General features: G+C 45.8%; 2 protein-coding genes across 3 annotated transcripts; one reads left to right on the top strand and one right to left on the bottom strand.

Moving 5' to 3' along the window:
- The first annotated feature begins 47,500 nt into the window (after window positions 1-47,500).
- On the top strand, window positions 47,501-49,953 carry LOC103637069 (mucin-1). Its single transcript, XM_020543034.1, has 2 exons — window positions 47,501-47,572; window positions 47,883-49,953. The coding sequence occupies exons 1-2, from the start codon at window positions 47,501-47,503 to the stop codon at window positions 48,579-48,581; spliced, it is 771 nt and encodes a 256-aa protein (XP_020398623.1). The 3' UTR covers window positions 48,582-49,953.
- A 9,869-nt stretch (window positions 49,954-59,822) lies between these two features.
- On the bottom strand, window positions 59,823-64,378 carry LOC100285434 (ankyrin like protein). Of its 2 annotated transcripts, none has more exon segments than NM_001158327.1 (7): window positions 59,823-60,482; window positions 61,097-61,235; window positions 61,316-61,562; window positions 61,843-62,226; window positions 62,436-62,725; window positions 63,112-63,529; window positions 64,099-64,378. In NM_001158327.1, coding segments are annotated over 7 exon segments (1,821 nt in total). In that variant the 5' UTR covers window positions 64,283-64,378; the 3' UTR covers window positions 59,823-60,323.
- Window positions 64,379-72,089: the final 7,711 nt, after the last annotated feature.

Here is a 72,089-nt window from a genome sequence, read left to right as displayed (position 1 = left end):
GACGGTCCAAGTCATTATCCCGGCCCTCAAGATCGTGCTCTAAGGTCGACGAGGCACGGGACGACCTCAACCCAGCATCTGGCACGGCTGCACAAGTTTCTGTTGCATCAACGTCTGCAGGTTCCAACAGCAAGTTCTCAGGGACCATATCCTCTAGAGCTTGATCAAAATTGGCCATGGACAGTTCTTGCAGACCAATAAGAGCAGACAAGGCAGGAGAAGGAACCCCACTACTACCACCGCTAGCGACGAACTGCCGACTGTTCTTCCGAGTTAATGGAGTTTCATTCTCTTCCTCCTCATCTTCCACAGCAACAGCACAAACAGCATCCTCATTGGGGTCAGCAGCAGGCGGAGCACACCCATTGGGATCAATGTCAGCTAGACCAGTTGCAGTCATTTCTTCAGCAGTAGGAGCTAAGGTGCTGGCATCCTCATCAAAGCTAGACACTCGCCGGAGGCGTCTTCTTTTCCTTTTCTGCTCATCAGCAGAAGGCTCGGGCTGACTGGTTCGGCTAGGACGCCTCGGGCGAGTATTGGCAGGTTTCGAGACATCCAAGGTCGCATCAACCTCTGGAAGCGGCACCACTGCCAATGTACCATCAGGAGCAGTATCAGATGAATCCTCAGCTAGCAGATCGAGCATGTCATTTATGTCTGCGTCACTAGGGTTCAGGGGCACTTCAAAATAAATCTGCCGTTCATCATCAGGTATCTCCCCGAGCGAAGCAACTAAGGAACGGACATCTTCAGCAGAAGGTCGAACTCTAAGACCCAAATTGCTATCTGTCACGGGCGGATTGGACACAAAAAGAGTGAAATCTTTGGGAGAAGGCAGGTTCCAAGCCGAGTATGCCACCGGAGCTCCAACGTTTGAAACCTTACCCCTCAGGATCATCTCGAGTCGGCTCACCAAATCAACAGAAGGAATTCTCCTATTAGTAACTCGAGTTGAGTCGGCCAGCCCTCGGTAAAGATATGCCGGATAGGCCCTGTCCTTCAGCGGCTGAATGTTTTTGAAAACAAAATCTGTGACCACGGCTTCGGCAGTCAGACCTCTCTCTTTCAGTAATCCAACCTCAGTAAGCAACACGCCCGCCTCGGCTACTTCTTGGTCCGTGGGAGATTCAGTCCAACTCGGAGTGCGAACGTCTGCCTGTCTCCCTGAGCGAGGAGGAAGAGAGTTTCCATAATTGTCCATTATAAACCACTCCAGACGCCAACCTTTAATGCTGTCCTTGAGAGGTATCTCGAGATACTCGGTCTTCCGCCCCCGGCGCATCTCTAAACTGGCACCTCCGACCAATTGATGTTGCCCCCCGGCCATCCCAGGACGGCAGTGATACAGATACTTCCATAAACCAAAATGCGGCAGCACGCCAAGATAAGCTTCGCAAAGGTGAACGAAAATAGAGATTTGGAGAATGGAGTTAGGGTTCAGGTGAGTCAGGTTGATATGATAAAAATCAAGGATGCCACGGAAAAAAGGAGATATGGGAAGGCCGAGGCCGCGAAGAAGGAAAGGAGTATAAACCACTGATTCGTGGGTATCTTCGGTTGGGACAGTAGTCCCATGGCAAGAGCGCCAAGAACAGAGTTCCCGTGGAGGGAGAACCCCGATGGAAACAAGGCGGAGAAGCTCAACTTCAGAAATCACAGACATATGGTTACCTGCGAAGGGTAACTGACTGTTGGGATCGATGGCGGGGATCACTGCAGCAGACGAGTTCGCGGTCTTCCTCTTGGGCGCCATCTTGCTTCTCGCTGGCGAAACAGAGCAGGAGGCGAGTGGCAGAGAAGACTCAGATGCGGAAATGCAAGAACTAGGGCGCAGAAAGCAAAGGCGGCTGAAAGCGCGACATTTAAGGGATATTCTTGAGCCAGATACCTTTTCAAAAGTGCCCAGTCATCACCCGGCGGTCATCTCCGAAATCCCAGCATGCCACGTGGATATCTAACAGTTATTTCCAAGAAAGCCGATGTGCCACCTCATCACTCGGTCATTTTCCTCAAAGAAACTTGAAGAAGCTGGCTATCACTCGGCGCTGCCTCTAAAACGCCGACCACGTGTTCAATCGCTCGGCATTACTTCTAAAATACCGACGCCGACCTTCAATCACTCGGCGCTACCTCTAAAACGCCGACCACGTGTTCAATCGCTCGGCATTACTTCTAAAATGCCGACGCTGACCTTCAATCACTCGGCGCTGCCTCTAAAACGCCGACCACGTGTTCAATCGCTCGGCATTACTTCTAAAATGCCGACGCCGACCTTCAATCACTCGGCGTTATTTCTAAAATACCAGCCCCGCATTTTGTCGCTTGGCATTACTTCTAAAATGCCGATGCCGACCTTCTATCATTCGGCATTGCCTCTAAAACGACGGTCTTGTGTTCGATTGCTTAGTGTTACTTCTAAAACGCTGATGTCAATCTTCACAATCGCTCGGCGCTGTTTCTACTATATCAAAAGAATCGGTTCAACATTCAGCAAAAGCAGTGACGAGTCATCAAAAAGAGGAGATAAACGACAATTTTCATTGAAGGGAAGTTAACAAGTTACAAACCAACTCTTTATGAGTTGATACTTCCCTAATTCTACTCTACATTACTACTACTACTAAACTACATTATACTACTATTACTACTACTACACTAATTACTACTACATTATTTTATCTATACTAAACTATACTAATATCTAAGAAGACCAGTGGCACCTAGCCACTGGCCCTGCCCCTGCCGCCGCCGCCGCCCTTGGTGCTGCCCCTGCTGCTGCCCCTGGTGCTGTCCCCGCTGCCGCCGCTGCTGCCCTTGGTGCTGCCCCTGCTGCTGCCCTTGGTGCTGCCCCTGCCGTCGCCGCCGCCCCTGCCACTGCTGCCGCCGTCGTCGTCATCGTCGTCGTCGTCTTCACCCTCATCGCCGCCGTCCGAGTCCCCCTCATCCGAGGAGTACTCCGACTCATCCGAGCCTTCGAGCCCGGCGCGCTCGACGGCCCGGATGTATGTCCAGACCTCCGCAGCTATCCCCTGGGAGTCGTCCGAGTCATCGGACGACGCCGGGGGAGAGACGGGAGCCGGAGACCCCTCGGGCTCGGAGGAGAACTCCTCCTCCGAGTACTCCGAGTCACCAAACTCCTCCGATGGAGGAGTTGGCTCACGCTTACGCTTGTTGTTCTTGCCCATGGTTGAGAGCTTTGGGAGAGAAGAAAGGGAAGAGGCAGTAAGGAGCAGCGAAGAGATGTGAAGAAACCAGAGAATCAAAGGGATTATTTATAGAAGGGAAAGGCAACCGCTCACCTCTAACCGCGGTCACTGAACAGTCGCAAGGCATTCAATAAGCACTTCCACCCACCCGAAGACACGTCAGGCGGCGGACGCCGTTTCATGCAACACTACACCCATTGGGACTCCAGTCAACAGCGCGAAGGATATGATTACACTAGTCGTCCCATCGCATTACTACTCAGAGGCAACCGGCTAAAACACTCAGCGTACCAAGCCGTCCCTTGCCCACACCCATTGGGGGGGGGACGCCCAGGAATTATCGGTACATTTTTCAAACGGTCACATCCGTGCAGGGCATGCAGTGAATACCTCAAGACAAAAATGAGATATCAACAAGAGTTAGAGGGAAGCCAAATATAGCCAGTAGAGTGCAAAATATGGTCGACAGAAATGACTTGAAGACCAGACAGAGAACGTCCATCAAATGTCCAATCAGTCACAGAGCAAATAAATTACACTACCTAGCGAGATATGGATGGATTGCGAACTCGGCTGCAAAAGACAAAATACATGCTGACCTCTGAAGCATAAAATTGATGACATAGCGCGGATGACATCATGCCAATTTTTTACAAGCAGAAAGGATAATTTTCAGCAAAAGGACACAGAAGGAAGACCTTCGAGTGGATTATCCTCAAAAATCCACTTGAAGGTCGGGGGCTACACCCATTGGGTGCACCTTCGGTGCACCCCATGGATTATCATTCTAAATCAATATAGTGCCGACCTCTAAGGCATAGAACAAGATTGGAAAGATCAATCCTCAACTGAGATGCAGGAGCGCGAATGGAGAAAATCTTCGGAGAAGACCTTCGAGTAGATTATCTTCTAAAATCTACTCAAAGGTCGGGGGCTACACCCATTGGGTGCACCTTCGGTGCACCCAAGGAAGTCCAGAATCTTATAATCCAAAATGCCGACCTCTAAGGCACAAGCACAAAACCAAACTTTGGTCGAACGAGTGATCAGAGCCAGAGGAGGCAGCAGGAAGTCATTTTCTGGACCTTGGATCTTTGAGTTGATTACCTCTAAATTAACTCAAAGATCGGGGGCTTGTGGGGGATAGATATCCCCTGGGTCCACTAAAGAAGTAAAAGGCCTCACGAAAAGCCCAAGGGCCCAATAATTCGTAAGGTCATTCTTTCGTGGGCCTAGGGAAAGACAACCAATAAAGAAGACGTGGGACTGATTAGTGCAAACACAGGCGGCCCACAACGTCGAACGAATGGATTACAACAGAGACCCGACTTTCCCGCGCTGAAGCCCTCATACAACAGAGCCATGCGAGGATAAGTCGGCGAAGGTTACGTAGGGATAAACTCAAGAGGTTCACTATCTTTTAGCTACTCGTTGCTATCATATCATATGTACTGCCCCACGGTCGAGTATATAAGGCCTAGGGGGCACCCCTTCAGATCGATCGACCCTATTCTACTTAGCCACCCACAAAAACTCTCTGCGCCCTCTATCCAGAGGATCCTCTTGTAACCACGCTCATATACTCACCAGGACGTAGGGTGTTACGCACTTCTAAGCGGCCCGAACCTGCAAATCTTGTCCATTGTCCCTCGTGCGATCGGCACGAACCATTTTGCTACAGTCGTCGACACCGTCCTACTCCTAAAAGCACCTTGAGGGGCAACCCCGGGTGTGCGGTCGGACCCAAAACACCGACACCAGCTCCCTGAAGTACCTCCCACAAGATACGGGGGAAACCCTCTCGTGCAAGCTCGTCCGTGTGGGACTGTGCATTCCCTTCGTCCGAGGATCCGTGAGAAGTCATCTGTGTACGGTTAAGCATAAGTAAAAGAAAAAGAATTATAAAATGAAAAGGGATCGCAACTCAGCCTCTCTATAACTACAACAATGGTACTGGGGGTACTTAATTTGTCATCATTGTGTATTAAAGTTCTTACCTAGTTATTAAATAGTTTAATTAAGGATGCATGTATGCTCATCCTAAACGACCTCATTTCAATTTAGGGGGATTAGGGAGGAACTCCCATCCCTTATAGTATCCTGTAGGGCTTACTCAATTAGCCACCTAGCTACCCCTCTATCATCCTAAGGCTCCACGTCCTAGGTCTATCCTGATCCTCCTACGATCTATCCAACATTTGTTTCTACCAAGTTTTATTTTGAAAAAGGATGGTATTTATAGTTTATTGATCCCTCTGTGGTGGTACGAGCTCTGATACCAGCTGTGCCGGAACTGCCCGAATTATTCCAACTTAAGTGCCTAAGTCCCGCCTTAGAGGCTAGACCACACTTAAATGGGAATAACACGTCAATCCCTCGGATCTAGTCCGACGAGGCCACTGACAGGATCAAGTACCACGTACTCACTCGATGGTGAGGCACAGAGCAAATACAATAAAGCATAAACCATACATTAAGGAGTATTAAGCTTATTACATCGTCATCGGAGTTTTAGCAAAAGTAGTCATCATTGTTCGGAATGCAGCGGAATAAAACTAACGATAAATAAACAGAGAGATGGGGAAGCCTGTCCCATCACTCCTCATGCTCCTCCTCAGCCGAGGCAGGGTCCCACTCGACTGTCCATCCCGGTGGCAAGATGGACGGCCAAGTCACTCCAGCAACCATGTCCTCCAGAGAACCTGTAAAATTATGCCACAAGAAAGGATGAGTATACTAATACTCAGCTAGACTTACCCGGTGTGAGGAGTCTACTCCTCTACCTCTAGACATGCAGCTGTTTGGCTGAGGGGTTTGGTTGCCAAAAGCACTAGCTGAGTCTATAAATCAAGTTTTAGCTTTGTCAAGTTTTAGTGTGACTCTCTTAAGACTAAATGTATGCCTATCTAATCATACATGGTATCAAACATTTAGCAATCAACAACTTTTGCCAAGTCATCACGTTTCCACTTGTTACTCAATGTAGCAGCATGGATCAAGCAGTCTCATTAGCTGCGAGAAGCAGACGATTCGAATCGAGTTTTTATCCTTGCAAGGTAAACCTAAACACACGACGTGGCGAGGCACTCTGTCCCCACACACATCAACCGTCCCCATCGATTCCCTGGCAACAGATCAGGGCTCACCGCCTTAGCGTACAATGCCTCACTGACCCCGACTGCCGTCGTGTAGTAACCGCACTTGTACCCACCATAACCGGAATGGGAGACCACGTCTCAGGTCGCGTGAGGGGATATGTCTGCGGGCAGGTTCACTCAGGTACTAGGCTTACCGATTTACCATATTTCTCGGCATGTGTTTAGTACGTTCAAACGCTTGACACACGGTACCACACCTTAATCCTTATTCCAATTTCCGTCTCGTAGACAATGCATCCCCATGGACCGTTGTCCTCAGACCACCATCATTATGATATCAAAATGGATACAACCAATTCCTGACCTCGCGCGAGTGCTAGAAAAATCACTCGACTTCTACCGAGATCCCTAATTAATAAGCAGCTACTCGACCTAGCATACTAGTATCCATCAGAAAAGGATTCCTGAGATCATGCAACTAGGGTTTCAAACAACTCCTACACTTAAGTGCACATTCAATCCTACAATCATTAAGTGTAGTAAAATAGCATAATAAATAGGTTACGCATAAAACCGGGGCTTGCCTTCCAAAGCTGGGGCAGGCAGATCCTCTGAGGTAGGCTCTGGTGCTGGATCCGGGGCTACCTCCTGAGCAACTCCTTGCTCTGGCACGAGGATGTACTCTCCGTCCGCAAGGTTACAATCTATCGAATGCAATGAATAAGACATATGCATGCCATGATATGTAGAATTTAATAACAATTATGCCTTAGTGCAGAAAAACTAAGTTAGTTAATCATTTAGGGTTTCCTTGTTATAAGAGGCTCTTAGGGTTTTAGGCTTATCAATTTAGGTTTGAGGTTCTTGCCTAAGCATAATGGATTAAGACTTGGAATGCCTCCTAAATGCTTTAGTAGGCCCTCAAGGGGTTTTGCTGGTTTGGTTAGGGTAACATTAGTCTCCACTATTAATTTCCCTTTTCTTTTTTTTTCTATTTATGCTTTTAGGGTGGGTTTGAACTACAACAGTGATTTAAGTTTCTCCAAAAATTCTGTAAAAATTACAGTGGGTTACTATTTGTCACTGTAGTCTGCCCTATAAGTTTGAGGTCCAGAAAAAATTAGAATATGCCCTGGACAAAAATAACAAAAGTTGGGGCAAAGGGGTCACTTTGCACTACAACGCTTATCTAGGGGTGGGTTCTGTACTGAGAGTCATTTTTGCTGGTATCTATAGGTAATAACATGCTTCTGTGCCAAAAATCACAGAACGATACTTAGTGGTTATTTAGTTATGATTTTCTAAATTTTAATGCTAAAAGGTCACTTACAACTAACTTGTTATTTGAAAAATGTCAAACAACAGAACTCAAAATTTTTCCATGTTTTAAATAACAAAACATTAGTTATCCCAAGGTTTGGGGTGTTTCCTCTTCAGGGTTATTTTTCTAGGATTTTTCTAAGTTTTCCTTGTTTTCCTAAATTAAAAGGTGTCTCATTTCTTTTGTACTAAACAAGGGTATAATAAAATTTTCTAGTGAACTACACTGAATAAGGGAGCCAACAAAAATGTGGGTGCTCCCTGGTTTTTATTTTAAACTACCTTTTATATTTTCTCTAACTTTAGGCTAAAAATGATTTAAATGACAAACCCTACCTTAATTGGGTGTACAGAGGGGTTTATTATTTTTAAACAGGTTAGGAAGTGATTAAGTACTTCTCTAAATTTTCTTAATCTCAGTCTAATAGTGCAGCTATTTTTCCTTATTTTTTTAGCTTTTGACCAGATAATCAATTAAATCATAACTTTAAAGTTTTCTGCAACACCTAGGGGTTTTATATTTTTCCTAAGTAGTTTATATTATTTAGGATCTGGCAAAATTGGTTTGATTTGATTTGGATGAACCAAACTGAAGTTATGAATTTCTCAAGTTCCGGTTACATTTAAATCAGAATATTAAAAAGGTTTTCTGGAAATCCACTTTGCACCGAAGATCCTGGGTTCTTTCTAAACTAATCCCCTCAGTTCTACCCCTGCGCCACTATTCCTTTGAGTCGCTGACAATGCGCAAAACCCCCTGGCCTTTTCTTCTTCTCCCCCGAGGTCCCTCCCCTTATGAAAACAGTAACCGTGGAAGGAAAAAGGGCGGCGCGGCTTACCAGCGGCGAGGGAGGTCCGACTAGGGGCGGGGTTGGCTCCAGGAGGTCCTGGCGGTCACAGCGAGGTACGGCTCGACGGTGGTGGTGGTCGGAATCGGCCGGTCCACGTGCGCAGGCAGGTGAACTCGTCGGCGCCGAGCGCTCCGGCCTAACCACGGCGACATAGGTCAGTCCAAGGGCACGGGAAGCTTCACGGGGTGTTGATGAGTTGATACGTGCAAGGAATTGAAGAACAACTCACCGTGGAGCTCGGTCTACGTTCACCGGTGGTCGGGTGAAGTCCGGCGACCGTGGACTGGCTTCCCCGGTGAGGCAAAGTTCGATTCCTTGCTCGGGGAGCTTCACCGAGGCATGCACGGTCTACTCCGAGGGTCGGACACGACTGGGAGAGGCTCTGCTGGCCGGTCTACGGTGGCAGGTGTTCGGGTGGCCGCGGGCACGCCGTGCACGGGGCAATGCCGGTGATCTGGTGAGGTCGAGTGCGCGCGGAGGAGTACGGTCGAAGTCCCTGGGGGTTTCATAGGCGCGGGCGCGGGCAACGGCGCCGGCTCGGCTTTGGAGCGACGCGGGGCACACGGGGGCGGGCGTCAGGCGTGCTCTAGCGAGCTCAGAGTGCGTCGAACAAGTGGCTCTTTGCTTCTGTTGTTGTTCTACCCTCTGCTGAGCGGCCAAAACGTGCGAATCTTGCCCTAAGACCTGTGAGAGATCTCTTCCCTGCACCTAGGGCTACCTAGTTCATGTGCGTTCCTAGGGGAGATGTGGTCGGGTTAGAGAGATATGGGGGTGGGAAGTTGTCTTTGTCCTAGCTGTCCAAACCGAGACAAATCTTGTGCCAAGTCGTGTCAAACGACTTAGGGTTGGGTTCAAACTTTTCCAGGGTGTTCTAGAGGTATTTTGGCGCCACTTTGTCAATTGGGCCAAGTGGTTTTGAGTTTGGGATTAAGGTGAACATGTTTGATCTTTGCAAAAGGTTTGGTTTTTGGACTTAGAAAGTTCTAATTTTCCTTTTATGCTCAACTCTTTGGTGAACCTGTTGGGGGTTTTCTGAAATCTTTTTGGGGTCACTTCCTTACTATCATTTGTAGGGTATTAAGTGTACTACATCTTTTATAATTGGCCCAAGTCATTATCATGTGGTTTTCATAGCCTTTTGATCATACTTACTTCTAGTGCTCCACTTGTCCAAAGAGGTTTGAATTAGGGTTTGGGCAATTCTCCCCATTATATGTGCATGACAAGCCAAGGTATGACTTCTAGGATGGGTTGCACTTACTGAGGATCTTGAACTCCAAATTTGGTGTACTTTTCCCAACTTAAGTCACATGTGATGATGGCTTACTTGTGTAGTCTTGAGTGAAAACCCTAAGTAACACCTGGGGTGTTACAAGTACTACCGCAAGTTCCTGACTCTCAAGTCACAACTGCCTTCGGTCGACGACCAAATTGCCATCCACTACGCCATCAATGGCCTTCGGGTTGGCGTCCTCTACAGCCACTGCATCAGGGACCCACCAAAGAACCTCTAGGAGCTCTATCATTTGTTTGAAAAATATGCCAGATCCGAAGAGCTCCACCAGCGCAAGGTCGAGTCCCAGAGGAAACCCAAGGACCCTCTACAGTCCAGCCGAACGTGGACAAGACCTTCGCAGTCAGACTCCGGTCGGGACAACCACAGTCAGCAGCAGGTGCATAATATTGCCAACTAGTACCCCGCTGGTGAGGCCCCTCGCCGTCAAGATTACCCCCCAGGGCCACGGCAATGGCACGCGTGGTCGGGGTCGAGGACGGGCACAACAACCGCGCAGGTTTTACTGCCTATTCCATGGCGAAGACTGCGCGCACCCGACGAGGGACTACCCGGAAACGAAGGCCACCAGGGATAGGATGTCCCGGGCACAACCCGCCGACAACCCAAGAGTTGTCACCGATACATATCAACACCACCTCCCACAACCATACAACCACGGCCCCGCCCAACATCCACCTAACCACGCATACCAGCACCACTAGGAGGTACAAGTCGTACCACCCCCACTTCCGTCTCTGCACCCGCATTAGCCAAACATCCACCACCCAAATCACCCCCAAGCACCAAAAAAGAAGACTTCGCTGATCAGTCGTATCGCGGAGTCATTCACATGATCACTGGGGGGTCCAGCGTCGACTTCGACACGAAGCGACAGAAGAGGGACCACTACCGAAGTATCAACCACGTCACCATAACCGGCCTAGTTGTGCAAACGAAGTGGTCCCATGTGCCGCCGACCTTCGACGCCAGAGATGTTGACCTGCGCAGCGCACCCCATGTTGACGCCATGGTCATCAACTGCAGTGTGGCAAGCTGGGACCTGCACTAAGTCTTAGTTGACAACGGCAGCCAGGCGGACATCATTTTTCTCCATGCCTTTGACCGCATGGGCATCAGCCACAACTTACTTAAGCCTTCGGACAATCCCCTATATGGCTTCGGCGGCAAGGGCACCTTTCCTGTGGGCAAGATAGAGCTACCCATGTCCTTCGGTGTAGCACCCAATGCACGAAGTGAGCAGGTCACCTTCAACATCGTCGACATGGTATACCCGTACAACGCCATAATGGGTCGGGCTCCATCAACAAGTTTGAAGCAGCCATTCACGGACTTTACCTGAGCATGAAAATCCCGGGTCCGCAAGGCGTGATCACAGTCTATGGCAACCAGCAGACCGCGCGCAACATTGAAAGAGACTTCGTTCCAGGGCAAAGGAACGTACACTGCCTTACGACGCAGCGCGAAGTCCCCGAGGCTGCCCGCCCAACCGCCAACGAGCATGAAAAGGCACAGCTGCAGAGCAACGATGGAACGAAGACAGTTCCCCTTGACCAGGCAACGCCCAAGCAAACGGTCATCATAAGCGAAGACCTTACTTCGCATGACGAGGAGAGACTCATCTCCTATCTTTCCAGAAATAAGGACGTCTTCGCCTAGTCCACCCTCGACCTGGTCGGAGTCAGTCGCACTATCATCGAACACAGCCTGGGCATCGACCCTTCGGTGCGGCCGAAGAAGCAGAGACTGCGCAAAATGTCTGATGAGAAAACAGAAGCCGCCAAAGCCGAGGTACACTGCCTGCTTGAGGCCAATTTCATCGAACCAGTCGCCTACCCTACGTGGCTCGCTAACGTAGTCATGGTGGAAAAGAAGAGTGGCAAGTGGCGGATGTGCATAGATTTCACTAGCCTCAACAAGGCCTGCCCCAAGGATAATTTCACGCTGCCTCGGATCGACAAGATCGTCGATAGTGCGGCCGGATGCGAAGTCATGTCACTCCTTGACTGTTTTTCTGGCTATCACCAAATATATATGAAGGAGGAAGACAAGGCCAGTACCAGTTTCATCACACCCTTCGGCACGTATTACTTCGTCAGAATGCCGGAGGGACTAAAGAACGCTGGGTCCACCTTCTCTCTCCTCACCAAGACAGTGCTCGAGAGCCAAGTCGGCCGGAACATATTCACGTATGTGGACGACATCGTCGTCGCCAGCAAAAACAAAGAGGACCATCTGGCCGACCTCGCAGAAACATTCGCGAACATGCGGGACGCACGACTTCGCCTAAACCCCGAGAAGTGTGTCTTCGGCGTTCGCCAGAGGAAGATACTGGGCTACCTGGTGTCGCACCGCGGGATCGAAGCCAACCCGACCAAGATCCAGGCTATCATCAACATGACGCCTCCGCAGTTAGCCAGAGATGTCCAACGTCTGACAGGCAGATTGGCCGCCCTCAACAGATTCATTTCCAAGTCCGCAGAGCGAAGCCTACCTTTCCTCAAAACGCTAAGCGGCGCAAAAGACTTTGCATGGGGACCAGAGCAAGCGGCGGCCTTCGCATCACTAAAGCAGCACCTGTCAGAGTTGGCAACCCTTACAAGCCCCAACCCCTTGCTACCTCTATTGCTCTAAGTTGCAGCTTCGCCACACGCAGTCAGCGCAGCGTTGGTCCAAGAGCAGGACAGAGAGGGCACAACTCGGCAGTGTCCAGTTTATTATGTCTCCGAAGTCCTCACGACCTCCAAATGCAACATGACGGAGTAGGAAAAAATTGCCTATGCAGTCGTTATGGCATCGCGCAAGTTGCGCCACTATTTCGAAGCGTTCAAGGTGCGGGTCACCTCGGACAGGGGACTCGGCGAATTATTCAGAAACCCGGAGGCGTCTGTCCGGATTGCCAAATGGGCAGCCGAGCTCTCCAGTTACCATATCACCTTTGAGCCCAGGACAGCCATCAAGTCACAAGTCCTGGCAGACTTCATCGTTGACTGGACAGGGCCAATAACGCAGCCGGACGCGCCTGCAGAGAAGGTGTGGACCATCCACTGCGACGGTGCATGGTGCCATGCGGGGGCAGGCGCAACTGCAGTCATCACATCACCCACATGGGTCAAACACAGATACGCAGCACGTCTCAGCTTTGCTTTGGAGTCCGACAGATGCACCAACAATGTAGCAGAGTACGAAGCTGTCATCCTCGGCCTTCGCAAGCTACGGGCACTTGGTGTCACTACCTGCATAATCAAAACAGACTCCAAAGTGGTTGTCGACCAGGTCGAAAAAGATTATGCAGCAAAAGACCCGCACTCATGCAGTATCTCACAGATGTCCGTAGTCTTGAGAGACAATTTAAGGGCTTTACCCTGCAGCACGTGGACCGAGCCAAGAATGAAGAGGCCGACGCATTGGCCAAAGCAGCCGCTAGAGGCGAGGTCTTGCCCTCCGACGTGTTCTACCATGTCATTGGCACGCTATCCGTCCGCAGTCCAGAGGGCCTACAAATAACCAATGACACCGAAGGCCACCGCATAGTCAACCTCATCATGACCGAAGATTGGCGGGCACCAATCACCCTGTTCCTGTAGGGATATTACCATCCAAGCGACATCAACGAGGTCAAGCGCCTCAAGCACCGAAGCCGGGACTTCGCACTCATTGATGGCCAGCTTTACAAGAAGGGGGTCAGCCAACCCATGCTTAAATGCGTCACCGAGACCGAAGGCATCCAGATCCTGCGCGAAGTCCACAGCGGAACTTGCGGCTCTCACGCGGGGCCTAGGGCCCTCGCCGCCAAGGTGATCCGTCAAGGCTTCTACTGGCCCGCTATAATCAGCGTCGCGAATCGGGTCACGAGGTCGTGCGAAGCCTGCCAGAAGTTTTCCCCCCGTTCGGGCAACCCTTCGCAATTCACAAAACTGATCGCCCACACGTGGCCCCTTCAGCGCTGGGGCCTGGACATTGTCGGGCCACTACCCACGGCCCAAGGGAACCTCAAGTTCACCTTTGTCGCCGTCGAGTATTTTACCAAGTGGATCAAGGCAAGGGAAGTATCCACAATAACATCGAAGACTGCCCAGAAATTTTTCTGGCAAAACATTGTTTGCCGATTCAGAGTCCCGTCCGAGCTCACAGTTGACAACGACAAACAGTTTGACAGCCACGACTTCATGGACTTCTGCTTCTCCATCGGCACCAAGCTTGCCTTCGCCTCAGTATATCACCCACAATCTAACGGCGTCGTGGAGCGCGCCAACGGCAAAATTTTCACGACCATCAAGAAAATGCTTCTCGACGACAAGAAGGGTAAATGGGCTGATCTGCTACCTGAAGCAGTCTGGGCGCTGAACACGACCGAGTGTCGGGCGACTGGATTCACTCCTTTCCGCCTGCTATATGGATCGGAGGCCATGACCCCGCAGGAAATAAAACATGGGTCACCACGGACAAGCGCTTGAGCCGTCCTCGACGTAGACGAACCAACCTCCAAGGACCTCATCGACGAAGATCGTGTCTTCGCCTTGCAGGCCCTCAACAAATACCAAGCTCAAACAAAGGCATGGCGCGACCACACAGTCGTCCCAAGAGAATTCAACGAAGGGGACCTCGTACTCGTCCGGACAACTCGGACAGAGGCACGGGGCAAGCTGGAGCCAAAGTGGGAGGGTCCTTTCATCGTCAAGACGAAGGCGTCCCCCAGCGCGTATAGGCTAACAACGCCATCCGGCGAGGACCTGGAGCATTCCTGGAATATCGATAATCTCCGTAAATTTTTTGTTTGAATCCTCAGGGCTAACACGCCCTTGTAATTCACCAAACAGTATCATTCCGGCCCGCACTCTTTTCCTCCCGGGGGTGAGGTTTTTAATGAGGCGGAGCCATGTAATATACACGCAAAAACCCCCCGCAAAAACTAAGACACAACATGTCGAAAAAGACCGCATCGACGGTCTTCGGCATTCGACCACACCGAAGTCACCGCGAGGGGCAGCGCTGACCACCCTCGCGTGCGACACTCCGCGCAAAAGTCGCCTAAGGGTGCAGTCGGACTAGCACAATAAGTGCGCAAAATCGAAGTCTTTTCCAAAAGACTCTCCGTGCAAAAGTCTCCTGAGGGTGCAGCCGGAATGGCACAATAAGTGCAAAAATCGAAGTCTTTTCCAAAAGACTCTCCGTGCAAAAGTCACCTAAGCGTGCAGCCGGAATGGCACAATAAGTGTGAAAAATCGAAGTCTTTTCCAAAAGACTCTCCGTGCAAAAGTCGCCTAAGGGTGCAGCCGGAATGGCATAATAAGTGCGCAAAATCGAAGTCTTTTCCAAAAGACTCTCCGTGCAAAAGTCGCCTAAGGGTGCAGTCGGACTCTCCGTGCCAAAGTCGCCTAAGGGTGCAGCCGGAATAATAGGTGCGCACAATCGAAGTCGCTCCCAAAAGACTCCGCGCAGCAGTGGCCTATGGACGCGGCTATATCAACGAAGGCGCGCAGCCTTATCATACAAATTATGGTTACATACACACAGCGAGGGCATCACATATTACATTGGCTCAACCTTCGGGATGATACCCATCTCCCTATAGTTGAACAGCATTATCCTCAATTCCTCACCCTCAAAAAGATTTCGCAGCTCCCCTTCACCCACACTAGCCCCAGCCGGCGAGGACAACAATTCCCACTTACCAGTCCCGTCCACACGAAGACGACCACTCTCCATCTCACCACAATGATGCCTATTACTTCGCGACAATTCACTCACTCTCCGTTTCGCCACCGCCCTTCGCCGCCTACACCCAGTACTCGCACCTGAAGGATCCTCAACACCCACCACACGTGGCGAAGTCTCCGCCGCAGCCACGTCCAACGACGCAAAATAATCCAATTCCTCGTCTGAAGACTCCTCCGTCCACACAATCGAACTCCCAGAATCATCAGACTCAAAACACTTAGACACAGAGCCAAACGAATCGTCATCAGCAGCCACGGTCGAAGCCGCCACAAAAATAGCATTGTCAGTAGCGGTTGCGTGCGCAGGCCCAAACCCAAGAACCTACGCAGCAACCGAGGTTCAGTATCACACAGACAAAATTTACAAACTCCTCAACACTTATTCAGCCACCTACGAGGGCCCGACCGCGGCTGTGGGTCCTCGGTTGCAGGCTCAGCAGTCGGCTCGGCCACCACCTTCAGGGCGCCTTCGCTCGTCGGCGCAGAAGCTGGCGCAGGGCCTTCTCCGGCCGCAGTAGGCGCGGGGGTCGCCGAGGTGCCTTCACCGGCATCCGAGGACGGCACCGGATTGACCTCCGCGGCCTCGGCAGCGCGCCGTCCAGACCAACAAGGTCCTCGACGTCTTCGGCATGCGCCATCTGCAGCAACAACACACTCATTTAGCAAAACTACACATACCCACACGTACAACCACACAAAAAATAGCCTTTACCTGCTCTATCGCTCGGTCGGACCGATCCCTGACCGCCTCTCGCCCGTGCGGACCCCACATCCTATCAAAGAGTGCCCCCGCCGACTGCTTCACCATAGGATCTTCGACCTTGAAGATTTCACGTTCAAAGTTTTCGTTCGCTTGGTCGAAGACCTCGTAATGCTTGCACCCCTCGCGGGACAAAGCATTCATGGCCCCCTCGCAGGTGACAAGGGAGGCGAAGGACATGAAACCTGTCACAATGGTCGGGAGCACCAGCAGCTCCTCCTGCAACCATTCGAGGAAGCGAATGCCCACTTCTTGGCCAGGCACTTCGAAGTCAGCAGTCCGCGCACCCAGCTCGCGGTACGCGTCCACAAACTGCGCGTGCGTCCGCTCGACCTCCGCGCGCGTCGAGGACTCGGCCTTGTCCACGCGGCTGCGTAGGGCGTTGAACCTCACCTCTAGCTCCTTGGTGCGTTGGCGGGCGAGACTGCCCTCCACCCGCGCCACTTTGGCATTGGCCTGCGCAGCCTGCGCATCAGCGATGGCCTTGTTCGCCTCCCTCCTCTCCTCCACCAGCTGGCGCCAAAGATCCATCTTCTCGGCCTCCATGGCGGCCACCTTCTCCGACAGCCTGTGGTTCTTGCTTTCCGCAGCTGACTTCTCCCGCACAGCATCCGCATGCTGTGCCCGGAGACGCTCGACCTCGGTAGCAACGTCCGCAGTCAGGGAACCCGACACGACGAGATCGGCGAAGTCGGCCGCCTGATAAATAAACCCATGAGACCCGAATCCTCATAAAAACAACGAATTTCAAAGTCCAACACAACTTACTTGCTTCAGCTGCTGTGACAGCTGCTGCGACGCTTCCCTCAGTCGCTGAGACATGGAGCCCACCACGTCCTTAGCGGCAGCGGCCGACAGAATCTCGCCGCTCGCGCAGAAAGTGGCCCACGGGTTTCGCGCGGCACCCTTCGCCCCCACCACTGCCGTTGGCGAAGTGGTCGCCACCGGAGGTGGGACAACAGTCAGTTGCCCCTCACCCGAACCTGCACCATGATACTGGTCAAAGACTTCGTCGAAAAAAAGTTTTAACTTATCGACAAGATAATCCTCGACACTGATGTCTGTGCCAAAGTCGGCAATACGTCGCGCCGGCGAAAGCGGCCTTCGTCCTTTCCCGAGCCCGCCCGGGGGTGGCTTGCTCCCGCTAGGGGCGGCAGGCTTCGCACTCGCCGCCACCTTGCTGTGCCCGGGGGCGGCCGGTTTCGCAGCCGCCACAGGTTTACTACCCAGAGGCAGCAGCCTTCGCGCTCCCACGCGCCTTTTTCGCCTCGCGCATAGGATCCGCGATCCTGACAACCGCCCGGTGTTTCTGTGCAGCGTCTTGACAGTCCCTCTCCATAAATGCTGACACAACAGCAACAATATTCCGCCCGTAAGGAAAAACCTTCAAGTCGCGAGTCATGCGAGAGGTAAAAAAGTCTTCGCCAGCCGCGCGGGGGATCGGAACATTCATGGGCCATCGACCCCCGGTAACCTCCAGCATTCGCGCCGAAGACTCCCGGAGCTCGGGTGAAGACATCCTTCCCCCGAGGGCTGCGCACGTCCCCATCAAATCCACAACAAAACTTTCAGAGACCCCCACCCCCCACTGCAATACCTAATTTTCTCGTCTTAGTGGTCGGGGCAGCCTCCTGCGAAGGCCCTTCCTCGGTCACGTCCACCAGTTTCTTCCTGTGGCGGTCGGCAGCGTCCTCCCCGGGATAACCACCGTATGGCAAGCAGTTCAATTCGAAGATCTGATTCAATCTAACATTAGACCCACGGATATGCCAACTCCGTAGACCCTCTGTCCTCAGCACATAGCGCCCCACAATCCTCGCCGCACCGTCTTCCGCTTCACGCACGAATGCGGTGGGATCCCGGCCATGCAGATCCAACGCAAAGGCTGGACTTCGTACCTTCTGCTCGCCCAGGGAGGGCATCTCGCGAGGGCATACTTCGCCCAACGCCCAGCCATGTGCCAAGGGCCATACCCCATACCCGATAAATTCCTCAACTAAATCGCGCCCGCTACTCATGCGGGCCGCGCACCGAAGGGCTCCTTCGTCTTCATCATCCTCTGCCACCTCAAATTGCGGGTACGCCACATAATAATGGGTGCACATCATGGCCACGGGGAGCCCTGGGTGGTCTTCGACTTCGCCTTTGGAAACATAAAACCAAAAATCCCACCAGTGGCCCCACTTATTGCGGGCACAGGGAACTAACTCCACGACTTCGATCGAAGTCTTTTCGGTCCTCGGAGTAAACGTGCACGATCCGAACTGTGCAATCTTATGTCCAATTTTCTTTTTCTGCCAATGCAGACAGTAATGTTTGGCGAAGACCTCCACAGAAGGCTGACCCCCATACGAGGTCGCCGCCCAGACATACTTCGCCAGGGCCACCACGGCATTCGGAGTCAGCTGGTGGACCTGGACCTCAAATCTCTGCAGGACCTCCGCCACAAAGCGATGTGCAGGCAAACGAAGGCCAGCGGTGAAAAACGCCTCAAACACGACCAACTCGCCCTTGGGCTCGGGAACCTCCTCCGCCCCCGGGACACGCCCCACTCCGCTGCCAAAATATCCAAGCTGCTGCGTGTCCTCCACGCGGATCGAGGAAATCCGCGAAACGCCGAACTCCACCGTATCACCCAGACGTAGCTCCTCCGCCGCCATGTTGCTCAAGGTATCCTTGGACGATGCGTCGGCTGGCGGCGTATTTGCAGCAGACGAGGAAGAAGACGGCATGGCTACCTACCGTCGGCGGCGGCGAGCGGTCTGCTTGACGCGGGCCAGATCTCCGACGAGCAGGAGCAAGGAGGGCAGGCGAGCGAGCGAACAGTTTCAAAAGGAGGCTAGGGTTTTGCGGCGTGCAGAAAGAGAACCTGACCCGCGCCGCCCCACCCCCCTTTTTATACACAGGATGCGACGCTTCAGGAAATCCGCAGTCCAACAGTACCGCGTCCGTCAACGATCACATCAAAAACCCCCGCGGAACCACTTCGAGCGAGGGCAGCGTCTCCACCATCTAACGACGTCTTCGGCACCAGATGACTTAGTCGAACTGTTCCCTCGGAGGGCAAATGTTGGGGCGAAGGCGAAGACGCTACCCTTCGCTCCAGCCTTCGTCAATCTCGCTGCACCAACGGAGGCAAAACGATCGGCGAGGTCCACCCTTCTTCTTCTACACTACAAGACGAAGGCCTACGACGACGTTGCCCCGTCCCACGACCTCACCCGACCTGGAGGCCCACGTGGGATTCGACCCATTGTAACAGGCCCCGCACGGAGAAGTGTGTTACAGGCCCAATTTGTAATGGCTTTTCTATAATGATAGTCTGTAACCCTCCTTTATAGGAATATTCCGGGGATAGTCCAGGTGCCTGAGGGTACATGCGTCCTTACATCGAGACATTGGGCACTCAGGCACCTATAAATACCCCCGTACAGTGCCCTTGAGAGGCTGGATTAACAGAGCAATTGCCATCTCGAGTCTAAACCTTGTTTACGTTACTTTCACTCCCCCGTTGGATCAACTTGCCCAGGAGAGCAAGTTCCAACAGACTCCACCTTGTAACCACCTCCACCACGAATAAGAGACTTGGTAGCCTCTCCTCCCTCTCTCGCCTGCTTGTAACCCCTACTACGAGTTTTGATCATCAATGATATCGGTAGTGCAAGTTGCAGATGACTGGATGTAGGGACGTTTGAAAGGGAAATGGACTTAAAACATTTCGTATAATCAATTTTGGTGTTTGACGTCCATCACAAACCACGTGGACTAACTAGTTTGCCTAGATGTCTTTTATCTCAGGTGCATAAGGTTCAACATAAACCAAAAAAGAAATTAATTTGGGGACTCAACAAAGATTAGAGCAAAGATTAGCATTGGTGCTGCCAGTGGCGCACCGAATAGTGTCCGGTGTGCACCGGACACTGTCCGGTGCCCAGGCCGAGCACAACGCGAACCAGCCACTCTCGGGTTTCTTAGAGAATTGCTCCGCTATAATTCACCGGACTGTCCGGTGTGCACCGGACAGTGTCTGTTGAGCCAACAGAGCAACAATCAAATGCGCCAACGGTCGACTGCGTGAACAGTAAAAGCGCACAGTGCAGAAGTCAGAAGTCAGAGCAGCAAAGTCAGATCGCACCGGACATGTTCGGTGTGCCACCAGACTGTTTGATGCAACAAGAAGACAAGAGACTTCAATGGTCAACAGCTCCAAACCCCAATGGTCTGCTGACGTGGCAGGCACCGGATAGTGAACAATACCCTGTCTTGTGCACCACCGGACTGTCTGGTGTGCCATCGACAACAAACGGCTAGGAAGTGGTTGGAGGCTATAAATACCCCCCAACCACCTCCATTCAAGTCATCCAAGCCTCCTACACTTCTCATTCAATACAAGAGCAAAGGCCAACACTCCATAGACACAATCAAAGCATTCAATCCACTCCAAGCTCCAAAATCAACTCAATTGCTTACAGACTTGAGATAGGATCATTTGTGTTCTTTTGTTGCTCTTGTTGCTTGGATTGCTTTCTCCTTCTCATTCTTACTCTTCTAAGTGCTTTGTAAATCTAGCAAGAGACACCTAAGTTTGTGGTGATCCATGTGAGGTCTTAGTGACCCAAGTGATAAAGGAGAAGCCTCGACCGGTCTATGTGACCGATTGAGAGAGGGAAAGGGTTGGAACAGACCCGACCTTTGTGGCCTCCTCAATGGGAACTAGGTTCTTTGGAACCTAACCTCGGTAAACAAATCACCATGTTCACTTGTTGATCTTCACTTGATTTGTTTCCCCTCTTTCCTCTCTCTAAAAGCTTCCTTGCTCATATTGATTTGAGTTTGCTCCCAAAAGTTATTCGCATTTATTGAGCAACTTTAAGCAAGGAGAACAATCTTTTGTACTCCAATTTAATTTTAATGCTAACCCTAGGCATAGTGCATGTTTAAAGTTTGTAAATTTCAGGTTTCTCCTATTCATCCCCCTCTAGTCGACTTTCAATTGGTATCAGAGCCTGGTGCTTCATTAAGAGTCTAACAACTTGAAGTGATGTCGGAAGATCACACTAAGAGGGAAATAGTCACCGGCAACAAGGCCGAAGGCTCGGGAAGGAATAACAATGAACGGACTCCGTCAAGAGAGTCCGGCAACAAGTACAAGGAGGAATCTGCTTCCTCCATCAAGTCACATAGGAAGGGTGACAAGAAGAAAAAGAAAATAAAGAAGGTGGTCTACTACGAGACCGACTCTTCATCACCTTCCACATCCGGCGCCGAGTCTACTACTACGAAGCACCAAGAGCGCAAGTAGTATAGTAAGATGCCTCTACGCTATCCTTGCATTCCTAAACACGCTCCTTTACTTTCGGTATCCCTAGGCAAACCACCATATTTTGATGGTAAGGATTAATGTATGTGGAGTGATAAAATGAGGCACCATCTAACCTCACCACAAAAGCATATGGGATATTGTTGAGTTTGGAGCGCAGGCACCATAGGTGGGCAACAAGGACTATGACTCCGATGAGGCCGCCCAAATAATGCATTTTAATTCCAAAGCAACTTCTATACTCCTCGCCTCCTTGTGTCGAGAGGAGTATAACAAGGTGCAAGGGTTGAAAAATTCCAAAGAAATTTGGGATGTCCTCAAGACGGCGCACGAAGGGGACGAGGTGACCAAGATCACCAAACGCGAGACGATCGAGGGAGAGCTCGGTCGATTCGTCCTCAACAAAGGAAAGGAGCCACAAACAATGTACAACCGGCTCAAAACAATGGTCAACCAAGTGCGCAACCTCGGGAGCACCAAGTGGGATGACCATGAAATGGTCAAGGTTATTCTTAGATCTCTTGTTTTTTGTAATCCCACTCAAGTGCAGCTAATCCGTGGAGATCCCAGATACAAACAGATGTCTCACGAGAAAGTGATTGGCGAGTTTGTGAGCTTTGAACTTATGATCAAAGACTCCAAACACATTGTCAACTTGGAGCAAGGCGCCACCTCCACACCCGAGGCGCAACCCGTTGCATTCAAAGCAACGGAAGAGAAGAAGGAAGAGTCTACACCAAGTAGACTACCAATCGACGCCTCCAAGCTTGACAATGAGGAAATGGCTCTTATCATCAAGAGCTTTCGGCAAATCCTCAAGTAAAGGAAGGGGAAGGACTACAAACCCCGTTCCAAGAGGGTTTGCTATAGGTGTGGTAAGTCAGGTCACTTTATTGCTAAATGTCCATATACAAGTGACAGCGACAGGGACGACGACAAGAAAGGGAAGAAGAAGATGGAGAAGAAGAAATATTACAAGAAGAAGGGTGACGAGGCGCACATGGGGCGAGAATGGGACTCCGACGAGAGCTCCACCAACTCCTCCAACGAGGACACCGCCAACATCGCCATCAACAAAGGCCTTCTCTTCCCCAACGTCGGCCACAAATGCCTCATGGCTAAGGAGAGCAAGAAGAAGAAGGTACACTCTAGAGATATCCCTAAATACACTACATCTGATGATGAGGGTAGCTCTAGTGATGATAATGATGATTTAACTTCTCCCGTTGCTAACCTTACCAGGGATCAAAAGAAAAAGATAAATGAATTGATAGAATCCATTAACAAGAAGGATGATCTCTTGGAATGCCAAGAGGATTTGTGTCACACCCGGTTTTGGAAGGTAAATCGAATGCGAACCATGTATGTGCCAGGATCAGAAATTCACGTACACGGCGATTACATAAATGACTCATCATAGCACAATGCTTCGAATAACAATAAAGAGTAAGTAATAATATAAAGACTAGAGTCATTTACATAATATAATCAAAGTACACAGAATAGAAACGTAGCCAACGTAAATAAACCCACCACAGGCAGCTGACTGGGGGAGGTCGCTAGCCTAATCCTCGAACTCGTCGAAGTCCTGGAACTCCTGGAGATCCACCTCGACGCCTTCTTCTTTACCTGAGCATGGATTGCACCAAAGGCAACCTGGTGTTTTGTGAAAGCAAGGGTGAGTACACATCAACGTACTTAGGGATGAAAACGGTCGGAAACGGTCGGTAAACACTAAAACCATTACCGTTTCCATATTTTTTATCGGAAACAAAATCGGAAACGATAACTCCGGAAACGGAAACGATATTGGTATTTCGGAAACATCAGAAACGAAAGTTCGGTGCGGAAAATACATCGGTAACGGTCGAAATCTAAAATACGATCGGTAAACGTATCAAACTTCACAATAAAACAAAATTGACAAAAGATCACAAATACCACAAGTTCACAATTCATGATATAACAAGTTCACAATATAACAAGTTCACAAGGATCACAAATTTATAATATAAAAAGTTTACAAAGATCACAAGTTCACAATATAACAAGTTCATAAAGATCACAAGTTCACAGACTCAAAGTTCACAATTCACAATATCCACTCGATTTAGTTGACATGACATGCTTACTCATGAAATATTTTTTCCTCACATAAAGGGTTTTTTCATAGCCTCACAGGAAAACCCTAAAATCTAGTGTGTGAAAAAGATAGACTGTCGGCTCTCTATCATTATATATTACTAATACATAACATGTGCATAGAAAATGATGGATTCGTTCGAGAGACCAAATCGTTAATCTCAATTGTCTTCCAACACCATCTAACCCCAAAAAAATCTTAAAGCGTCCAAAAATACAAAAATAAGCAATCCTTATCCAGAAATGTACAGGCGATGCGAAAAAATCACATGCTGGAAAATTCCGAAAAAAAATTCCGAAAAAATTCCGAGACACAATTCCAGAAAATTCCGAGACACAAATCCGGTAATTTCCGACAAAAACCGGTAACCGATGGAAACGGTCGGTAAAACACCACGCCGATTCCGATACCGATTCCGATAGAAAATTCCGAAAACCGATTACGTTTCCGAAAAATACCGTTACCGGTGAATCCGATCGAAAATTTTCGAAATCGGTTTCTGGAATTCCGAAAAATTCCGAAATCGTTTTCATCCCTAAACGTACTCAGCAAATGTCCCGTTTGGCTGAGGTGGACTAGCTTTATGTGGGGTTAAGCTCAAGCAGTTGCTTTTAGTTGGTCAGATATTTATTATTTGTAGAAGCCAAGTTTTATCATATAACCATCCCATGAGCCATTTCCTCATCGAGGAAACATCATGATCATCATCGAACCAAAAACATTAGTAGAACCATTGTATCTCGAACCATCTGTATCTCTAATCAAAGAGGATCCCAAGGCCGCTCATTACCGTGAGCACGGCTGATATATCAGTTTCTAACCCTCTGCAGAGGTCGCACACTTTACCCATGAGCCGTGATTCCTGTTTTGCCCGGGGAGAGCTAATCCCCATTGATCACTTCCTAGGTGGTCCGGCAGGGTATCACTACGTAGCTTTTACAAAGATTCCCGAGAGATCATAGCCGCCCGTTAGGTTTCTCCAGTTTGATAAACACAGTACTCCTCCCCGCAGGAGAGTGACTAACAAAAGCAAAACGAAAGAACCTCGGCACTCAGCCTCGGCAGAGCAAGCACTGTGCCTGGACCCCATTGACGGCACGACGGCGAAGCAACTACACCTCTAGTTCCTCTAATTAATTAGCTAAGGGCATCCCATTTCACCCTCATGGTTGCACTGTTATCTCGGGTGGTCTCTCAACGAACAGGTCCTTACGGAGAGGTACTCGGGAAACAGCCCGAGTCCCCTAAATGCCACAAGTATATCATCATATCCAGAAAAAAATCATAGTATCATCATTGTATCTCATCATGTTCATTGATTAAAGTAAAGCGCTAGCATGTAGCTAACCATAGTAACAAGGTAAATCAAGGACCAGGTAAATAGAAAGCTAGTAAATCCTTAGGTTGTTCATAGTATGCGAGGCAATGTATTATAAAGTAAATGGGACATAATGGGTCAGAGGACACTTGCCTTCGCCAAACAGATGCTCAGGATCTTCAACCTCATAGAACTCAGAGAGCTTGATCACTGAGTCGTCGAAGCTTAACCGTCGATTCCTTGAAGCTTGGAGATGGATCGCACTCTAATCGCAACGCGAAACGAAGACAAACAGACACAAGCAAGCAAACACATATATGCATAAGAACATTACACCATACAAATAAAAACATAGTAAAACATGCAAAATGAAATAGAGCGCGTTACTATGTGGTCACGCGAGGAAAAAAAGAAATGTCGAACTCGAAGAGACAGTCGGGAAAATATCGCGTTTACGCTAAACAAGTATTAACGCTAACAATTAATTCGACCTTATCAATTATAGATTATATCTACTATTTAGTTTGATTAATCTGCTACACTAACATCTGTCAAATAAATAAGTAATTTAATTAACACAAGTGATTCTAAGCAAGACGAATTTTATGACAAGCGAAACAACACGACAGCGTGCAAACGACGCGCAGACATGCGTGACATAGCACGCTGACGACACACGAAATAGTGTGCGCGACCAGCGCGAACGGCGCGCGAACAGCACGCCACCACGTGCGGAACAGCACGCGCGACACACGCGAAAACTAAATAGGTGACACATTTATACTAAATACATATTAAATAAATCAAAATAAGTTAAGCTAATATTAGTCAGGTTAATGTTTATTATAAAAGCGCGAGATAAACACCACATTTAATCTAATTAAAATATTAGTCTAATAAATATTAGTCGAGCGAACCTTAAATTAATTATCTAACATATATAACTTGACGAATTAACGTTACTAACATGAGTGTTTATAAGTGGCAAACTATTTATTATCACGCGCAGACGTCGTGCGACGCACGCGAACAGCGCGCGACAGCACGCGCGAGCGATGTGAACAGCACAGCGACGACGCGCGAACGACACGTGGATCAGCACGTAACCACGTGCAACACGTGCGCGCGATACGCGAGATAAACTAAATAAACGTCGCATTTATATTAAACGAACATTAGAGCAAAACGTTTGAGTTACTATTGTTTGACACGGATTTATAAAGCGTAGTTAACTACTACAAATTAGTTTAATTAAAAGGCATAATTAATTAACGTTAGTCAAACAAAAGTGTAGTTGATTATCTAAAACGTGTGATACAGTGAAACAAGATTACTAACGCGTCGACGATGCAACGACGACACAACGGGTGGCTCTGCACAGCGGCACTGGCAAGGCGTACAGCACGGCGGGACGAAGGTCAGCAGCGCACAGGCTATCCCGGACACTGCTTAACGAGGACGAGCGCGCTCGGAGCCGAGCCGCCGGGCTAACCACTAGGCAACGCCGACGAGGGTCAGGTCGACCGCTGCCGTGCACAGGGGCCCCGCCGACCTGCACGGACGTCGTGCAAGCAAGCTACGTGCCGCCGAGCAGGCGGGCTGCGTGCCGGGCCGACTGCCGAGCCACGGCCGGACAGCCGCATGGATGGGAGAGGTAGAGAGAGATGGGAGGGGAGGGCTCACCACGGGACGGCCGACGACGGTGGGGCTAGGCTGCTCCGGGCAAGGCGGTGACAGTGGCGAGGTTGAGACGCGACGACGACGGCGAGCGCGCGGGCTGCGCAGAGAAAACAGGGCGGCTGGGAGCGGTTCGTGAGGGAGAGAGGGGAGAGACTACGTCTAGAGAGAAGACTGCAGGGGCAGGCAGGGTCATGTGCAGCCGCGCGTCCGCGTGACGTGGGCGCATTTGGCGGAGGGAAACACAACTGGCGCGCGCAGGGCGTCATGGTCGCGTGCGGGCTACTGCTAGCATGCGGCTGGGGGCGCGCGTGCGGCTGCGCGGGCAGGCGAGCGAGCGAGGGCTGGGTGAGCGTGTGGGCCAGCGCACATGCGGCTGGGATGTTGGGCTGGCGTGGGCGCGCCAGGTTGAGCAGGCCGGGCGAACAGCGATCGCGCTAGGCGCGCGCTGGGCTGCGCGAGCGTGCCTGCTGGGCCGAGCGGGTGGGAGGGGGGTGCGGCGCGCGCGTGAGGTGGGCTGCGAGGCGCACTGGGCCGCGAGACGCAAAGAGGGTCGCGGACAGGCCGAGGGGGGCGCTGCTGGGCCGAGCTGGCCCAGGACGGGGACAGGCGCTGGCCTGGTGGGCCGGGGTGGCGAGCTGGGCTGGCCAGGAGGGGGAGGGAGGGATGGGCCTTTTCCCTTTCCTCTCCTATTTTCTTTATCTTGTCTTCTTTCTTTTATTTATTTCGCTTCTCTTTATTTGAAACTTGGTTTAGTTTTAATTCAAATTCAACCACACTCACGATTTTAGATAGATGCACATCAAAGCAACACCTCATACAAAAATAGATGTATTCCAGCATGATGCAACAATCATTATTCCTTTAGGGTTTTATTTTACTAAACTTATAAATATGCAAAACAACATAACTCCCCACTATCTAGAAAAAAGAAAAGAAAAAAACTAAGGAAAAGAGAGGGTAACACCTGAATTTGGTGGATATTAGAAAAGAAATTTTATACCCCCAAATTCCGGGTGTTACAATTTGCTAGTTAAGGAAAATAAAACATTTGTTAAGTTGAAAAATGCTTATGCTCTAAAGGTAGAAAAATGTGAAAATTTATCCAAAGAGCTTAACATTTGCAATGATTCAATTTCCTGTCTTAGAGATGAGAATGCTAGTTTAAATGCTAAGATAGAAGAATTGAGTGTTTGCAATATTTCTACATCTACTGTTGAGCATGTCACCATTTGCACTAGATGTAGAGATGTTAATGTTGATGATATGAATGATCACATTCTATGATTAAAGAACAAAATGATCACATACATAAATTAAATGATAAAATTGTCGAGCATGAGTTAGATAACGAAAAATTTAAATTTGCTCGAAGCGTGCTTTATAATGGGAGACGCCCTGCATTAAGGATGACATTGGTTTCCAACATGGAATCCAAATCAACATCAAGCTTAATGCCCCCAAGAACAAACTATCTAATTTTGTTAAGGGTAAGGCTCCCATTGTTTAGGATAGAGAAGGTTATATTTTATATCCTGAAAACTATACTGAGCACAAAATTAAGAAAATTCATGCTAGAAAACCTCATTTTGTTTCTCATCATGCTTACATATATAGTAATGAGGCATCTAGCTCTAGGCATTCAACTCATATCAAAATGCCTAAAAGGAAAATTGCAAATGCATCAAATGAGCATAACATTTCATTTAGACTTTTGATGCATCATATGTGCTAACTAACTAATCAGGCAAGGTAGTTGCCAAATATGTTGGGGGCAAACACAAGAGTCCCAAGACTTGTGTTTGGGTACCCAAGGTGCTTGTTTCTAATGTGAAAGGACCCAAGACCGTTTGGGTACCTAAGAACAAGGCCTAAAATTATTTTGTAGGTTTATGCATCCGGCGGGTCAAGTTGGATAATCGATAGCGTGTGCACAAACCACATGACAGGGAGAAAAGATTGTTATCCTAATATGAGAAAAATGTAGATCCCCAAAGAGCTATCACATTCGAGGATGGAAATTAAGGTTTGGTCAAAGGTTTGGGTAAAATTGCTATATCTCCTGACCATTCCATTTCCAATGTTTTTCTTGTAGATTCTTTAGATTACAATTTGCTCTCTATTTCTCAATTATGCAAAAAGGGCTACAACTGTTTATTCACTGATGTAGGTGTTACTGTCTTTAGAAGAAGTGATGATTCAGTAGCATTTAAGGGAGTGTTAGATGGCCAGCTATACTTAGTTGATTTTAATGATAACAATGTTGAACTAGACACTTGCTTAATTGCTAAGACTAATATGGCTAGCTCTGGCATCGCCGACTTGCCCATGTTGAGATGAAGAATCTTCACAAGCTTCTAAAGGGAGAACACATTTTAGGACTAACAAATGTTCATTTTGAGAAAGACAGGGTTTGTAGCGCATGTCAAGAAGGGAAGCAAGTTGGAGTGCATCATCCACACAAAAACACCATGACGACCGACAGGCCGCTGGAGCTACACCACATGGATCTATTCGGCCCGATCGCTTACATAAGCATCGGCAGGAGTAAGTATTATCTCGTTATTGTGGATGATTATTCTTGCTTCACTTGGATATTCTTTTTGTAAGAAAATCAGACCCAAGAGACTTTAAAGAGATTCTTGAGATGAGCTGAAAATGAGTTCGGATTGAGAATCAAAAAGATCAGAAGCGATAATGGAACAGAGTTCAAAAATTCACAAATTGAAGGATTTCTTGAGGAGGAAGGCATCAAGCATGAGTTCTCTTCTCCCTACACACCTCAACAAAATAGTGTAGTGGAGAGGAAGAATAGAAATCTTTTGGATATGGTAAGGACCATGCTTGATGAGTACAAGACACCGGATCAGTTTTGGGTGGAGGCGATTAACACCGCTTGCTACTCCATCAACCGACTCTACCTTCACCGAATCGTCAAGAAAACATCATATGAACTCCTCACCAGTAAAAAGCCCAATGTTTCTTATTTTAGAGTTTTTGGGAGCAAATGCTTTATTCTTATTAAGAGAGGTAGAAATTCGTCTAAATTTACTCCTAAAGCAGTAGAAAGCTTTTTACTTGGTTATGACTCAAACACAAGGGCATATAGAGTCTTCAACAAGTCCACTGGATTAGTTGAAGTTTCTTGTGACATTGTGTTTGGTGAGACTAATGGCTCCCAAGTGGAGCAAGTTTATGTTGATGAACTAGATGATGAAGAGACTCTGTGCGTCGTGCTAAGGAACATGTCCATTGGGGATGTGTGTCCAAAGGAATCCGAAGAGTCTGCACAAAAACAAGATCAACCATCATCTTCCAAACAAGCATCTCCACCAACTCAAGATGAGGAAGTGGCTCAAGAGAACGAGGATCAAGATCAAGACGATGAGCCACCTCAAGAGGAGGACATTGATCAAGGGGGAGATAAAGACGATCAAGACAAGGAAGATGATCAAGAGATCTAGGATCAAAATCCGCCACACCCAAGAGTCCACCAAGCAATTCAAAGAGATCACCCGTCAACTCTATACTTGGTGACATTCACAAGGGGGTAACCACTAGATCTCGAGTTGCTCATTTTTGTGAACATTACTCTTTTGTGTCCTCTATTGAGCCATATAGGATAGAAAATGCACTTAGAGATCCGGACTGGGTGGTGGCAATGCAAGAGGAGCTCAACAACTTCACGAGGAATGAGGTATAGCATTTAGTTCCACGTCCTAACCAAAATGTTGTAGGTACTAAGTGGGTATTCCGCAACAAACAAGATGAGCATGGTGTGGTGACAAGGAACAAAGCCTGACTTGTTGCCAAGGGTTATTCACAAGTTGAAGGTTTGGATTTCGATGAAACCTATGCTCCCGTAGCTAGGCTTGAGTCAATTTGTATATTACTTGCCTATGCTGCTTACCATGGCTTTAAGTTATATCAAATGGATGTGAAGAGTGCCTTCCTCAATGGCCCTATCAAGGAAGAGGTATACGTTGAGCAACCTCCCGGCTTTGAAGATAGTGAGTATCCTAACCATGTTTATAAGCTCTAAAAGGCGCTTTATGGGCTCAAGCAAGCCCCAAGAGCATGGTATGAATGCCTGAGAGACTTTCTTATCACTAATGGCTTCAAAGTTGTTAAAGCTGACCCTACTCTCTTCACTAAAACAATTGCTAAAGACTTGTTTATATGCCAAATTTATGTTAATGATATTATATTTGGGTCTACTAACAAGTCATCTTGTGAAGAGTTTAGTAGAATCATGATACAAAAATTCGAGATGTCTATGATGGGGGAGTTGAAGTATTTCCTTGGATTTCAAATCAAGCAACTCCAAGAGGGCACCATCATCAGCCAAACTAAGTACATTCAAGATATTCTCAAAAAGTTTGGAATGAAGAATGTCAAACCCATCAAGACACCCATGGGAACAAATGGGCATCTCGACCTCGACACGGGAGGTAAATCCATAGATCAAAAGGTATATTGGTCGATGATAGGATCTTTACTCTATTATGTGCTTCACGACCGGATATTATGCTTTCCGTATGCATGTGTGCAAGGTTCTAGGCAAATCCTAAGGAAGTTCACCTTAGGGCCGTGAAAAGAATCATGAGATATTTAGTTTACACTCCTAAGTTTGGGCTATGGTACACCAAGGGATCTACCTTTCATTTAATTGGGTATTCCGATGCCAATTATGTCATATGTAAAATTGACAGGAAGAGCACATCAGGGACTTGTCAGTTTCTGGGGAGATCCCTGGTGTCTTTGGCTTCAAAGAAACAAAACTCAGTAGCTCTATCCACTATCGAAGCCGAGTATATTGCTGCAGGCCATTGTTGTGCACAATTACTTTGGTTGAGGCAAACTCCTAGGGCTATGGCTACAAGTTGAGCAAAGTCCCTCTTCTATGTGATAATGAGAGTGCAATCTGCATGGCGGATAATCCCGTTGAACACAACCGCACTAAGCACATAGACATCCGGTATCACTTTTTGAGAGATCACCAACAAAAGGGGATATCGAAATTGCTTATGTTAGCACCCACAATTAATTAGCCAATATCTTTACCAAGCCACTAGATGAAAAGACTTTTAGAAAACTAAGGAATGAGCTAAACATCTTAGATTCTCGGAACTTTGAATTAAACATTGCACACATTGCTAATTTATATACCTTGATCATGTCTCTTGTAATTGGCACAAATGCATATTTCTTACTCTTCTTGTGCCAAGGCTAAGACTAATGTGCTTTCAAGTGTACTTCTATGATTAGTCTTGGATTGAAAGGGAAAAGGAGGATTCGGCAAAGGCAAGGCTTCCACTCAACTCTGTCGGTATCATTTATTGAAAGGGAATTAGGCTTACACCTAGTTCCTAAATAATTTTGGTGGTTGAATTGCCCAACACAAATAATTGGACTAACTAGTTTGCCCAAGTGTATAGATTATACAGGTGTAAAAGGTTCACACTCAGCAAATAAAAAGACCAAGTTTTGGATTCAACAAAGGAGCAAAGGGGCAACCGAAGGCACCCCTGGTCTGGCGCACCGGACTGTCCGGTGTGCCACCGGACATGTCCGGTGCACCAGGGGGACTCAGACTCAAACTCGCCACCTTCGGGAATTCCCAGAGGCGACTCGGCTATAATTCACCGGACTGTCCGGTGTACACCGGACAGTGTCCGGTGCGCCAAGGGAGGTCGGCCTCATGAACTCGCCAGCTTCGGGAAACTCCAAACGGCTAGTCCGCTATAATTCACCGGACTGTCCGGTGTGCACCGGACTGTCCGGTGCGACTCCGGAGCAACGGCTACTTCGCGCCAACGGCTACCTGCTGCGGCATTTAATGCGCGTGCAGCGCGCGCAGGAGTCAGAATCGCCCATGCTGGCACACCGGACAGCAAACAGTACCTGTCCGGTGTGCACCGGACACCCAGGCGGGCCCACAAGTCAGAAGCTCCAACGGTCAGAATCCAACGGCAGTGATGACGTGGCAGGGGGCACCGGACTGTCCGGTGTGCACCGGACTGTCCGGTGCACCATCGAACAGACAGCCTCCCAACGGCCACTTTTGGTGGTTGGGGCTATAAATACCCCAACCACCTCACCTTTCATTGCATCCAAGTTTTCCACTTCCCAACTACTACAAGAGCTCTAGCATTCAATTCTAGACACACCCAAAGTGATCAAATCCTCTCCAATTCGACACAAAGCCCTAGTGACTAGTGAGAGTGATTTGCTTGTGTTCTTTCGAGCTCTTGCGCTTGGATTGCTTTCTTCTTTGTTGATTCCTTCTTGTGATCAAACATTCACTTGTAATTGAGGCAAGAGGCACCAATTGTGTGGTGGCCCTTGCGGGAAGTTTGATTCCCAAGTGATTTGAGAAGATAAGCTCACTCGGTCCGAGGGACCGTTTGAGAGAGGGAAGGGTTGAAAAAGACCCGGCCTTTGTGGCCTCCTCAACGGGGAGTAGGTTTGAAAGAACCGAACCTCGGTAAAACAAATCCGCGTGTCACACTCTTCATTTGCTTGCGATTTGTTTTGCGCCCTCTCTCGCGGACTCATTTATATTTCTAACGCTAACCCGGCTTGTAGTTGTGTTTATATTTGTAAATTTCAGTTTCGCCCTATTCACCCCCCCCCCTCTAGGCGACTTTCAATTGGTATCAGAGCCCGGTGCTTCATTAGAGCCTAACCGCTCGAAGTGATGTCGGGAGATCATGCCAAGAAGGAGATGGAGACCGGGGAAAAGCCCACTACAAGCCACGGGAGCACTTCATCGGAAGAGTCCCGCACCAAGAGGAAGGAGAAGAAAAAGGACTCCTCCAAACGGAAGGAGAAAAGGTCTTCCTCTTCTCACCACAAAGAGAAGAAGGAAAAATCCTCTTCCCACAAGCCGCATCGGAAAGGCGACAAGCACAAGAGGATGAGGAAGGTGGTCTACTACGAGACCGACACTTCATCAACATCGACCTCCGACTCCGATGCGCCATCCGTCACTTCTAAGCGCCAAGAGCGCAAGAAGTATAGTAAGATTCCCCTACGCTACCCTCGCATTTCCAAACATACACCTTTACTTTCCGTCCCATTAGGGAAACCACCAACTTTTGATGGTGAAGATTACGCTAGGTGGAGCGATTTAATGCGATTTCATCTAACCTCGCTCCACAAAAGCATATGGGATGTTGTTGAGTTTGGTGCGCAGGTACCGTCCGTAGGGGATGAGAACTATGATGAGGATGAGGTGTCCCAAATCGAGCATTTCAACTCTCAAGCTACAACCATTCTCCTCGCCTCTCTAAGCAAGGAGGAATACAACAAAGTGCAAGGGTTGAAGAATGCGAAAGAGATTTGGGACCTACTCAAGACGGCGCACGAGGGTGATGAACTCACCAAGATCACCAAGCGGGAAACAATCGAGGGAGAGCTCGGTCGTTTTCGTCTTCGCCAAGGGGAAGAGCCACAAGACATGTACAACCGACTCAAAACCTTGGTGAACCAAGTGCGCAACCTCGGGAGCGTAAAGTGGGACGACCACGAGGTGGTTAAGGTTATTATAAGATCTCTCATTTTCCTTAACCCCACTTAAGTTCAATTAATTCGTGGTAATCCTAGATATACTAAAATGACCCCCGAGGAAGTTATCGGGAATTTTGTGAGCTTTGAATGCATGATTAAAGGTTCAAAGAAGATCAACGAGCTTGACGAACCATCCACATCCGAGGCGCAACCGGTAGCCTTCAAGGCAACGGAGGACAAGAAGGAAGAGTCTACACCAAGTAGACAACCAATTGACGCCTCCAAGCTCGACAATGAGGAGATGGCTTTAATCATCAAAAGCTTTCGCCAAATCCTCAAGCAACGGAAGGGGAAGGATTATAAATCCCGTTCCAAGAAGGTTTGCTACAAGTGTGGTAAGCCCGGTCACTTTATCGCTAAATGTCCATTATCAAGTGACAGTGACAGAGACAACGACAAGAAGGGCAAGAGAAGAGAAAAGAAGAGGTACCACAAGAAGAGGGGTGGCGATGCCCACGTGTGCCGCGAGTGGGACTCCGAGGAGAGCTCCACCGAGTCCTCCTCCGACGAGGACGCCGCCAACATCGCCGTCACCAAGGGACTTCTCTTCCCCAACGTCGGCCACAAGTGCCTCATGGCAAAAGACGGCAAAAGGAAGAAGGTAAAATCAAGATCCTCCACTAAATATGAAACCTCTAGTGATGAGGATGATGCTAGCAATGAGGAGGATAACTTACGCACTCTTTTTGCCAACCTTAACATGGAACAAAAAGAGAAATTAAATGAACTAATTAGTGCCATCCATGAGAAGGATGATCTCTTGGACTCCCAAGAAGACTTCCTAATCAAGGAAAATAAAAAACATGTTAATGTTAAAAATGCTTACGCTCTACAAGTTGAAAAATGTGAAAAATTGTCTAGTGAGCTAAGCACTCGCCATGAGTTAATTGACAACCTTAGAAATGAAAATGCTAGTTTAAATGCTAAGGTTGATTCTCATGTTTGTAATGGTTCAATTCCCAATCCTAGAGATAATAATGATGATTTACTTGCTAGGATTGAAGAATTAAATATTTCTCTTGCTAGCCTTAGATTAGAGAATGAAAAGTTGATTGCTAAGGCTAAAGATTTTGATGTTTGCAAAGTTACAATTGCCGATCTCAGAGATAAGAATGATATACTTCGTGCTAAGATTGTTGAACTTAATTCTTGCAAACCATCTACATCTACCATTGAGCATGTCACTATTTGTACTAGATGTAGGGATGTTGATATTGATGCTATTCATGATCACATGATTTTAATTAAACAACAAAATGATCATATAGCAAAACTAGATGCTAAAATTGCCGAGCATAACTTGGAAAATGAAAAATTTAAATTTGCTAGAAGTATGCTCTATAATGGGAGACGCCCTGGCATTAAGGATGGCATTGGCTACCAAAGGGGAGACAATGTCAAACTTAATGCCCCTCCTAAGAACTTGTCTAATTTTGTTAAGGGCAAGGCTCCCATGCCTCAGGATAACGAGGGTTACATTTTATACCCTGCCGGTTATCCTGAGAGCAAAATTAAGAAAATTCATTCTAGGAAGTCTCACTCTGGCCCTAATCATGCTTTTATGTATAAGGGTGAGACATCTAGCTCTAGGCAACCAACCCGTGCTAAGTTGCCTAAGAAGAAAATTCCTAATGCATCAAATGAACATAGCATTTCATTTAAAACTTTTGATGCATCTTATGTGCTTACTAACAAATCCGGCAAGGTCGTTGCCAAGTTTGTTGGGGGCAAACACAAGGGGTCAAAGACTTGTGTTTGGGTACCCAAAGTTCTTGTTTCTAATGCCAAAGGACCCAAAACAGTTTGGGTACCTAAAATCAAGAACTAAATTTGTTTTGTAGGTTTATGCATCCGGGGGCTCAAGTTGGATACTCGACAGCGGGTGCACAAACCACATGACCGGGGAGAAAAGGATGTTCTCCTCATATGAGAAAAACCAAGATCCCCAACGAGCTATCACATTCGGGGATGGAAATCAAGGTTTGGTCAAAGGACTTGGTAAAATTGCTATATCTCCTGACCATTCTATTTCCAATGTTTTTCTTGTTGATTCTTTAGATTACAACTTGCTTTCTGTTTCCCAATTATGTCAAATGGGCTACAACTGTCTTTTTACTGATATAGGTGTCACTGTCTTTAGAAGAAATGATGATTCAATAGCATTTAAGGGTGTGTTAGAGGGTCAGCTATACTTAGTAGATTTTGATAGAGCTGAACTCGACACATGCTTAATTGCTAAGACTAACATGGGTTGGCTCTGGCACCGCCGACTAGCCCATGTTGGGATGAAGAATCTTCATAAGCTTCTAAAGGGAGAGCACATTTTAGGATTAACAAATGTTCATTTTGAGAAAGACAGGATTTGTAGCGCATGCCAGGCGGGGAAGCAAGTTGGAGTCCATCATCCACACAAGAACATCATGACGACCGACAGGCCGCTTGAGCTACTCCACATGGATCTATTCGGCCCGATTGCTTACATAAGCATCGGCGGGAGTAAGTATTGTCTTGTAATAGTGGATGATTATTCTCGCTTCACTTGGGTGTTCTTTTTGCAGGAAAAATCTCAAACCCAAGAGACCTTAAAAGGATTCTTGAGACGGGCTCAAAATGAGTTCGCCTTAAGGATCAAGAAAATTAGAAGCGACAACGGGACGGAGTTCAAAAACTCACAAATCGAAGGCTTCCTTGAGGAGGAGGGCATCAAGCATGAGTTCTCTTCTCCCTACACTCCACAACAAAATGGTGTAGTGGAGAGGAAGAATCGAACTCTATTGGACATGGCAAGAACCATGCTTGATGAGTACAAGACACCGGACCGGTTTTGGGCCGAAGCGGTCAACACCGCTTGCTACGCCATCAACCGGTTATATCTTCACCGAATCCTCAAGAAGACATCCTATGAACTCCTAACCGGTAAAAAGCCCAACATTTCATACTTTAGAGTTTTTGGTAGCAAATGCTTTATTCTTGTTAAAAGAGGTAGAAAATCTAAATTTGCTCCTAAAACTGTAGAAGGCTTTTTACTAGGATATGACTCAAACACAAGGGCATATAGAGTCTTTAACAAGTCCTCAGGACTTGTTGAGGTTTCTTGTGACGTTGTGTTTGATGAGACTAACGGCTCTCAAGTAGAGCAAGTTGATCTTGATGAGATAGGTAATGAAGAGGCTCCATGCATAGCGCTAAGGAACATGTCCATTGGGGATGTGTGTCCTAAGGAATCCGAAGAGCCTCCAAGTGCACAAGATCAACCGTCCTCCTCCACGCAAGCATCTCCACCAACTCAAAATGAGGATGAAGCTCAAGTTGATGAAGGGCAAAATCAAGTAGATGAGCCACCTCAAGATGATGGCAATGATCAAGGGGGAGATGCAAATGATCAAGAAAAGGAGGATGAGGAAGAACCAAAACCGCCACACCCAAGAGTCCACCAAGCAATCCAACGAGATCACCCCGTCGACACCATCCTCGGCGACATACATAAGGGGGTAACTACTAGATCTCGTGTTGCACATTTTTGTGAACATTACTCGTTTGTTTCCTCTATTGAGCCACACAGGATAGAGGAAGCACTTCAAGATTCGGATTGGGTGGTGGCGATGCAAGAGGAGCTCAACAATTTCACTAGGAATGAGGTATGGCATTTAGTTCCACGTCCTAACCAAAATGTTGTAGGAACCAAATGGGTCTTCCGCAACAAGCAAGATGAGCATGGTGTGGTGACAAGGAACAAAGCTCGACTTGTGGCCAAGGGATACTCCCAAGTCGAAGGTTTGGATTTTGGTGAAACCTATGCACCCGTAGCTAGGCTTGAGTCAATTCGCATATTATTGGCCTATGCTACTTACCATGGCTTTAAGCTTTATCAAACGGACGTGAAAAGTGCCTTCCTCAACGGACCAATCAAGGAAGAGGTCTATGTTGAGCAACCTCCCGGCTTTGAAGACAGTGAGTACCCTAACCATGTTTATAGGCTCTCTAAGGCGCTTTATGGGCTCAAGCAAGCCCCAAGAGCATGGTATGAATGCCTTAGAGATTTCCTTATTGCGAATGGCTTCAAAGTCGGCAAGGCCGATCCTACTTTATTCACTAAAACTCTTGACAATGATTTGTTTGTATGCCAAATTTATGTTGATGATATTATATTTGGGTCTACTAACGAATCTACATGTGAAGAATTTAGTAGGATCATGACACAAAAGTTCGAGATGTCTATGATGGGGGAGTTGAAGTACTTCTTAGGCTTTCAAGTGAAGCAACTCCAAGAGGGCACCTTCATTAGCCAAACGAAGTACACTCAAGACATTCTAACCAAGTTTGGAATGAAGGATGCCAAGCCCATCAAGACACCCATGGGAACCAATGGGCATCTCGACCTCGACACGGGAGGTAAATCCGTCGATCAAAAGGTATACCGGTCAATGATTGGTTCATTGCTTTATTTATGTGCATCTCGACCGGACATTATGCTTTCCGTTTGCATGTGTGCAAGATTCCAATCCGACCCTAAGGAATCACACCTTACGGCCGTAAAACGAATCTTGAGATATTTGGCTTATACTCCCAAGTTTGGGCTTTGGTACCCTCGGGGATCCACTTTTGATTTAATTGGTTATTCGGATGCCGATTGGGCGGGGTGTAAGATTAATAGAAAGAGCACATCGGGGACTTGCCAGTTCTTGGGAAGATCCTTGGTGTCTTGGGCTTCAAAGAAGCAAAATTCGGTCGCTCTTTCAACCGCCGAAGCCGAGTATATTGCCGCAGGCCATTGTTGCGCGCAATTGCTTTGGATGAGGCAAACCCTGCGGGACTACGGTTACAAATTAACCAAAGTCCCTTTGCTGTGTGATAATGAGAGTGCAATCAAAATGGCTGACAATCCTGTCGAGCATAGCCGCACTAAACACATAGCCATTCGGTATCATTTTCTCAGGGATCACCAACAAAAGGGAGATATCGAGATTTCTTACATTAATACTAAAGATCAATTAGCCGATATTTTTACCAAGCCACTTGATGAACAATCTTTTACCAAACTTAGGCATGAGCTCAATATACTTGATTCGCGCAATTTCTTTTGCTAGACTGCACACGTAGCTCATATATATACCTTAGATCATTTCTCTTTCATATGCTATGACTAATGTGTTTTTCAAGTCTATTTCAAACCAAGTCATAGGTGTATTAAAAGGGAATTGGAGTCTTCGGCGAAGACAAAGGCTTCCACTCCGTAACTCATCCTTCGCCATCGCTCCAAGAAAAGGACCTTGTCTTTGGGGGAGAGAGTAAGAGCCCAAAGCAAAAGGACCGGATTTCGTCTTTGGTATAATCTTAACTCATGACCAAAGGGGAAGATAGTACTTCTAAGGGCTCTAATGATTCCGTTTTTGGCGATTCATGCCAAAGGGGGAGAAAATATGAGCCCAAAGCAAAAGGACCGCACCACCACCAATTTCAAAAACTTTTCAATTAGTATTCTATTATGTTCAAGAAAGGGGAGTAAGTAATATTTCAAAAATAATATATCAAAACCCTCTTGAACACTAAGAGGTGGATCTCATTTAGGGGGAGTTTTGTTTAGTCAAAGGAAAAGCATTTGAAACAGGGGGAGAAAATTTCAAATCTTGAAATTGCTTTGCAAACTCTTATTTATTTACCTTTGACTATTTGCAAAAGATCTTTGAAATGGATTTACAAAAGAATTTGCAAAAACAAAACATGTGGTGCAAGCGTAGTCCAAAATGTTATATAAGAAAGAAACAATCCATGCATATCTTGTAAGCACTTATATTGGCTCAATTCCAAGCAACCTTTACACTTACATTATGCAAACTAGTTCAATTATGCACTTCAATATTTGCTTTGGTTTGTGTTGGCATCAATCACCAAAAAGGGGGAGATTGAAAGGGAATTAGGCTTACACCTAGTTCCTAAATAATTTTGGTGGTTGAATTGCCCAATACAAATAATTGGACTAACTAGTTTGCCCAAGTGTATAGATTATACAGGTGTAAAAGGTTCACACTCAGCAAATAAAAAGACCAAGTTTTGGATTCAACAAAGGAGCAAAGGGGCAACCGAAGGCACCCCTGGTCTGGCGCACCGGACTGTCCGGTGTGCCACCGGACATGTCCGGTGCACCAGGGGGACTCAGACTCAAACTCGCCACCTTCGGGAATTCCCAGAGGCGACTCGGCTATAATTCACCGGACTGTCCGGTGTACACCGGACAGTGTCCGGTGCGCCAAGGGAGGTCGGCCTCAGGAACTCGCCAGCTTCGGGAAACTCCAAACGGCTAGTCCGCTATAATTCACCGGACTGTCCGATGCGACTCCGGAGCAACGGCTACTTCGCGCCAACGGCTACCTGCTGCGGCATTTAATGCGCGCGCAGCGCGCGCAGGAGTCAGAATCGCCCATGCTGGCACACCGGACAGCAAACAGTACCTATCCGGTGTGCACCGGACACCCAGGCGGGCCCACAAGTCAGAAGCTCCAACGGTCAGAATCCAACGGCAGTGATGACGTGGCAGGGGACACCGGACTGTCCGGTGCGCCATCGAACAGACAGCCTCCCAACGGCCACTTTTGGTGGTTGGGGCTATAAATACCCCAACCACCCCACCTTTCATTGCATCCAAGTTTTCCACTTCCCAACTACTACAAGAGCTCTAGCATTCAATTCTAGACACACCCAAAGTGATCAAATCCTCTCCAATTCGACACAAAGCCCTAGTGACTAGTGAGAGTGATTTGCTTGTGTTCTTTCGAGCTCTTGCGCTTGGATTGCTTTCTTCTTTGTTGATTCCTTCTTGTGATCAAACATTCACTTGTAATTGAGGCAAGAGGCACCAATTGTGTGGTGGCCCTTGCGGGAAGTTTGATTCCCAAGTGATTTGAGAAGATAAGCTCACTCGGTCCGAGGGACCGTTTGAGAGAGGGAAGGGTTGAAAAAGACCCGGCCTTTGTGGCCTCCTCAACGGGGAGTAGGTTTGAAAGAACCGAACCTCGGTAAAACAAATCCGCGTGTCACACTCTTCATTTGCTTGCGATTTGTTTTGCGCCCTCTCTCGCGGACTCATTTATATTTCTAACGCTAACCCGGCTTGTAGTTGTGTTTATATTTGTAAATTTCAGTTTCGCCCTATTCACCCCCCCCCCCTCTAGGCGACTTTCATTTATCATTTGCCTTACTTATAAACTTCAAATTGGTACAAACCTTCACTCATATCCTTTTTACCAAAGGGGAGAAAATAGGCCCCAAAGGGGGAGAATTCAAAGGGCTCTCAAGATTCTTCGTTTTTTGCGATTAATGCCAAAGGGGGAGAATTTATTGGCCCAAAGCAAAAGGATCGCACCACCAGCACCACCGCACCACCATTTTCAAATTTTCAAAAACTATTTCACAAAGGGAAATCATTTCAATTGCAAAAACCCTCTTGAAACCTAAGAGGAGAACTTCTTCAGGGGGAGCTTTTATTTAGTCAAAGGAAAAGCATTTAAAACAGGAAGAGAATTTTCAAAATCTTGAAAATGCTTGTTGAACATATTCTTATACCTTTGGCTATTTGCAAAAGAATTTGAAAAGACTTCTCCAAAAGATTTGCAAAAATAAGCTAAGTGGTGCATATGTGGTCCCAAATGTTATAATGGAAGAAAGCAATCATATATATTTAGACATATGTAGAAATTCTTTCAATTGGTTTAACTCAAAGTAACTTATGCACATCTGTCAAAGTTGCAAACTAGTTACATTCCTCACTTTATATTTGCTTTGGTTTGTGTTGGCATCAATCACCAAAAAGGGGGAGATTGAAAGGGAAATGGACTTAAAACATTTCCTATAATAGATTTTGGTATTTGACGTCCATCACAAACCACGTGGACTAACTAGTTTGCCTAGGTGCATAAGGTTCAACATAAACCAAGAAAGAAATTAAGTTGGGGACTCAACAAAGACCGGACAGTGTCCGGTGCCCAGGCCGAGCACAACGCGAACCAGCCACTCTCGGGTTTCTCAAGGAATTGCTCTGCTATAATTCACCGGATTGTCCGGTCAGCATAGGATAGTTTCCGATGAGCCAACGGAGCAACGGTCAAATGCGCCAACGGTCGACTGCGTGAACAGTAAAAGCGCACAGTGCAGAAGTCAGAGCACCAAAGTCAGATCGCACCAGATATGTCCGGTGTGCCACCGGACTGTCTGGTGCAGCAAGAAGACAAAAGACTTCAATGGTCAACAGCTCCAAACCCTAACGGTCTGCTGACGTGGCAGGCACCGGACAGTGAACAGTACCCTGTCCGGTGTGCCATCGACAGCCAACGGCTAGGAAGTGGTTGGAGGCTATAAATACCCTCCAACCACCTCCATTCAAGTCATCCAAGCCTCCTACACTTCTCATTCAATACAAGAGCAAAGGCCAACACTCCAAAGACACAATCAAAACATTCAATCCACTCCAAGCTCCAAAATCAACTCAATTGCTTAGAGACTTGAGAGAGGATCATTTGTGTTCTTTTGTTGCTCTTGTTGCTTGGATTGCTTTCTCCTTCTCATTCTTACTCTTCTAAGTGCATTGTAAAGCTAGCAAGAGACACCAAAGTTTGTGGTGATCCTTGCGGGGTCTTAGTGACCCAAGTGATTAAGGAGAAGCCTCGACCGGTCTGTGTGACCGATTGAGAGAAGGAAAGGGTTGGAATAGACCCGGCCTTTGTAGCCTCCTCAACGCGGGGACTAGGTTCTTTGGAAACGAACCTCGGTAAACAAATCACCATGTCCACTTGTTGATCTTCACTTGATTTGTTTCCCCTCTTTCCTCTCTAAAAGCTTCCTTGCTCATATTGATTTGAGTTTGCTCCCAAAAGTTATTCACATTGATTGAGCAACTTTAAGCAAGGAGAACTATCTTCCGCACTCCGATTTAATTTTAACGCTAACCCCGGGCATAATGCATGTTTAAAGTTTGTAAATTTCAGGTTTCGCCTATTCACCCCCCCTCTAGGCGACTTTCAATGTTCTTCTCGAACCAGTATAAATCTTGCGCCCACCGTGCACACCGTCTAGAGCCCAGAACACGCACAATAAATTTACTTGTAGAAGTGAGGTTAGAAACACTGAGACTAGGTATATCAAATGGTAGGAATCCTCGTCTTTAATTCATACTTGTTGAGCAAATCTACATGGTTTAAAATGTGTAATAAAGCACGACACATAGATTAATGAAAATTTCTAGATAGATGACACTATTGCTTGTTTCTAAAGTTATATCTTTCAATTGGTGTCATTTTAAATTATATGTGCAAAAGTACGGATTATAGATGATTTGTCGCTCTTGATCTCAAAATCAAAGTGCAAGTCTCCTACAAGTATTCCAAAACTTGTATGCACACTTTTAGGGGGAGGTTACTCTATAATATAAGTCTTTGAGACTAACACTACTTTTTAAGCCTATAATTTGTGTAGTAGTCTCATTGAAGGAAAATGGTGTCCTCGGAGAAAGACAACATGCTTCCACTAGAAGAATACCATCGTCCAAACCATTTGATTGCTATAATCTTTCGATTGGTATCATTTACATGTCTTCTCTAGTATTTGAATATGCTATGTTATTTTCATCTTATGCCCCATGATGCCATATATGCATATGTTATTAATTGCTTCTTATCACTATAATATCCTCTATCATTTACCTATGCATAGTTTTAGGGGGAGGTAGTCTATCTCAATCATGTCTTGTTTCCTCTTGTATTCATGTGCTTTTTCTTAAAAAAGAGGGTTTTCCGATAGGGGGAGTATGTCCTTTTCTGTAAAAGGAGAGAATACTTTTCCACATGGGGAGAACTTTCTTTTAGGGGGAGTAATTCTTTTTAGAGGGCAAGTCTTTAAATTACATCATGGATGCTTTATATGTCTTACTTTTCGATGTTTGATTCAAAGGGGGATTTTATGGTCCAAAGCAAACCAAAGTTATCAAATACCAAAACCCACCAATTTTAACTTTTTGATCCTTTCAATTGGTTATCTTGTTGGTTTCAGTCCTAGATAGGAGGTGTGTGAATTATGGAGTTAGGGGGTCGCTTAAGTCCATAATCTCACATGGCGATTAGCTACATATGCATGAACATGCTTAATTTCAAATTGACCTCATAGCTTTCAATTTGGCATCTCTTTCATCTTGCCTATGCACAAGCATCCATAGCAAGAAGAGTGCATATTTCAATTCAGTATTTGATATTTGCTTGTTTTGGTTGTGTTGCCATCAATCACCAAAAAGGCGAGAGATAGTAAGGAAAATGGACTTCGACCCATTTGATTAGGAATTTTGGTGTTTGATGATCATCATAACCTTGTGGACTAATGTTCCCCAAATGTTTTTGTTTTGAAGTTCACAGGATGCGGAGTGGATTGGACTAAGACTCTAAGGATGCAACACCTCAAAAGAAGACCCAAAATATTGAAGGAAGATCAACAAATACTCAGCAAAAGTCCAAGACGCAAGACCAAAAAAAGCCCAAGCGAAAGAATGAAGAAATCCAAAGATGGGTTGTGAGCCTGTGTACTGGTGCTGCACTGTGTAGTGCCCAAAATTTAGGAGGAATAAAAAATAATAAAGTCATGGAATTTATGAGGGTCTATGTGATTACTTTTTCTCTTTTTGCATATTTAAATATTAGGCTTGATTTAAACAACTGATAATTATATAAATAAAATAAATGTGCATCGCATGCTTGGTTCTTGTATTGTTGCATTTGTATTTAAATTGGTAATACAAGTTTGAGTTTGAAATTTTGAAATAGGAATAAAACACAAAAAGTAAGAAAAAGAAATAAGAAAACAAAAAGAAAAAAAGAAAGCCTTACCTCTACTTGGGCCTAAAACCCGTTGATCGACCCACCTCCCGCGCTAGCTCACTCAACGAGAGGGCACTGACACGCGGGCCCAGGAAACTCTCCGTGTGATCTCGTCCGCACACGGACTCACGCTGGCCGTCTGGCAACCAGGCCCGCTCGACTAGGGCTCCCTTGCCACACGCACATAGATCCCCGACGCCGCCAAGCAGGACACTCCTGTCGACCCCTTCGCTCACCTTACTGAACCTGAACAGAAATCATACACCTGGGATGCTGCAACGGCCGCCGGGAAACTCAGGGTCAAAACCGGTTGTGCGCCCCGGTCTCCAGGCTATAAAAATAGGGTCCCACGACCCTCCTACATCCCATCGGCATCACAAATAAATCACGCCTAGGAGCACCATCATGGCGAGGAGGAGGATAATAGGGAAAGCCGTCGCACCTGGAAATCCTTTGCATTAGCTTTCAGCCTCGGGGAATTGGTCCTGGTGATTCATCAGGTCACGCTCAAGCAATTGACCCCTTGCTGTGCATGTCTGGTGGACGAAGATACCGTGATTCGTCGTTGGAGTGCCGTCACCACCGCAGAGCCGCGTCTCATCGTGGGTAGAGAACATCACGCCTCGGTTCCTGGTGAGATTTCTCATACGAGTTCGCTTACTTCCCCTCTATGTGTAGCGTCGTTGGGATCGAAGTTTAGAGCTCTAGTGTGTAGGTTGGGATTTCCGGTGATGGCGCCGCCGTGGGCTGAGAACACCGCCGCCTGTGCACAGCATCGGTAAGGAGGAGGAGATGTGGGGATCGTCAATCTCGAGTTCGACGGTCATGATTAGAGCACTGTTACCTGTTTGGCTCGATAAATCCTGAGCGTTGATCTGTGAATGGGCGGATGAGAGGGTGTAATAAAATTGGGGCCATTGATCTATGATCCTATGGTCGCAGTCACATAGCGGTTCAAGATTAAATCTGGGCCATGGATCTCAGATCCAGTGACCTCCTTCACGTACATGTTCGGGTAAAATATAGGGATCCTCGAATCTTGATTTGACAGCCATAAAAGCGCGCATGTATATACTGTCGTGTTATATTCGCTAATGAGTCCCTCGGTTTTCGTAGAAACAACACGCAGGCCTTCTACCTCTAAGAACCATAACAAACTGGTCCTAGATCTGGTTAACAGAACCCTGAGCTCTCGGGTATTAGAAACCGCAGCCCTGATCTCATTTAAACAAACATGGGAATTGAATTTTAGGTATATTAATTATAATAAAACAACCTAAAACTTGTTTATTGCATAACTTCTCTGTTTTAACCTCAATTTCCACCGTTCTAGTCGTGTTAGCTTCGTATTAAAGTTGTCTACACATTAACAAAATTTGTTTAGTGTGTTCAAAGATAACTAAATATTTGGTTAACCCAATGTTTATTGGACTTACTTTTCTAGTCACAGTCAATATGATTAACTTGATCCATCTATAATTTGACTAAAATATGATCTTTAATCATGTTATAATTAAAGTTGAATTAGTTATTTTTTTAGATTGTATGGCTCATATGGTTTATATTAATAGAATATATCTTTATCATTTAATCACCTAAGAACTACGGAAAAACATATCTTTTTAACCGTAACTCCGATTTTAGTGGTTCTCGAATCTACGATCTCGTTGCAACGCGTAGAACATTATTATGCAGTGTGTTCTCATATTTGGTGTGATGTTAATTTCTCCTATGCAATGTTTTTTACTATTTTGAGTAGACGAGCAAGTGACCGAGGAGCCCAGAGCACATCAGGTTGAAGATTCTGAGCAGAAGCTCGCAGAAGGCAAGTTGTGCCCTTGACCACTCTTCTTTACCTAACAATGTTCTCTATAATTATTGTGACATGCTCAGGTTAATTTGATGGGACCTAATAGGTTGCCCTAGTTTTGTTTACCTCACACCTTGCTTGTAAATGAATTATTTGGTAGTTTAGCTATGTTGTACCTGGTTTTGGGAAGTAATGCTAAATGAAACATGATCATACTTTATCATTATTGCTGGATTATTTACTATTCATGATAAGATTATTGTGTTAACTAGAACATGGAGAACCAATTGGGAAAACAGTGCTACCACAAGGGTGGAATAGGACATCCTAGGCCAAGTAATTAGAAAATCTAGGGAGAGACTACCTTACCCAAAAGGGACAAGCGAGGAGCGGGTCAGTATAGAGTATAGGGAGGACCTCGGGTTGGACTGTTTGTAAAGCTTTTCAAACGAGGAACTCCTATGCTTCCTTCTTCTTAAATCCGTAGCGGGTTTTCTCGAACTAGTGTAACTTTGGAAAGGCCTCGTAGTGCTACTCTGCCTCGTCTCCTCGGTAGAGATGAATGGGAATTGTAGGCCCCTTGGAAAATGGGTAGCACATCTTGTGGGTAAAGATGTGAACCTCTACAGAGTACAAAACTAGAATATCAGTCGTGCTCACGGTCAAGAACATCTTGGACACTCACATGTGTAACTTATGGAATTAAATTTAATTTGTCATATGCATTGCATTGTGGGATTTATTATAATTGTGATCTCTTATTTTATTGGATGGTATACACCTATACTTAGTAACTGTTAATAAAATTTTGACCAACATATTAAATGCAATGCTCAGCTTCATTACAACTATTAAGAGCCATTTGTAGACTGCCCCCGCTCCCGTCCAGCAACGGCCTCCCGCACCGCACGGCAGCACGCCGCAAACCCCTGCGCAATAGCTGTCGTCCAGCCCCCGCCCCTGCTCCCCCACGCTGCGCGCGTCCGTGATACCGGGGATCTGCAACCCCCCATCCCCTAGCCCCCTCCCCGTCCCTGCTCCCCCCACGCTGCGCGCGTTCGTGATGCCAGGGATCCATCTCCTCTCCCCCATCTCTCCTGTACGCACTCTCTCTCTCCTCCCCAAGCTGCTGACTGGCTCGCGAAGTCGCCAAGGGATCAATCGAGATCTAATCTCGTTTCTGAGATGGGTGCATCTACCGCCATGGGAGCGCTCGAGCAGGCCCACCTCGCGGCCGTCGCTTCCGCATGCGATGATGATGAGCAAAACGACGCCGCAGGCCTTGCACGACGGCGACGAACCCGTCGACACCGCGTCGCCGGCGACGAGCCCCGACGGGGATGCCACGAAGCAGCAGGACTGCGCGTCCTCCGCCACGCCGCATTCTCCTCCGCCGGCAGCGGCGACGGCGGGCTGCTGGAGCACCTTGTCGAGCGTGGCGCGGAGGCCAGCGGCGACGGCCTCGTGGCTCCTGGCGACGCCCAGCCACGCCTGGCCCTCCCCGGCCAGCTGCCGGAGCCGCTCCTCCAGATCCGCGCCGCGGCGGCGGGCGCGCTCCAGCTCTGCCTCCGCGGCGCGGAGCCGAGCCTCCGTCGCGCGGCCCACGGCTGGCTCACGGTCCAGCATCATGGCAACGTAGAGCGGCAGCACAGCCGTGAGCACTGGTCGGGCGTGAAGATGCGCTACCACCGGATCCTCCCAAGAGTTTGTTTCTCTGCAGAGAACCCATGGTCATGCGACGAGCCACGGCTCATCGACGAAAGCCGCTTCACTGCAAGTCTGCAACATGCTCACCATCCAGCATTGTCGTCATCTTGTACACAATCCTAGCTCCTCTCCTCCTTCAGACTGTCTAGGCGCTGGAACGCAGTGAGTCTCCAACTGTGTGCCTCGCTGGCCTTCTTTAGTAATCGGGCCTTCAAGATTGCCATGCAACAAACGCAATGGAGCAGACAAGCAAGCCAAGGACAATTAGCAACTTGAAGGTATTGGACATGCCATCGTAGGTGTGTGCATCATGGCCCAGTCGCTAGCACGAGCCCAGACAGGTTATTGTAGGAGAAGTCTATGGCCGTAAGGCTCTGCATTGCAGCAATGGTTGCCGATATTTCTCCACCAAGGTGGTTCCGGGACAGGTTCAGGTAGTTGAGTATTCGGCTATTAATGGTTATTTCGACTGAGATCCAGGTAGGTGAGCAAGCGGTACTTCCCATCTCCGGCGACGCACCAGTGCCGGAAATCGGCAAGAAGCTACCGGACAGGGAGCCGGTCGTCGGCGATCCAGCGCATCGGATCGGGCGGCAGAGAAGGACTCGGGTCGTTTTGAAAAACGGGGTAGGCGATCATAGGGCCACCTCCTTCGTTACTGAGCTCCGGTTATGGCTGATGATGCTCGACAGTGGTTAAATCTGGCGAGAAGCACAAAATACCAAAGTTGTGGGTGTTATAATACTAGAAATGCAATTGCTTGGTTCGGGATAATAATTTTACGAAGCCTAGACATGGGATACCTCCGTTCCAAAAAAACTCTCAGAGACACCGTGTCCGTCGACGAACAAAGGATTTACTGTGACGCAACGCACGCACCTCGACCCGCACCAGCGCGTCGACCTCCACGCCCTGGTGGTACAGCTACGACAGGACGCCACTGGCCATCGGGCGGCTGGTGTTGGGGCTTGACGAGGACGACCGCCATGAGGGCCTGTGCTGGACACCCAAGCATGTCTCCAAGGCCTTCCGCGATGGCACCCGAGGTACAGCGGTCCCACTGCTTCCAACTCTCCAATTTCCCTCTCCCCTGACATCGTGGATCCGTCTGTAACTGTCGTCCCCGTGCTTTGTCTCTCTGTGGAAAATGGTGTCTTCCTTCTTACTATCTCGTTCTACACCCTCCACATGCTTGCACGGTGTTTGGGTTGATGTTCATGTCAGTGTTAATATTCTAAGCAATCACGCCTATCTTATAAGATTAGTGACCACAAATATATTCACTTTAAGTTCTTGTTGGTACAGTCTTGCATGTGGTTCCAAAGTGTAGTTTATTACCCATGTTTCTTCCTGTGAAAATAAGGCTATATAATTTGGTCAGCAAAAAAACAAGGTTAAATATGTTGTTTGCTGGTATTTTTCATGTAACCTATATGTTTACATGTTATTTGCAAATACCCCAGCAGAAAGTTATATGCACACTGACTAACTGTGTTGAATGCATAAAGCAGGCGCACAATCACACCTGCCTGGATGGCACTTTGGCTATTCTTTTTCCTTTTTAATAATAGAAAAAACAGGTAAATTATATATGCAAATAACCGTTGGAAAAATCCTTCCTTGTGAGCATTGCTAATAGTTTGTGAAATTCATCTATATGCATGGAAACATCTTGCAGAGCATGCAGGGCTTTATATCCCATTAGACAGAGCACATTAGACGATAGAGTGGTGTCAACTTTGGGCATATCGGGAGCTAGGAGAGCATGGGCGGCAGGCTTCTGCCATGGTCAATTTTTTTGGTTTTGGCTCCCTCATGTGCAGGGCCCATGCAAGCGAAGGTGATATTGAGGGCCCCTTTGGTAGGGCTTATTTTTCAGCTTCGGCTCTGGCTCATGCAAAAGTTATGCCAAACACCTCTTTTTCAAATGGCTTCACAAGTGAAGTGCTTTTCCAAAATGAACTAAAGGGCATGAGCCAAAAAAAGTGCCTCACTCGGCTTCAGCTCACGTCATTTTTGCACAATAGCCCTCCCACCAGTCCAAATTATTTTTTTGGTCCTGCCCTCAATCCCTAGCCACGTACATGAGAGATAAACTATACAAGGGTCTTTCTGAAAAACAACCTATAAGCCGTTTTGCCAAATAATTTTTCAGAATGGCTTTGGCTCATCTAAAGAAGTGGCTTCACCTCGTGAGACAGAGCCAAAGTCGTTTTTGGAGAAGCCAGAGCCCTGCCAAAGGGGCCCTGAAACATCTAGAGAGGAGGGGCTCAGCAGTATCTGAGAGAGCTAAAACTATGTAAATTATTTAAGGGGGTGTTTGGTTTATAGGGACTAATTTTTTTGTCCATCAATTTTATTATATTTTAGTCCCTAAAATATTAAATATGGAAAATAAAACTCTATTTTAGTTTAACTATTTAGAAATTTAGTAACTAAAATGAAATAAAATAAAGGGACTAAAAATTAGTGATGGAGTACCGCCAGTGTTAAGCCAGTAAACTGGCGCATGCTGGTCCAGAGTAATTAAGGTAAGAATGTAGGATATGGAGACTGGTAAATACGTAGGGTTGTTTTTAGTTATTACTATACTATTTTGTAATGTAATTAATGTTCGTCGCTACTTCCAAGCAGTGGTGTAGTTGCTCCTGATTTGTTCGCCCATCATGATGTACATGATCATCACTCATGTTCTCTCCTTACATGCTTAGGCTTCTGATCGTTTTGTAGCTGTTGTGATAGAGATCTGACAAGTCTAAGCAGGAAAGTGTGTAGAACTCCCCGCTGTCAAAATGTAATTATTTCTGGTGAAATCTAGAGTTCTGTAGAAATTTTGCATTCCATCAAACAGTCAATACATTACACATGCATTTGTCGATTGTTCTTTTCGTTGGAAGTAATTTGATCATTCCCATATGTTCATACCAAATGCAATAGTCACTTTCGGATTGATGTGGCATTACACAAACATAGTTTTTATTTTTAACCCATGTTCATTGACTTGCAGATTCTGGAAGCACTTATAGCAAAGAATTGCCGAGAGGACTTTTCGCAGGAATCATTAGAGACACTTGGGGATTCTTTTTCAACTATATTACAGCCCAACACTTTTTTGGCAAATACAAAAATCAGCATGAAGGCGCGCTGACCAAGATGAATAAAAACGTGATCTCGAATGCAGCTTTATGCCAGCTTGCTTGCAGTAACAGTCTTGCGGTAGTCTTACCTAACCTGGCTTCTTTTTTGAAATCTTAAGTTTTGTTTACGTGAGTTGTCCCTAGAATCGTAGATTTGCAAACATAATCTACCGAATACAGCAGTTTGGATCAGCATAGTATCTGAATTTGCTCCTGATTGTATTCTATGCAATATCGTGTAATATACTTGCCTGATTTATTGTGTTTCCCTTATAATTGCCGTGTAATATACTTTCCCGACCTATTGATATAATGTTGTGTTAATACTTGCTTCATATATAATGTCGTGTAATATCTATTAATATATCGCCTGATTGTATCAGAAAATCGTGACTGACTGTTTCCCTTGCCTAATTTATTGTGTTTCCTTTTTTATTCTATGTTTTCTTTCTGAGGGCATGCATGATTATATTCCTCGAGCTTCCGATTAACCTCGAGCTCTGGACATCACAATTAAAAATCGTTCTCGTAGCTCGTGCCGATAATGGCGACCTCTGTTGAGCGGCACCTGCCCCCCCACCCGTGGTCGACCATTGTGCCTCCCAAGAGCTTCAACATGTTCTGCTCCGGTGGCCCAGGAGGCAAGCGTCGCACCCGCCCCGATTTTGATTCCATGGAAAAATACAACATTCCCGCCGGACTGGCGATCATCGTACCTCCTGTGCCTCGAGGTGGAGCCAGTCGTCTGCGACTCGCGTGGCGAGGCCACATCTGACGCGTGGGTGCGGCGCCACCCGGCGCTTGTCCGGCTCACGGGCAAGCACCCCTTCAACTTAGAGCCTTTGGTGTCGTGGCTGATGGCGCACGACTTCATCACCCCGGCACCGCACCACTACCACTACTAGAAAAATGTCGGCTAGAAACCGACGTTCTTACTCTAATAGATCAACGTTCTTATGTTAAGAATATCGGCTTACCGACATACTTAACCGACATACGTGGTGGTGGGGCTCGTGACTCTCGTGAGACGCCCCGCCAAGCTGACCATGGAGCAGCTGGTGACGGAGTTCGAGGCCTTGGAACTCCCCGTGACGCTGGTATGCGTGGCCAACCAACACAAGGAGCATAACAGGGTGTGCCAGAAAGTGGGCTTGAACTGGCCTCAGTGCCATCTCCACGTCCATGCAGTGCGGCACGCGCCTCTGCGACATGCTGTGTCACTACGGCGTCATGGGCGCCACGGACGACGTCGTCAATGTGTGCTTCAATACTGATTCTTTAGAAATACTAAAACATTTATAATTTGGAACAGTCTTACCACATGGATTTAACATATCATAGTGATGTTTGTATTTCTGTATCTATGTTTTATACTAAATTTTAACTCCCGTGGCAACGCACGGGCATCCACCTAGTTAACTATTATTTGTTGATCAGCCTTACACTACACATTTGCCCCCACCGTGAGTCAGCTCATGCACATTATTCCCCACACTTGCTGAGCGATGAACATCTATGAGCTCACCCTTGCAACATACCCCCCACAGGTGAAGAGCATGTACCACCGGAGGAGGACTACTACGGCGAGATCTAGGTGTCGTCTCCCAGTCAGTTGTTGGCACCGAGGAAATAATATTAGTCCAATTTATTTTTTATCAGTTATTTTTTAAGATACTTTTGTTATGTAATAAAGATTATAACATTTGTATCTATACACCGAGTCATTGTATGTGTTGATCTTGTTTGGCACACATATGAGACGCACCCGTGTTTGCCCCTAAACACGGGTGTGACATACTAGTGGCTCACCAGGCAGTTCGGTGAAACACTGCAGACTATCCGGTGCACCAACGGCTAGTTTCTGGTGGCAGTGGAGGGAGAGCCACCGGACAGTCCGGTTCCAAGACCGGACAGTCCGATGTGGAGACCGATAGCGTGCAACGGCTAGTTGCACTGGATCGTCCGGTGCCAAGACCAGACAGTCTGGTGTGACACAGAAAGCAACAGCTTTTCCTCCAACGAATATTTTCACCCAACCGACCATTTGAAGGTGTGGGAGCCCAAGCAACATACCTAAGAAGGTTATACACATTTCCAAGGGCTCAAACACCCAAGTCCTTAGTAGAATCACTCGATGAATAGCGTAGGTGCCTTGTGAAGTGCTTAGATAGTTAGACCGCTATTGCACTTGCTCTAAGTGATTCCTAGTTAGTTGAGTCAGTTTAGAAAAAACCACAAAACCCCTCGGCTCTTGCGTGAGCCATTGTAATTGTACCAAGTAGGGCGAGAGTCTTGCGGTACCGCATTAACCGAGTTTGTGGTGCAGCCACCACCGTGTACCGGAGGGAATGAGGCATGCGGCGTTTTGGCCGGAAGGTCTATGGTGAAGACAGTAAGGAGCATCCGAGAGGAGTCAGAAATGAAGCACCACTTGCGCGTGGAGAAGGCCCGTGGTTCTGGATACCCTTTGCATAGGGGCACCAATGAGGATAATTAGGGACCTTGCGTGGTTTCTGATTCCTCGATAAAAATACTGGCATCGTCCATGGGAGTTTGCATCTCTACCTTTGCTCTTTAGCTTCCGCATTTACATTCAAGTACTTAAGTTCATTTCCCTCTATTCCTAGTTTAGAATTGTTAGGATTGGAACTTAGGTTGGAAAACTCCTTTTGCGGTAAAGATAGCAACACTTAGATAAAACCTTGTTTGCACATTCTAGTTTACTTTTTTGCATATGTTTTATTCTAGGGATTTATTTGTGGCACACATTAGCAAAGTTGTTATAAGTCCTAATTCACCCCTCTTAGGCATTTGTGTTCCTTTCACATAACAACCGTCTGAATCTACGACGTGGCGGGGCCAAGGATGGTTGCTTCAATTGTGGAGACCCCAACTATTTCATTGCCAACTGCCCCATGATGAAGGGAAGCTGGAGCCCGACAAGCGGGACCACCACTTTGGATCAAGGGAAAGAGTGAGTACACATCCGGAAAGCACAAGTCCAAGGGGAGGTTTGACAAGGAGGCGTTCAAGCAGAAGTAACTCTACAAGGCCAAGATCAAGGAGCGTGCCTTCCTTGACTCCCTCAGCAACCTCGACCACAACTTCAACGACACTTCTTCCTCGAGTAACGAGGAGCTCGAGAAGCGGGTTGAAGACAAGCTCAACAAACTCTTGTTCTTCACCAACACTGCAAGAGGCTTCTGCACCATGGCACTTGGTGAGGACATGGTGCGCGGCGATGTCAAGGATAATGGTGATGAACCCACCTCCAAGGTATCTCTTTCTGCTAATGATATCGCCTCTAAGGTAGATGAGCTGACAACTACTTTGGCTAGTCAGGATAAGATGCTTAGGCTTCATGAGAGGAAAAAATACAAGTGCAAGTATGAGTCGGCGCTTAGGGAGCTTAAGTCCGCTAGAGCTTCTATTGTCGTGTCCAACGTGAATGTGATGACTGCGCTCTTCACATGTCGAACATCACCACATTATAGACCAAGTACACCACATTGCTCGATGAGTGTGAGGAGTTACGATCTAGATTCAGTTTGTTGGGTGTGTGTAAGACTTGTCCTAGCTTTCAGACTGAGCTAGTAGAGAAGAATGCTTGGATAGCTTTGCCTGAGATGGCTAGCTATGTGAGTGCAACTGCACCTGCTTAGTGTGCACTCTATGAAGGTTTGTAGCTAGAGATTGAGTCCTGTAGGCATGGCAATACTAGGATCGAGGTAGAAAACATGTACCTTCAATCAGTCTTGAGCTTGGTGTCTACTGGTGAGCCCTAGTTAGGCATGATGGTCAGCCAATTCAGAATGGGAACCAGCGGATCAGGGTTAGGCTTTGCTGTTAGGGATGGGAGTGATGTTCGTTACGGTAAGATTGTGAGTGAAGTTTTCGGGGAAATGATCGCTGGTCCCTAGGACCCGCCGGTCAGTGAGCGTGCTGAGGGAAGAGCCTCTGATCACTAGGGCCCATTAGTCAGTCGGAAGAGGCAGGTGCGCCAACCCTATAAGGACCCGCCCTCGATCGAACCCCGTGGCACCGAGCCTAGGCCGGACATGGCGAAGCCTGACAAGGGAGGATGAGCGTGTCAGAAGGGAACCACTCGAGTGAATCCCACTCTCGGCCCTGGATTGACCCGCCATAAATGACTGACTGCATTAACCACGCCTGGCACTGAGTCACATTGTGGGCACCGGTCTGCTTCCCACTCATGACCTATGGACCCCTCGGGCCACACGAGTACATGTGGCCTCACCCGAGGTAAAACGCTGGATTTACCCCTGCCTTACGGATCCTTCCTAGAGAAGCCACCGCTGACCGACCACTCTCTCGGCCTATAAAAGGGAGAGGGTCGCCTCAAGGCAGGGGGTCAAGAGGCATCAAATGAAGAGACAACTAGATGCCTTTGGACAGAGATGAACCCACAAGGACGAACAGGAGGAGGAGTGTCGACGAGGACCAGAAGGCTGGAGCCTCGCCAACCAAGACTTAGCGAGGACTCCACCTTGCAGCTTCTAAGCTCCACTTCCACCTCGATAAGAGATTTGGATGCCTCTCCTCCCTTTCTTGTCTGCTTGTAACCCCTACTACGAGTTTGATCATCAATGGTGTCGGTAGCGCAAGCCACCGATGACTGGAAGTAGGGACATTCTACCCGAACCAGTATAAATATTGTGCCCTCTTCGCACACCCTCTAGAGCCCGGAATATGCACAATAAATTTACTTGTCAGAACGAGGTACGAAACACCGACAACAGTGGCTTGACACCTTTAGAGAAACCTCCAAGCACCTCTCAGCCTATTAGATTCACTCCACTCAAATCTACCACCCTAGCTATTGGGCACTTGTTTCTGACTCCTATGGTCGTCAAAAATAAGGCAACACAATGAGATTGAGATTTACCTTCATATTTAAATCCATCTTGGTGCTTGAGGAACATTTGAGAGCCCCACCTCAAAAACAAGTATGGTGTCCCAAACATAATCATCTTAGTAACCCACTTGATACATTGCCTAACATCTCTAGTGACCCCCTTCCTAAAGCAACACATCCACACAAGTTGACCCATTCACACAAAAAGACTCCACTTAAGAGAGAGGTGAGCTACCTCTGGGAGTATTGCAAGAGGGATGGTCACTTGGTTGCATTTTGTTTTAGGAGGAAGAGAAATGAGAGGTGGGGTTTTGAGGTGAGCATTAGGGACATGTGTTGGTCTTCTCATGGTGTGCATGATCCTTCTATTCAGAGACACACTGCGAGGCCTAGAGGTGGTTTTCCTCATGTTGTTAGGCTGTCTCCAGCAACGTTCTCTAAATTTCATCCTCTAAAGGAATATTCTATGTCCTTTACAGTTCTCTCTAAAATATTCCGTCCTCTATATCTTCACCATCTCCAACAGCGTACTCTAAAGTTCATCCTCTATAACATACCAACTATATAAATAGAATATTTTTGTAGCAAACAGTACTGCTTTTATCCCTGCCAATGTACGGATCGTGCGGCTGGCAACTGCTTTTGGATGGTAAAGCTACTGCTAGCACCTGATAGCGGACCAGCAGAAGAACTCCAGAGATAGCGGATGCTCCAGTGCTCCTCTATTTTAGAGTACGCTTTACAGGCTGCTGCTGGACACAAAAAGAGTCCTCTAAATCTCTATATTTAGAGTTCAGAACCGTATACAGGCCCTTGCTGGAGGCAGCCTTAGGCCTCAAGCAGTGAGACCACGTGGTGGTCGTGCCCGGTGAGGTGTTGGTCATGTGCCATATGGATAGAGATCTCATGGGAGAGGTTTTGGCTCGCATAACTTTTGTGGACCACAGTTTCATTCTCGTTGTGATCGCTAACACACTAAGGGACCAGGGATGTTTGGTGTTTTTCCTAACACTTTTCAAGGGCAAATACTGCAACACTGGTACTCTTCACAGTTTCATAACCCCAGTGTTGTGCCATTTTCTCACCACGTGTCTTTCTATTGATATAGGATGGAGGCCTAGAGAACACATGGCCCATGGATTCTTGCTATTCGTGTCACATGACCAGAAGTTCTAGATAGTTCTCCATCCTCAACCCTATGATAGGTAGGAGTACATCACATTCGAGAATAATTCGAGAGATAATGTTGTTTCTCATGGCACCATTCAGGTGAACAATAGTTTTGTTCTCAAGGACATTGCTTTGGTATCCAATTTCCATTTTAATGTCCTCTCAGTTTCACAACTCCTTGAGGATGATCTCGAAGTGTGCTTTAAGAAGAGCCTTTCTCGTGTTTTGGATGACAAGGAAGATCTTGTTTGTCGGATTTCCCCATTTGGACGAGTTTTTCATGGTGATTTTCCCACTCTTTTGGATCTTCTCGGTGTTTTGTGGTAGAATCTTCCTTTCATATTTGGAATTGCTATAGAAGGTTAGGTCATTTGAGTTTTGATCTTTTGGTTCGATCAAGGATTGCCCAAACACTAGCATCAATTTTTGGAGTTTTAAAAAATACTACCATATTTGTAGTACCATAATATATATCGTTATCAAGTAACTAAAGTTCAAAAGAATTAATTTTACAATTAAACGCATTGATTAATGGAAGGGTGATTAGATCTCCCTAGTGAAAATGGACCCCCTCGCATGCAGTGACAGATGGAGCATGGTTGGACGGCGAGAGGCCTCTCGCCCACCCTCGAGCAGGCATGGGTAGGGGCCAGGGTGCAGTTGGAGCCCATTTAAGACTATATTTGGTGGATCGTGTAAAATAAGGAATGATACACTGTAGATGACACCGCTTGTAGAGTGGAGTTTAAAATAAGGAATGTGATAGAAGACATGATAGGAAGATGTTGGAGACACTAATATCTTTTTCACTACATTCTCTCTCCCACTTCTAGCATAGTATAATGCCCTTTGTCTCAACCCGTGGTTTGTGGATGGTTGAGCAGCCAGCTACACGTTATTCTTGTGGTTTGTGGAAGCAGCCAGTGTCCCAAAATCAAACAAATTTTAAGGTTACATAAAATCATTCCATCTACAGTATAACCGAATATAAATCAATTTTTAGAATTACTTTAAGTCACAATCTAAAGCCCAGCTGAATATATGGATACAAACACAAATAGTTGATAAAACTTAAAATAGTTAAACTTAGGAGTTAGGACAAGAGTGTGACATTCTATTTAATAGTCGAAGCATGCGAGCATATACGACATTCTGGGTGAACAATCAATAATCAGCTAATAGAAACTTTAATAGTGTGTTTGGTTTGAGTAATAAGCTGATCTTCTCACTACTCACTTTTTTGTTTGGTTTGTAGAATGGAATAAGTTGATTCATCACCACCCCATTCCTCATAATTACTTAGTACTAATATGAATAATATGATCATCCTAATCTGAGGAATAGATTCATGATGCACCACCTCATACCTCATTTTGAATGAAGTGATTACTCAAACTAAACATCCCCTAAGTTCTTGCAAAGAATTCAGACAATTAATGCCATGTTTGAATGCACTAAGCTAATAGTTAGCTACTAAAAATAGCTTAATATATCCAAATAGTCTAGTTAATAGTTCAACTATTAATAGCTACTTTTAGTAAATTAGCTAATAGTTAGTTAGCTATTTATTAGGTAGCTAATTCTACTAGCAATTTTTTAGCCAACTAACTATTAATTCTAGATTTCTAGTGCATTCAAACACCCCTAAGAGATTCATAAATTCAAGGATACATATTATGTAGTATTTACTCCCTCTCTCAAATTACAAGTTATCCTAACTGTAATGTCAAAGCATCTCAAGTTGAACTAAATTTATATAATAAAATAGTATTATTTATGCTACCAATTAATAATTATTAGGTTCTTTATTAATTATATTTTTATGGTATCTATTCGATGTCATAAATATTTATAATTTTCTCTATAATTTTGGTCAAACTTAAGATAAATTGACTCTTTGACTTTTAATAAAAAAGTTAAAATAACATAGAATTTAGAACAGTTTAGAACAAAGAGAGTAACGTATAAGCAAAACAAAAAACAAATAATGTAACAAATGCACCTCGGCATTGGCTGGAAACAGTACCTTACATAAGGTTTATAGTACTACAGATGCTCCCCAGATGGAACAACAGAAACAGCACTACCAACATGTTGTTGAGAACTTGAGAACCTAAACCTAATCAGCCATTAGTGAATAAGATAACAAAAGAATTAACGGCTATTCATTATGAGAGAAACTACAAACACTGTCAGTAAGACTACACCTTACCGGCTCACCCATGTCCTTCGTAGACAAATAGTACAGCTCAAAAGCAAAAATTATCCGAGCTAGTTTCTGGATAACCCTGTCAACCGCACCACCGTACCATATGCCTTCTCAACAATGCACTACTGTCAACTGCAGAGAACGTGCAATGAAATATTATGTTTCATTGGAACATCTATCATGCCAAACAGCTCTCCTTACGCTCTGCTCTGTCACTGATACAAAGGGCAACCAAAAGTAGGATAAAATATGGCAGCTTCCCAATTTCCACCCAAGTATAACTCAAACAATAGCCCAGAATTTCTTCCTGCAAAACAGAACTTGATCTGTCCCGCTTTCCTCATTTTCCAACATGTGCGTGGTAACATCCCAAAGGAACTTCGGTGCTAGATTGATGATTCTTGAGAGAGTGTCATTCTCGTCTCTAATAATGATAAAACCCTGTATGTTCACAATTTGGCACACAATGATGAACATTCTCTCTTAACTAAATTGCTGTAACGACTACACAAGGGACAGAAAATTATGCTACACAAGAAAGTTTCTGAATGGAGAAACAGGTAGCTTCTGCTTTATACTACGTTGTGTCTACAAAAGGCCAATCATTGAAGGACAGGCCACTATTAAATTTCCATGGACAAATTTCACAATTAATTGGATGTATCTGAGGTGCTTATCATACTGTTTAATGGTTGGCATGTTCACTCATACAGAAACTAGTTTGTAATGGAAAAGACAAATACTGATTTGGCTCTTTGAAGATATAGGAATATAGCTAGTTTATATATGTAGTACGTTTTTATTTCACAGAGGAAACACGTAACTATGAAAGAGCCATACACCAAACTATTTGATGCCTAAAATATGGCCTGGCTTAGGATTCTGTTGTGTTATGAACATGTTACGGACTTTGTTACTGCAAAATTAAAAGCCCTTTGTTATTGCAATTTGCAAGTATAAGCAGAAATACTTTCTTGGAAAAATGGACAACAGTGAACATGATATACAACTTTAGTATCTATTATAATTGTTCGTAACTAAAAGGCAATATCTACCTGTGGTCGAATGATGCGATCCATTTCTAACATGATATCCTCCAACAAACAATCTTCCTTGCGGCGTTTATAATGAGAAAAGAGGTGGAAAGCATGCAACAAGTCATAGGATCTAGGATATGTTGAGAATGGCTCACACCTGCAACATAAATATAGAATGGTTTCAGTTCATCATAAACAAGTGAAAATTTATTCATTGATTTTGGAAGAAATACCAACCAGTCATGGTAAGAACCGAGTAACCCACGGTCATAGATAACAGGCAATGTGTTCATCATGGTATAGGGTACTATATTCATAATCCAGACAGGGTCACTGCTTAGTGCTGCAGCAAATCCACCATAATTAGCATTCATGTCCATGACGTTTCGAATGCTAGTCTTTTCAACATGAAGAAATGACCAATACTTGTGAACCTGGTTCTTCCAGAACTGGTTATTCTTCTCAAACCTCTCTGGTGCAACTCCTAAAAAATATGTTCCAGAAAACCGTTTATATTCACAAACACTCAATACAAATTTAAGCCAAGGGATCAAACTAGATTTGCATCGAAGGTATCAATCACTTCAGGTAAATAAGTTTTAAATCTTAAACACCCAAGACATTCTTTTGATTGAATGTGGAGGACTCAGGACATCATTCTTATTTCTTACACTCTTTATAGTTCAGAATGGAACTTGACTCAAATTTGTAGCATCAAAACAGGTGCTATATTTTTTCTTGGGAATTGGAAAAATGGAGCTGACCTATTATCTCCAAACTCTTGGAATAAAATGATAGGCGATCAGATCTGGAAGGCAATTTCTGAATATTGGATTTGTCCTTGTTGAGCTTCACACAATTCATTAACGGAATTTTCCATGATGGTGAAATGTTGTCATTGGATTCACAAATACTCAGTAGATTCATATCAACATTTTTCTGTCTGCAGGACTCATCTTCAGGTTTAACCCAAATAGCTGTTTGAACATGCTTAGCAATAAGCTTCCAACACATTGTTGTTGTAATATTAACTAGCTTCTCCCAAATAACAGGAAAGTCCTTATCTTTTCTATAAGCTGGTGGAGCAGAGTATACAAAATACCCATTAGGTCGCAAAAGACGGTCTACCTCTTTGAGTAATATTCCATCTGGAAAACAAATCATGGATGATCAATAAAATTTTTGATGATGAATCTAGAAAGTAGAATTTGTAAAGAAAATACTATCAGAAGAATTAACTTTCTAATGACAATAGAGTTTTAATATTAACGAAGAGTATTTTTGGGTCAGTAGCTTAGGACAAATTGAAAGTATTTTTGTGTCAGTAGCTTAGGACAAACTAGAACGTGAATCTTACCATTTTCATGCCAATCAACACGACATCTTGAACAGTGAACCATTTCAAATGAATTTTCAGGATAAGGTAATTGTTTTGTGGCCAACACAGAGATCATTGCACCAATCCCACGTTCTAAAGCAAACTGGATTTGATTCTCATGGCCATCTTTTGGAGCAAATGACATGGTTCGAATGTCTAGCGGAAGAAGATATGCAGAAAAGCTAGCAACACCACATCCAACATCCAAAACTTGAACTACTCCGGCAGAACGAAGATCACCAGTACTATTTGTCATCATATTTCCTAGCCTGCATTGATCAATTACAAAAACTACATAAACAGAAAATCCTTTTAGAAAATAAAAAGAAGGTAGTAGAACAAAATCATATATAACTAATTGTTGCTCCAAATTATGTCCCTTCACTGCACATACTCTTCGTTCCTAATTACTCAAGGGAATGCTCCTAATAGGTTGTTTGCTAAAGAATATACAATGCTAGATCAAAATTAATAACATTCAACATTTGCTACAAGCCTATAAGGCATCACATCTGACAATCATCTAGATGAGGTAACAAGCATTGGATTGCATATTATATGCATTAATGGCCATAGGAGATAATAATACTAGTATACAACTATCAAGCTTATTTGTTACAACGTGGGATGTGAGTTAGGCAAAAAATTTAGTTACCTCTCTATGTATTCTGATGCACCATGTTTGAAGTGAGTGCCACCTCCAGGAAACCACCAAAGTTTGCCCTTCTCATGCACCCAGTTCTGTCCTCCTTTGACCTCAGCAAGATGTGAATGGTTGACATTACTACGCCATACGTAGTCTCGGCTTGTTGGCCATCTTATTGGTATCTTGTAGTCATTTGGAGGGGGCACCAAACAAAACAACCGCTTCTCCCATGGAGGACAAATACTTTCAAGATCCACATGCCTAGATGTATCCAGGCTCTTCAAGCTGCTTATATAGGCTCCATCATGGCAGGGGACATACTCATTGTATTCCAAAGGACACACATCAACTCCGTGATCTGGAACTGTCACTGATTTTGCCCGGTACGTACGAGAAACTCTGTTGGTAAACACTGGAACATCTGTAACTGAAAACAAAACAGATTTCACCAAATTGGCATGGAAACATAATGAAAAATACAAGGCATCTTGATATGGTAAGCTAGGAGGATGGGACAAGTAGACAGATGAGCACTCTAGTATCAACATAAGTTGCTGCAACTGCAAAGAGAAACAATAAAAAAACAAAGTTCAGGCATAGCACCTACTGAAATGGGTTAAGGCCTAGTTCTTGGAGAATTATGAATTATTTTTTAACATACTAGCCCGCACTATAGTAACCTAATCCTTTGTTGCTGGCAGAAAGCGGGTCCCAAATCTCAATCAAACTATTCCTGCAAACTACCGTCTGCTCAAATAAGGTATAGAGAGTAAACCGCTAGAACCAATCGCCTAACAAGCGCCCCTTTACTAACGATGCAGGAGCGTCAACACGAAACCTGCAACAATAAATCGGAATCCGCCACTCAAATTTCAAACATAGCAAGGAACCATAAGCCAGATTTTCTAAGAAGCCTGGACGAAGTGGACTGGGAAATGCTATCCTTCGGCGGATCGCGACGGTGTCAAACGCTCGGAGAGAGATGAAGCTAGGCACCTTTGGCCCTGAAGGAATCGGGCGATCGGGGGCGCGAAGGGGGCAGTACGAGCGCAGGGGACGCGGAGGAGCCGAAGAGGGTGCCGGCGTAGAAAGAAGCTGCGACGAGAGCGACGCCCAGGAGCAGGAGCTGCACGGACCGCGGCTCCACAGCCGCCAACGCCGGCGACCACCACCGCCGCATCTCACTACTGCTTAAGAGTCCCGCTCTTCAACATTCCCGGTACATTTTGCTTCAGATTGAAGAGTCTTTTCCCTGTAAGCTATTATAAGAATTTACAAGTCCATTACAAATACTACATGGTTATATAATGTTACTTGTCCGAATTTTTTCCCTACACACCATTTTGTTGACATCTATATCATTATATAATTCACCATTTTAAAATTTACAAAACCCACGTAACCAAATCATCCCTACCTCAAACTCCACTGGTGCATTTGGTTGTAATGATGGGATAAAATGGGATGGGACGACCCCGGCATAAGTTTGTTTAATTAAGGGCCAGAGATTAAAATAGAACTATCTCAGTGATATTACCAGCTATCCCTTAAAATTATAGAGACGAGATGAGACACTAGAGGGCTTAACCTATCTCATTCACAATACCTAGAGTTGAGGGTAGTCCTCAATTAACAAAATCACACATGGAGCTTTCTAAGGGCTCTAGACAAATGTATAAGTTAGGGTATTTTGTTTCATCGGTCAAGATGCAATAGTCTATGATCAGATTAAGGATAGATTATTGTACTATTAAAAGGGGAGTATAATTAGACAACTCAGTCAACTAGTGCCACTAAGTTCTGAAATCATATGCATCAAATATAGGCCTAAGTAACATGTGAGAGCAAGCAAAAATGTTTAAAAACATTTTAAAAATGCTAACAATCCTCTCATGTGTTCGGTAAAAACATTTAAGAGTTAGCATGCTTAAGAAAAGATGAAAGTCCTCTTAGTGCAGTTTTTCAGAAGGCATCAGACATGTTCGATGGTGCACTAAATAGATGTAAGGCTCACACACATTGCACAGTTTTTCAACCAAGCACAATGGAGTCTGTTATGCAACGAATATGCCTCACTAGACGTGTTAGGTGCATCACCAGATGGCCCATTAGATATGGAACCGTGACAGCATGTCAAATTTGTGTTCAACTCTATAGTGCACTAGATGTGTCCGATGTGGCACCATATAGCATACTAGACAAGGCACTTGGAGAGCATGTAAAATGAGCTCTTTGACTTATATAAGCATTAGACATTTTTAGTGGAGCTTTTGGTAAGAGCACCGAATACCTAACAATGTTAATGACTGGTTTATAGCCAATAAAATGACCAGTCTTACCACATTCGAAGCACGAACGCTTTCCGCTTGATTTGTTCTTGTTGGGGTAGTCCTTGCGTCCCTTCAATGCAGTTTTGAAGCGCTTTATTACAAGCGTCATTTCTTCCTCATTAAGTTCGGCAGCCTCCACTTATGCTACCTTTTTGGTAGCAACGCCATGCTGGTCGTTGCTTTGAGTGCAACGAGTTGCGACTCATAAAGAGGAAGAGGTTCATTGGCGATGTCGTCAACGTACCTTGCTTCTTTCACCATCATTTACCCGCTTACAAACTTACTAAGTATTTCCTCGGGCGACATTTTGGTGTACCTAGGGTTTTCACGAATAAGGTTGATAAGATGAGGATCAATTACAGTAAATGACCTTAACATGACGCGCACGACGTCGTGATCCGTTCATCTTGTGCTTCTATAGCTTCATATCTTGTTCACCAGGGTCTTGAGCCTGTTGTACGTTTCAGTTGGCTCCTCTCCCCTTTTTATGGTAAATCTCCCCAGCTCTCCTTCCACCAACTTCATCTTGGTGATCATTTCCCTCATGAGAGATCTTGAGGGTATCCCATATTTGTTTGGTGTTGTCCAAGCCACTAACCTTGTTGTATTCATCCCTACATAGAGGTGCTAACAAAACAATAGTAGCTTAAGCATTTTTATGAATTTGCTCATTGATAAATATGACGTTATCATTACTATCAAAATTCATTTCATTTTCTACCACTTCCCAAATACTAGGATGAAGAGAAAATAAATGATTATGCCTTTTATGACTCCAAAAAGAGTAACCTTCCCCATAAAAGTGAGGGGCTTGCCAAGTGGAATGGATAATAAAGGAGCATTTGAATTGTATGGAATACGAGAGTAATCAAAAGAATGATTTTGATTAACCATCTTTTTCTTTGTAGAGAAATCGTCATCGTCCTTTGGTGAAGAAGAGGAGGTGTCGTTGTCGTAGTAGATGATCTTCTTGATGTGTCTCTTCTTCTTCCCGTCCTTCCTCTTATGGTTCGAGCCTGAGTCGGTGGGCTTATCACCTTTTGGCTCGTCAATGTTGAGTATCTCCTTCTCCTTGTCATTGATCACAATCCCCTTGTCCTTAGGATGCATCTCTTCGGGTGGTTAGTCCCTTGATGAAGAGAACGACTCTGATACCAATTGAGAGCACCTAGAGGGGGTGAATAGGTGATCCTGCAAAAATCAACTCTAAACAAGACAAACTTGGTTTATGATAAGTGTTAGTGAAGGCTAAAACCAAGTTGTTGTAAGTAGAGGTAGAGAGGAGAGAAGAACTCTTTACTTGATTGTTCCTTTGATATGTGTATTAAACTTAGGAACAATAATACAAGTGAAATATGAGAACTCATGGAAGACAACAATCGCAGTAAAGTAAATGCACAAGAGACACGGTGATTTATCTCGTGGTTCGACCAATGCCTACTCCACATTGTGGTGACCTCCTTTGGTCAAGGGTTGCACTCCACCCCTCTGTCACACCCGGATTTAAGGGACAAAGCCGGGTGCATCTCATATATGCGCTAAAGAAGACAACACATATAATAACAGAGTGTATAGAGATAAATGTCACAATAAAATTAGAGTACTTATTATATAGCGGAAGTCTTACAAAATAAAATATAAATATAGATCGAACTAAAATCTATCCTTGGCACCAGAAAGTCAACTGGGAGACGCCACCTAGATCGAACTGAACTCCTCGTTGTGTGGCTCCTCTCGAACCACCTGTACTTCTCCTATGGGGGGTGTGAGACAGCAAGGGTGAGCTCACACATGATCATAGCTCAACAAGTTGTGGGAAATAATGTGGCATGAACTCACCAAAGGTGGGGGTTCATGTAATGTGTAAAGCTGATCAACAATAGGGGTTAAAGCTGAGCATTGCTTTTAATAAGTTGGTCAAAATTTTATTAGCAATTACTAAATGTAAGTAAATACCAAACCATAATAAATAATAATAGAACAAAATTAATAATAAACCCATGCATATGCAAATGACAAATTGAATTTAAGTTCCATAATTTAATCATGCGAGAGTCCTGAGCTGCTCATGACCGTGAGCTCGGCTAGTATACCAGTTTTACACTCTGCAGAGGTTGTACCCTGTACCCACAAGTTGTGTATCCCATGTCGCCAGGGTTAGCTAGACCCTTAGACACTACCGAGGTGAATGGCTAGGGATCCACTACGAGGCCTTTACAAAGTTCCACTAGCTTCCGAAAACCCGCTACAGTTTATGGGAAGAGCACTTGCAACAATCCCTCGTCTGACCGCCATCGCAGCAAAATCAACCTGAGAACCTTCTTGCATGCAACTCCCCTACTGCCCTTGCCCCTTTCGGGTAAGGTAGTCTTCCACTAGCTTTCCTAATTAGTTAGCCAAGGGTGTCCCATTCCACCCTTATGGCGGCACGTGTTTCTCAAGTTAAGCTCCACGTTCCAATTAAAAATTATAATGATCTTGACATGAACATAAATAAAATAACAGGATAATTGGAACATGGACATAATGTAGTATTAATCCCAAAACCATATAGAGCAATAGCAAAAACTACCCAAATGATTCAGGGGTAAACAAGGTAACAAGATAAACAGACTAGGGCAACTATTGGGTCCCATCAAAATTAAACCTATGCATGAATAAATGATTATAAAGAACATTATTGGGTAAATAAACGTGATCAAAGGCACAACTTGCCTGGCACTTGAGATTCCAGGTACCAAGATGATCCTCAGGTGACTCGTGACCTCACTGCTAATCGTAGCAATACAAACAAACATGGTATAGACAAAATTAACATCACACCAAACATAAGAACAAACTGAATAATAATGATCTACGCGAAGCTACGAGATCGCGGGCTCGAGAACTACTACGATCGGAGTTACTAGTAAGGAGTTATGATTTATAAAAGATCTATGTGACTTAAATATTAAACAATATTATAAATTGGTTAGTATAAATCATATGAGAGGTTATTCTATAAATAATTATCTCAACTTTAATCTAAGTTATGAATTGACCATAAATCATATTCTAGTAGATTATAATGATAAGCAGTTTAACCAGACTAACCAACATAAATTAAATAAAGATCTAATTAGAAAATAATGAGACATGGTATAATAAATGTTGTTACTGCGTAGTAAATACTTGTACGAGACTAACGTAACTTGAATGGATCAAATCGGAGTTATAGATTTTAAGTTATGAACTTCTAAAGATTTTATGTGTTTTGTACAAGATTAAATAGAATATAAATTTAATGTGACATTCATGTCAAAACAGTGGTACTAAATGATAAACAATAATATTACAAAATTATATCAATTGGAATGGACTAATTTGGACATCATATGAATTTTCTATGAATTAAACACATTCTAACATTTATTTTCACATTAAAAATCATTTTCTAATCACTTTTACTGAATTTTATAAATCTCTGGACTGGGCATCAAATTCTGTAAAAGACAGGGGCAACAGCGCAAAAGTTTCTAAGACTCTGTGAATAGTCCCTGTGGACCGCGGGTTCATTCTGAACTAACCGAGCGGCTCTTATGCTAAACTGCCCTAGCGAAAAGGTATCGCCCAATCTGGGTCGTTAGATTCTAAATCAACATATCAGATTAGATCTGAATCCGCAAGCGCTGCTAGCCCATGGATCTAAGATCTATGGCCTAGATTTAAAGTGCCAAAGGGGTATTAATAGATCTAATCCTAGTCATTCGCAGAGAGATCAACGGTTAGGATTCAATTACGAGCGAAGGGTTACGCATGATATGATCTCGGACGTCCATCACGGAACCAATGGTCACAAGACCTTCTTCCCCAAGGCGGTGGCCAGGATGCTCGAGTCCGAGCCCCATTCCCCTCGCTAGAAAGCGACGACGCGCCGGCCACCCCACGACGGAGGGCCCGCCGGAAGTGACAGATCTAGCGCACCGGTGGCCCACCCATAACATAGTAAGGTCCGCGCAAAGCTGGAAGAACAGCGAAAACAATAAAGAACTTCCTACCGGCGATTGTATAGCCGAGGCATGATGCGAGAGAGAATGGCGACTCGGCGATGGAGACCCTCACACCGGCGAGAAATCGTTGCACCACCACGGCCACCCGAGTCCGAAGAATACAGATGTTGTGTAGCGTGGGCAGGGTTGCCCCCGGAGGAGCAGTGCGACGGCGCATCCATGCTTGCAAACGGCGATGCCCCGGCCCTTCGATCCCGACGCTGTAACACCCCTGGTATTACTGTTACTAAAATTTGAGCATAACAGCATAAGCATTGGCATATCATGTGTTTTTCACACCTAGAGTGCATTCACTAGGCAAAAAATTCAAACAAGTTGTATTAATATGACATTTTGTGGATAAAACCCTAGAGTAGGGTACCTAACCCTAGATTGGGCTTAATTGAGCAAACAACGCTTAAATAGGAGAAAACTTCAAAACTTGATAATAATGATCATAAAATACCACCATTAATGAAATTAAGGGATATCCAAACCCTAAGAGCACCAAAAATACTAAATAGAACCCTGGAAAACTCTAGACTAAAACCCTGGGGGGCTAAGTGCAAAACTAGTGCACTTTTGGACTAAAGTGCAAAAACCATGAAGCTAAGGCACCTTAAGTCATATGGTTCACAAGTATGTGGATTTGCAAGTTAAACCTTGAGATTTGTACTTATTTGCAAAAAGTCCTATTTGAACTCTATTGGCTAAGTCTGAATTTCAGTGGGGTTGGCTCAATTTTGGGGCCCTATATCTTCCAAGTTATAAAGTTCTTGCCCTAGGTCACCACATCAAGTTTGTAGAGCTACAAAAGGGGAACAATTTTGCTATAGAGAGCAAGTCTTGGTACTATGAAAAGTTTTGAGAAAATTGGACTCCAAGTTGACCTATCAGGTTGTCTTAAGTCTGAAATCAGACTGACAGTGGCCTAGAACTAGGTTTGTGAGCCATTTTGAGCTAGATCTGTTGCTCGATTGATGGTTGTTGCTATAACAAAAGTGAACGTGGATTATAGATCTATAACTTTGATGAAGATGAATTATGAGGTTGTCACATAAAAATTGGAGAGAAGCTGCCTTGAATATGGTCTGTCAGGCGCTCTGTCAGCTGTTTCCGATGGTACAGTGCCCTGAACATGATCGCTAGTGCAGCGCACCTGACCGCCGGCGACCGTGCGCCTAGATCCGCGCCGCCGTTGCGATTCGTGTCACCGATGACCAGATAATGCTCCCAGGTAAAAGATCTTCGCTTGGGGATAACTCCGGTGGCTGGCCGCCGTACCCCCTTGCCTTGCGGCCGGTGCGGATAAGCTCACCGGCGTTGGCTGCCTGCTGATCTTGCGCCACGTGCCCAGGCACCTTACCACGTCACGGTTAGTCATGTTAGGCGTATCCGGTGATCGTCGGAGGGACCGCCACGGGGAAAGCCACTAAGCGCTTGTGCCAGTGCCCTTTTTCTTCTCCGGCCGCCGCGCGTCGTCGTCCAATTCACCGGCCACCGCTCACGGGCTCTATAAATTGAGCGCACTGCGAGCTTCGTAGGGTAATTACGCACCAAGCCACCAAGTCTTGCCCCCAATCGTTCACCAGAGAGCTCCAATTTCTCATTTCCCCCAACTCACTCAAGAACACCGCTCGGATTGACCTCACCGTGGTCAGCGACCTCTAGGTCTGTTCATGCTCCCTGCTATCTTGTATCCACATTCTTGTGTGCCCCTGATACTCCCCGACCAACCCAATTGGGCTGAGTTGCCGTAGATCGCCGGGAACGCATTAGAATGTCCGTCGTCCATACGGTCACCGTGGTCAGGGCGTTTTAGGGTGCCATTAGTGAAATTAGTTTAGGGGAAACTTCGGTTAAGGCTTGAATTAGGTGCCTATCGACGGAGAGCGCCGATCTTTGCGTGATCCGGCCAGTCTAGACTCACCAGTGCTTGGATCTCCGTCGTGCGACGTCGTGGACTTGGCGCTGTGAAGAATTAGAAGTTCAGGGGTCTAACTGCAAGTGTCAGCGACTCATAGAAATAGTGTTGTGACCCCGCTTCAGATTATTCAAATGGCCAGGGCCTTTCTGCAAAACCTGCAGCGCGCGCGGGCGCGCTTCTGCCTGTGTTAGGCTGACCTAGGCCGGTTTCGGTCCAATACTGTTCATACCTTTTCTTTTTATTTTTCTGCCAAAGCTAAAGAAATTCTAGAAAATTGTAGGAAAATGCTAAAAATGCAAGACCAATTTTGTTAGGCTTCTAATTTCCTATAGAATTTAATAAAAATAGTTTCATGATTTTTAGTCGAAATAGGAAATTATAGAGTATTTAAGATAGCCAAAAACCATGCTTCTGGATTTTTAGAGAATAAATAATGAATCCAAAATTCACTAAATTTTTAGGATAAACTCTAAATAATATTTAGAGGCCTTGGGTAAAGTTTGGTATGTTTTGGACCATGTTTGATACTTAGAACCCAAAACCCTATCCCCTGCCCTTTGAACTTCACTATTAACTCCGTAAACCCTAAGTTCTCAGAGATCCGTGAAGGAAAGTTGTATTCAAGACCTTAGATAATAAACTTTTATTATCAGTGCATCTTCATGAGCATTCATGATTGTATATGGTTATATCTAGAAAACG

The sequence above is a fragment of the Zea mays genome, chromosome 8 (genome assembly GCF_902167145.1).
Source record: "Zea mays cultivar B73 chromosome 8, Zm-B73-REFERENCE-NAM-5.0, whole genome shotgun sequence".
NCBI lineage: Eukaryota > Viridiplantae > Streptophyta > Magnoliopsida > Poales > Poaceae > Zea > Zea mays.
The sequence above is the reverse complement of the archived record's forward strand: the minus strand, read 5'-3'. Positions and strand labels throughout refer to the sequence as shown.

Coding starts and splice junctions, on each gene's coding strand:
- LOC103637069 (XM_020543034.1), top strand. CDS start 47,501: ATGAATGGGAATTGTAGGCCCCTTGGAAAATGGGTAGCACATCTTGTG. Junction 47,573..47,882: donor AAGATGTGAACCTCTACAGA/GTACAAAACTAG, acceptor CCTGCGCAATAG/CTGTCGTCCAGCCCCCGCCC.
- LOC100285434 (XM_008656867.4), bottom strand. CDS start 64,282: ATGCGGCGGTGGTGGTCGCCGGCGTTGGCGGCTGTGGAGCCGCGGTCC. Junction 61,563..61,842: donor CAAGAGTTTGGAGATAATAG/GTCAGCTCCATT, acceptor CATATTTTTTAG/GAGTTGCACCAGAGAGGTTT. Junction 60,483..61,096: donor ATCGCATCATTCGACCACAG/GTAGATATTGCC, acceptor GTGAACATACAG/GGTTTTATCATTATTAGAGA.